Source organism: Chanodichthys erythropterus, chromosome 5 (genome assembly GCF_024489055.1).
Source record: "Chanodichthys erythropterus isolate Z2021 chromosome 5, ASM2448905v1, whole genome shotgun sequence".
Lineage (NCBI taxonomy): Eukaryota > Metazoa > Chordata > Actinopteri > Cypriniformes > Xenocyprididae > Chanodichthys > Chanodichthys erythropterus.
The window spans coordinates 9,358,486-9,430,074 of NC_090225.1; the positions used below are offsets into that span (position 1 = coordinate 9,358,486).

The 71,589-nt window shown below is 39.0% G+C and overlaps 1 protein-coding gene across 3 annotated transcripts; it reads left to right on the forward strand.

Moving 5' to 3' along the window:
- Positions 1 to 20,851: 20,851 nt before the first annotated feature.
- LOC137020428 (collagen alpha-1(XXIII) chain-like) lies at positions 20,852 to 60,589 on the forward strand. 3 transcript variants are annotated; one of them, XM_067385980.1, is made up of 3 exons: positions 20,852 to 21,469; positions 25,864 to 25,933; positions 60,413 to 60,589. In XM_067385980.1, the coding sequence occupies exons 1-3, from the start codon at positions 21,185 to 21,187 to the stop codon at positions 60,415 to 60,417; spliced, it is 360 nt and encodes a 119-aa protein (XP_067242081.1). In that variant the 5' UTR covers positions 20,852 to 21,184; the 3' UTR covers positions 60,418 to 60,589. The 3 variants fall into 3 exon arrangements, with proteins under 3 accessions (XP_067242081.1, XP_067242080.1, XP_067242079.1); XM_067385979.1 differs by lacking the exon at positions 60,413 to 60,589 and adding an exon at positions 31,771 to 31,808; XM_067385978.1 differs by lacking the exon at positions 60,413 to 60,589 and having other exon boundaries at positions 25,864 to 26,403.
- The last annotated feature ends 11,000 nt before the right edge of the window (positions 60,590 to 71,589 follow it).

Sequence of the window (71,589 nt, forward strand, 5' to 3'; positions counted from 1 at the left end):
GCAACTTTGTGGTGTTTTTTTCATGTTAAATCCTGTGGGGGATCTCTTTACCAGGCCATGATTCTTAATATATTATTTGTGCTGCTTTTGGAGGAAAATCTGAGGAATGGATTTGAACATGGTAACACGTCGCTGACTACACTCTTATGAATTGCTGAAGGAATATGTGAATTAGTTAAAATAATAATACAAAAAAACAAAACAATAAACAAACATGCACTGTGGGGGATGTGCACTTGTGAATAAGAAGTAACTTACTTTTAAAAAGAGTACTTATGGCAATAATATAATTAGAAAGTATTTACTTAAGCGCAAACTAAATGTAAAGTTTTTAGAGATTTACAGGGTTAGTTTACCCAAAAATTAAAATTCTGTCATCATTTACTCACCCTCATGTCATTCCACACCTGTAAGACTTTCATTCATATTCAGAACACAAATGAAGATCTTTTTGATGAAATCTGAGAGCTTTCTGTACCTCCAACCCGATCTCACGGCAATTCGTACGTATTTTACGAGGTGGCTAAATCGTATGAATTCATACGACCTCACTCGTACTAACTCATACGTTTTTTGCTAAATCGTATGTATTTTACGAGTTGACAAATTCGTATGAATTCATACGAATGACCTACCCCAAACCCCGCCCCTAAACCTAACCGTCACTGGGGTTTAGACAAATCGTACGAATTCGCACGAGTGAGGTCGTATGAATTTATACGAAATAGCCACCTCGTAGAATAAGTACGAATTGGTCGTGAGATAGCGTTGGTACCTCCATTGACAGTCCACACAACTACCACTTTGATGCTTCAAAAAGTTCATAAAGAGACGGTAATACCAATCCATATGAATTGAGCAGTTCAGTTCCAATTTTCTGAAGGGACAAAATCGTTTTATATGATGAACAGATTGAATTTAGGTTTTTATCCACATTTAAACATTAACTCAGTTGTGGTAAAAGGAAGCTCAAGCATGTTTGCTTGACATGTGAGAACCAATGAGTTTATTCTCGCACGTCAACCTGCTTCAGTACACCTGAATGTGTATTATCAAGCGAACCTGAAGAGTGTGATTAGCTTGTTCAGCTGTGTTTGATTAGGGTTGGAGCAAAACTCTGCAGGACGGTGGGTGCCCAGGAGCAGGGTTGAGGACCTCTTTAAAGACAACAGAATTTACTAATAGACCTACCTATCTATGTGTAAAATAAATAAATAAATAAATAAAGATTAAAGATTAAAGATTTTAAGTACACTACAAGTGCACATTACAGTTAAAGGGTTAGTTAACCCCAAAATTAAAATGATCCTATAATTTACTCTCCCTCAAGCCATCCTAGGTGTACTATAAATGACTTTCTTCAGTCAAACACAATTAGAGTTACAATAAAAAATATTCTGGGAGTGTATGGGAGTGGGAGTGAACAGTAACCAATATTTTGAAATCCAAAAAAGCGCATCCATCCATTTTAAAAGTAATTCATACAGCTCCAGGATAAGGGCCTTCTGAAGCGAAGCGATGCATTTTTTTAAGAAAAATATCCATATTTACAACTTTATAGACTATAATCACTAGCTTCCGGTAACGTCCATCTGCACGTTCAAGACAGTCAAGTTCCAGCGACGTAGGATGTAGGTGTAGCGTAAGCTTAACTCAATCTCCTCTGACATATCTCATTAAAAATTCTCATTTTAGACTTCTAATTTGTGACCAGTGTTTTGTTTTGCTCTATCCGCTGCGCTTCCACGTACCTCAATACGTCATGCGTCAGGTCAAAGTTCACTCTTCTGCCGAAATCGACTCGCATACGGAAAAGCCAGTGATTCTAGTTTATAAAGTTATAAATATGGACATTTTTCTTACAAAAACGCATCGCTTCACTTCAGAAAGCCTTTATTAACCACCCGGGAGCCGTATGGACTTTAATGGATGGATGCATCCATTTTTGACTTCAAAATATCTGCTACTATTCACTCCCATTATAAAGCTTGGAAGAGCCAGAATATTTTTTAATATAACTCAGATTGTGTTTGACTGAAAGAAGAAAGTCATATACACCTATGATGGCTTGAAGGTGAGTAAATTATAGGACAATTTTCATTTTTGGGTGAACAAACCCTTTAACCACACTTATTTTTCACAAGACTGAGCATCTACACTGCAAAAAAATCTTAACTCATTCTATTTTTTGCATGGGCTTTTTGGAGTTTTACTTGCTTCCCAAAAGTTGAAATAACTCTGTTGCTAGTTTGATAGTCATTTTGAAAACAGACCTATTTTGTTTCAATTATTTTTATTTCATAATATCGAAAAAATGCATGGTCGAGCTGAATGAGATAGTAAAACATTGCTGTTTACAGTGCCATAGAGATTGTGGATCATAAATGAACACCGTGGAGGAAAGAGTCACTCCTAAAACATTCCATCATCATCAGAAGTACTTTTGCAGCTCTCACAGAAAATAAAGTCCCATCAAGACGGTGAAGAAAACAAAAGGGATGTCGTCCCCCTTTATGAATAGACAGATAGCGGTGTAGAGTTACAAAGCTTTCAATGCTCATTCCAGCTGAACTTTGTTCAACTCACAGCTGTCAAGCTCAGAGATGCAGAGAAGTCTTCACTTCATCTTTGAAATCTATTATCACTCAAACATGTGTCATTTCTTGTGAAAGACACGGCAGGCCCACAGTGAGCCAACACTCCTACACTGGACCCATCTTCTTCCTTTAAGGGGGGATACGATCGGTCAGAAGAATGACAGGCTGTCTGCTTCACGTATCATGAAGTTTAATGTTGGAAGTGCCGGAAGCATCCATTTCTCTGTCCTCCCCCTCTCCACACCTGTTCAGACTGCTTCCTCTCTACAGCGCCGATGATTTGAGCAGCAGCAGGTTGATGGAAAGCAGCACACATGGTCAGACACACATGCACACACACACACACACACACACAGCTATGTTAGCTGGAGGTCAGCTAACACATTGCATATGGACAGTGTACTGTGCACGAGAGAGCTTCTCAGTGTCTTCTCTTTTTCTCCTTTCACTGATTGCAAGCCAATGCCTTTCACACCTGGTCATTAACATGGCCGGAGAGAAATGTGCTTGGCACACGTCTGAACATTTTATTACACCATGGAAGAGACAATCTAATGTTTCTAATGCGAAAATGTGTATTACAAAGTCAGCTGCTCTGGGAGAAAAGCGCAGAAGTCTTTGTTAGTGAGAAGAAATGTGATGATGACTTTTCCAAACAATGCTCAACAGTCATAAAAAGGTTTGCAAACAACTTTGGTCACTTTAAGGCCTGGTTTCACAGATAGGGCTTAGATTAAGCCAGGATTAGGCCTTAGTTCAGTTAGGACATTTAAGTAGCTTTTACAAACATGCCTTAGAAAAAATTGGTGTGCATCTTGAGACAAAACAATGGCACTAACATATTTTAAGATATGTCAGTACAAGTTACTTTAAGTTAAAACAGCTCAAACATGCATTTTAGTCTGGGACAGGTTTAAGCCTTGTCTGTGAAACTGGGGGAAAATGTTTGAGGGGCTGTTTACACGTCACCATTTTCAACTAAATACAGAAAACCTTTTATGTGTTTTGGCCATTCATTTACACAACAACAGCATTTTGGTGGCCTGAAAACGCAAACTTTTGAAAATGGGTTTCAAAGTGCAAGTTTTTGAAAACGGTCTCTGTTTAAACCAAAAAAAAAAAAAAAAACTTCTACATTTTAAGCATACTGTTGTCATATAAATGTACCCTAAACACCATTGCCTTAGATATAAAATATTGAACAGCTATGAACCACCCATGGAAAGGCATGAGGTTGAGTAAATGTATGACTATTGTTGCATTAGAAAACCAAATGTCAAACAAAATGGCATTTTTTAAAGAAAGATTGCTCAGGCAGATTTTTCCTCCCGAGCAAAGCGTTTAATAAAAACACATATACTGTTCAAAATTAAGTCAAAAGTGCCTTAGACAAGTTCATGTTGATAGTTAACGTGATGAACTACACCATTATTTCTCCAAGGCACCTGTGAAGTGAGAGGAACTGGCTTCATACATCCAAGGCATTTCAAATATGTCTCAAAAAGTTATGTAGATGTACATTTTTCCAGAGCTGATGTGACGAATCCTTAAATTACCTGAAACATAATCTATCATCACCTGCAGTTCATAACCCCTATGTGTTTAGCATTGAGTAAACCGGCAATTTAACTGCACAATAACAGCAAAAAAAAAGGACATGGACTCACGGAGCAAGTAGGTGAGAGATTGGAGGGAAAAATACAGCTGTGAAAATAGCCCATAGATCACATGTTACCAGACAAATAAGCAGTGATTCAAAGGATGCACTTTGACTCAAAGGATACACAGTGTGAGAGATTTCGGCAGCATTAAACTAACACACCGATCATGTTCAAATGATTTTCACTCCACTGTTTATTGTCCTTTCTTCATTACAGTAACAAGTGCTCCACATCTGCATGCGTACCTGGTTCTAATTTGTTCTTACTCAAACTTTACTAACCCTGTAAAGTCTGACATGAAACAATAGACCTAATATGGAACAGGTTTATTGAAGCTTTAGACAAAATATATATGCAGCATTTAAAAAAAGAAAAGAAAAACGTTTTTATATAGTTTTGAGAATCATATTTGATACTCAATCTTTTATGGCTCATATAGTATGATTAAGGAGAACATGGAGCTCATACTTGTAAAAAAAAAATGCAATGATTTTATTAAAACTGAGCCTAAACTGAGCAAAAATATGCAATTTGTTGCAGTTGCAGTTGATATTTATATAGACAAAATAAGATGAAATTCTTACATCTTATCGTACTGTAAATCAATGAGATCTTTATAACTGTATAGTAGATTACTTAGATAAAATGCATTTAAATATCAGATGTCACTATCTCCCAAATTATATTTAAATGCTAGTTTTTAATGGTGTTCAAAACATATACTTTAATGCAGTACATTGATAATACGGAGATAAACATTCCTCAAAAGACTTATGTATCATATTTGATCATTTTTAACATGATAGTGTTCCTTTTTAAATCTTACTAACAATACAAAATGTATTCTTATGTTTACATTGTACAAATTAGTAATAATGGACTATTTTAAGGTATGTTTACATGAAAATGATGTACAAAAAACAAAAAAGTTTTTACTTTGTTTTTTTCGTGTACAGACAACGTTGTCAAAAGGACCCCTGTCACAAGGATCCAATAACTAAAAATGCTGTATTATGCTGCCAGGCCAGTAGTTGGCGATGTCACTTTGTAAAGAAACACTACTGCCGATAGACTGAACATGTAATACTACGGAGCCCCGGACATTACGCGCAGGAAAGAAATAGTAGGCTAAATCGTGCGCACAATTTATTAATTCGTTCCCTTGATTTACTAAAATGTGCACATAATTTACTATTTAGTTCCCTCGATTTATGAATCATATGCATGATTTATAAATCGACGGAACAAAATAGTAAATCGTAATCACGATTTAGTAAATCAAGGGAACAAATTACTAAATCGTGTGCACGATCAAATTTTTTTTCTTGCATGTCATGTGCGGGGCTCCGTATAATACACATGCACGTGACGTCACAGTTTTTACAAATCTGTTTTTTTTTATGGAGACGATAACAGTATTCTTTACAAAAACCCAATTTCAAAAACGCTGTTGTTATGTAAATGACCGGCCAAAATGCATAAAAAGTTTTCCGTTTTTAGTTGAAAATGGTGTCATGAAAACAACCCCTCAGAATTATACTAAAAGGCTTATTACTTACTAAAAAAGTAGAACCTATAAATCAGATGACAGAAGGCATGTAAAAGATTATGTATAACAGATTTTGATCATGTTGATAATATAGAGGCCTTGGAAATTTGCTAATGCAAATATGACACAGTAGGCTTTATAGGGTTAAAGACAACTACATCTAGATAGACCCAACAGTATAACTGTAAAAGGGAGGGTAAGAAAACCAGAATGGTACAGGTATAGGGGCACCAGCAAAGATGAAGTAAGATGAACAGGTTCATTTAATTGGTCTTCAAAGTCAGACACTACAATAATAAAATAATAGGATCTGATTGAATATGCATATGGCCATTAAAGTGCTTCAGATGAAAAGGAAGCATGTGAATAATGTCACCCCCCCCCCCCAGTCTTTTTCTTACAGTAGTTTCCAACATGATAGATGTGCCAATGAGCATTTAGTCAGAACCTCCAGATGAGTTCTGAGTCCACCTATTAGTTATTCTGTCAACCCTCTCTTCTATTTTGCACAAAAGAAGTTGGCAAATGTTCAGAGCGCACTCATTTGTACAGTAGATTAAGAGCAGACTGTATTAGGGATCATTATTTTAGGTCAGCTTGTGCCACAGGCAGACAGGTGCGTACATACAGTGAGTAAAGCACTGATGAAAATGAACAAAATCCTCTCTCTGGCTTCCCTTTGAATGAAAAAAAGACAAAATTACCTGACCATAAGTGCTCTACAGCCTGTAATTTATTTGATGTGGATGTCAGCAATACTTTAATATCCAAAAAGAAAAGAAGTTTGAGGGTGGAGCCGGGGGCCTAATTATAGAAGTGTGACAGAGCCATACAGACTAGAAGGGGCCTGAGGCTTGAGCTAACCACTGTAACCCAGGACCAGCCATCCTTTGCACCTCATGTCATTTAAAAAAGAGGGCAGCTCTGCGTTTTGGCCTCTCTTCACTGCAGAGAGGCAGGGGAAATGAAACGAAAGAGGCGTGCAGAAAAGCTTGCACTCATTAACATCTGCACAGGGATTAGGACACTCTTTTAACACGTGCAACCCATAACAGTCCCAACATGTAATAATACAGAGCTGGAAGCCGAGGTAGTAATTTTGATATTTAAGAGCCGCAGCTGTTTGATAGGCTGGTTAGCAGTCATGTGAAAATGCAGAGCCAGGAAGATCAACATGTTTTGCATGATGGTTACTCAGCATCACGAGAAGTTCAAAGGAGTCACGAGGAATCAGAAAAATGAAAATGAATGTGCCGTGTCAAGCTTCTAAAATGACAAAAAACAAAACAAAACAAAACAAAAAAACAGTAAAAGTACCACAACGCAATCCAATGGATCACAAGAGGACAGGCGAAAAAGCACTCAGCACTGTAGCTCACTTCTCAGACAAAGGGACTGTTTCTTAAATCACATTAGCAAGATTTCACTGCCAAAAAGGTTCATTGTATATTGTCAATAGTGCAGTGATGTATGAAGCACAGATCACACAGAAGTCACTTTCAAACCAAGCGGCTTTCTGATGGTCAACTCAGCGAATCTGTATCAACTGTTGCTAAATCTGCGTGCATGGAAAAATGTTTCACCCTCACATGAACTTTCCAAACTGTGAGACTGGGTTGGTGGATACCTATTGAAATGACTGGATTTCACTGGCAAAAATTTGCTGAATCATTTTTGATCACCCCTTTAAAAGGTAGGGTAGACAATTTCAGACAGGCTAGCAATAGCAAGTTAGCTTTGAAAGCATGAGATCCAAAGGCACATCTCCTCCAAAACACATGAACACACACATCACGAGAGACGTCATTAAATTCAAGGCCGGTGCCACGAGGGGGCAAAAGTGAGCATTGCCTCCTCAGATTTGATTTATGCCCCCTCAGTTTGTCCCCCCTCTACCCCCAAAACAGAATTGATTTTAATCCTTTGATGAGTACAATTACACCTTTTAAATTAAGTACTAGACATTTATAGTTTGTTAAATTCAAAAATTCAAATTCCATATACTGATGTCTATGGAAGCTGCAAAAATAATCCTTTCAATTATAATTTGACTGTTTTATTCATCAATCAGATAGACATTGTGTATGAAACATTAAAGTTTACTCTATTCTTCTCCCAGTTCACAGGCCACTTTTATGTATTTCAGGAAAAATGGATGAATTTACATGATGTAAATCCTCTGAATTGCGGTGCAAACTCATCACCCGTTATATAAACTAACATGATCCATTTTAAGGTGTTTAAATGACAAAACAGTCATTTCTACATATGCCTATTTGTCAAGTGGAATATATCATATAATTCATGTGTTACAGTAGAGACACGGAGGCAGAGATAATAACAATCCAGGTAAGTTTATTTCACAATAAGCAGAGCACTGGGTGATGATAAGCAGATAATGGGAAGATGAGAGATGAAGAGAATATAATACTGTCCTGATTCTGTCTTGCAGATGCTGATGATGAAAGGAGCTGACGGAGACACTTACACACACAGGCAGGTAAGTACACACGAGGAGCAGGAGACAAGGGAGCTGGAGGAGACATCTGGAGCAGGTAGATATGGCGTTGGGAGTCCTTAAGGTAAGCATACATTTGAGGTAATGCAAACGAGACCGGACAGTGAGTGTGTGTGAGTGTGGTGTCTTTATGCTGGTGCTGATTGCGGTGCTGATGAGCTTCAGGTGGCGGTGATCAGTAAGCTGGTGATTGAGTGCGTGGGTAAGGGAGTGAGGTGGAACCTGACGTGTCTGTGACAGTACCCCCCCTCCCACGGCCCGCTCCTGAGGGCCGCGGACCCCAACGTCGTGGTGGTCTTCCTCTAGGGCGTGGGGCAGGTCTGTCTGCGTGATTGGTGTGGAAGTTCTGTAACAGGATAGGATCAAGGATATCATTCTTGGGAACCCATGAGCGTTCTTCGGGGCCATAGCCTTCCCAGTCGACGAGGTATTCGAGCTGACCACCACGGCGCCAGGAATCCAGGATTTCATGAACCACGTAAGCTGTGCCGTCCTCCAGGATGAGTGGAAGGGGGGGCTCGGCGGCTGCCACGTCAGGTTCTGTGGAACAACAGAAGGGTGGTGAGGCTTAAGCAGTGATACATGGAATGTAGGGTGGATTCTACTATACTGTGCTGGGAGTTGAAGACGGTAGGTGACGGGGTTGATCTGCCGGATGATGGTGAACGGGCCAATGAAGCAGGGACTCAGCTTCTTGCAGGGCAGACGCATCCTGATGTCCCTGGTGGACAGCCAGACCTTCTGCCCCGGTTGGTATACTGGAGCTTCGGAGCGCCGAAGGTCGGCTGTCGTCTTGCGTCTGCGCAGGGCTCTCTGCAGTTGGTGATGAGCTGAGTCCCAAACCCTCTTGCTCTCCCGGAACCAGTAGTTGACTGCGGGGACGTTGGAAGGTTCCCCATCCCAGGGGAACAGTGGGGGTTGGTAGCAGAGTACGCACTGGAAGGGTGTCAGTGCAGTTGTGGCTTGGCGGAGGGAGTTCTGTGCGTACTCGGCTCAACCCAGGTACTGGTTCCAGGAGTTCTGGTGGCCGTGACAGAAGGTATGCAGCAAGCGGCCTATCTCCTGGATCTTGCCGTCCGTCTGCCCGTTCGACTGAGGATGGTATCCCGATGACAGGCTGATGGTCACACCCAGGAGCGAGAAGAAGGCTTTCCAGACATGGGAGACGAATTGGGGTCCTCTGTCAGAGACTATATCTTCAGGTATTCCATAATGACGAAAGACATGATTAAACATTAACTCAGCAGTTGCCATAGCGGTAGGTAGACCCTCCAGGGGTATCAGACGGCAGGACTTCGAGAAGCGGTCTACCACCACCAGGATGCATGTATTACCGTCAGACTCAGGGAGATCTGTGACGAAGTCCGCTCCCAGGTGTGACCAGGGTCTCTCAGGAACGGGCAGAGGTAGGAGCTTGCCGGTGGGAAGATGGCGTGGGCTCTTGGAGATGGCGCACTCCCTGCAGCCCTGCACGTACCTTCTGACATCGTTGGCCATGTTGGGCCACCAGAAGCTTTGTTTGAGCAACGAGAGGGTCTCATTGACCCCCGGGTGACCAGTGCCAAGTGAAGAGTGGGTATTGTGCAGGAGTGGAGTGCGACGTGCCCGTGTGACGTATTGCAAGCCTTGGGGGCAACCCAGCGGTGTGCGTGTGGAGGCATTGGAGGAGGGAATGGTTTCTTCGGACCACTGGATGGGGTTCACGAAGATGGACTCCGGCAGGATTGTTTCAGGATCTTCAGGCTTTTCATCAGGGGAATAGAGGCGAGACAGGGCGTCGGCTTTGGTATTTTTTGAACCAGGGCGGTAGGAGATAGAGAAATTAAACCTTGAGAAAAACATGGCCCAGCGAGCTTGGCGCGGGTTGAGTCTCTTGGCAGCCTTCAGATATTCAAGGTTCTTATGATCAGTGAGAACTTGGAAAGGATGAGTAGCCCCATCCAACCAATGCCTCCACTCCTCGAGGGCAAGCTTGACGGCCAGGAGTTTGCGGTCACCGATGTCGTAATTGACCTCCGCCGGGTTGAGCTTGCGGGAGAAGAAGGCGCATGGATGGAGTCTACTTGGCGTCCCCTGCTGCTGCGAGAGGACCGCTCCCACTCCGGTGGTGGAGGCGTCCACTTCCACAACGAATGGGAGCTCTGGATTGGGATGGACGAGGAGGGGAGCGGTGGTGAAGGCTCTTTTCAGGGTCTCGAAGGCATTGGTGGCCTGTTGGGACCAGGACAGAGACTTGGGCTGATTACGGAGTAGGTTGGTTAATGGACTGACGATGGTGCTGTAGTTCTTGATAAACCGGCGGTAGAAGTTGGAGAAACCTAGGAAGCGTTGGAGTTCTTTGATTGAAGATGGAGTGGGCCAGGACTGAATAGCGGAGACCTTCCCCTCGTCCATCCGGATGCCACTGTGATCTATTACGTACCCCAGGAACTGGACAGAGGGCTGGTGAAAGGAGCACTTTTCAGCTTTGAGGAAGAGGTGGAATTGCCGTAAGCGTTGGAGGCCTTCTGCAACGTGGTGGCGATGTTCGGCCAAGCTCCGGGAGTAGATGAGGATGTCATCAATATATACCAGAACGAACTTGTGTAGAAACTCCCGGAGCACCTCGTGTATAAAGTCCTGGAATACAGAGGGGGCGTTGACCAGGCCATACGGCATGACGAGATACTCGTAGTGTTCGGTGGGCGTGACAAAGGCGGTCTTCCACTCGTCCCCCTCGTGTATCCGGATGAGGTTGTACGCGCTGCGGAGGTCCAGCTTAGTGAACAGTGGCATCACGGACATGTTCCAGGGCCGCTGGGACGAGGGGAAGCGGGTAGCGGAATTTGACTGATTTTGTTGAGGGCACGGTAATCAATGCAGGGCCTCAAGCATCCGTCCTTCTTCGCCACAAAAAAGAAGCTTGAAGCAGCAAGGGAAGTAGACGGGCGGATGTAACCTTGGTTGAGGGCCTCTTTGATGTATTCCTCCATGGCCTTCTCCTCCGGTATTGACAGGGGGTAGATGCGTCCCCTGGGCACTGGTTCACCCGGTAGCAGATCGATGGCACAGTCCCATGGCCGGTGTGGAGGAAGCTTGGAGGCGCGTTGCGGGCAGAAAACGTCACTGAAGGGGGCATAGTCCGGGGGAACATCCACGGAGCGTTTCTCGACGGGGCTTTCAATAGAGGTTGCGTTCATGGAGAGAGATTCGGAGCGTGGAGACCTTGGAACAGGAAGCGTTGGGAAGCAATCTGGAAAGCAGTGGTCGCCCCACTTCAGGACTTCGCCCGTGCGCCAAGAGATGGTGGGGTTGTGTTGTTCGAGCCACGGGCGCCCTAGAACCACGTCAGCGGATTCCTCCAGAACCAGCAGATGAATCTTTTCGGAATGTAGAATACCCACGCAGAGTTGAAGTGGTCCCACACAATGACGGATGTTCTTACGGCTCAGGGGTTTGCCCGTGATGGAGTGGATTTGATAGTTAACCGGAGACGGGGAGATCTTGAGCTTGAGTTGTCGACAGAGGGCGCCTGAGATGAAATTTCCTGCTGACCCTGAGTCGAGGAGCGCCACCACTGGAACAGAGGTATTTGCAGCAGTAAGGATTACAATAGTTGTGAGTGGTTTCATTTTCTGAATGGAAGGGAAAATAGCACTCACCACGGGCCGAGGAGGACAGGTTGGGCATGTGGAGAGAACATGCCCTGGAGATCCACAATATAAACATAAGTTCAGAGTTAATCTTCTTTGTCTTTCATCGGAGGTTAGACGTGAGTGGTCAATTTGCATAGGCTCGGTGGCTGGTTCTGGGGAGCTGACGGGTTCTGACCGGCGGAGGAGGTTGATGGTAGACGACTGGCCCTGGTGCTCGAGGAGACACGACTGCATACGAGAACCCACGCGGATGGCGAGTTGGATGAAGCGTTCAAGTCCCATTGAGTCCTCGTATGCAACGAGATGCAGCCGCACGTTGGGTTACAATCCTTGACGGAAAGAGGTGATGAGGGCTTGTTCATTCCATCCGCTGGTGGCGGCTAGCGTTCGGAACTGCAAGGCATAATCATTTACAGAGAGATTCCTTTGCTTTAGATTATAGAGTTTCTCACCAGTAGAAGAATCCTTCAGAGGTTTCCCAAAGACCTCGCGGAAGTGAGAGACGAACGCCGAATATGATTGGACGACAGGGCCTTTCTGAGTCCATAGGGAATCTGCCCATTGCAGGGCCTTACCTTGCAGTTGCGAAATGATGAACGCTATTTTTGATGTGTCGGTAGTGTAGAGGTGCGGCTGCATCTCCAGGACCAGTTCGCATTGTAGAAGGAATCCGCTGCATTCCTCCGCCGATCCTGAGTAGGGCGCCGGTTTGGCCATGGGACTGGCGGTGAATGCAGGTGAAGGAGCGGTGACGGAGGGTGCGGGAGCTGCAGCGGTGGATGGTGATGGTGAGGATGGCTGTGGTGTGAGTGCTCGGCGCAGTGCGTCCACGAGCTCTTGAAACGGGTCGTTGGTGCTCATGCTGTGAAGTTGGTATGGTCCGGTCTTCTGTTACAACAGAGACACGGAGGCAGAGATAATAACAATCCAGGTAAGTTTATTTCACAATAAGCAGAGCACTGGGTGATGATAAGCAGATAATGGGGAGATGAGAGATGAAGAGAATATAATACTGTCCTGATTCTGTCTTGCAGATGCTGATGATGGAAGGAGCTGACGGAGACACTCTCACACACACAGGCAGGTAAGTACACACGAGGAGCAGGAGACAAGGGAGCTGGAGGAGACGTCTGGAGCAGGTAGATATGGCGTTGTGAGTCCTTAAGGTAAGCATACATTTGAGGTAGTGCAAACGAGACCGGACAGTGAGTGTGTGTGAGTGTGGTGTCTTTATGCTGGTGCTGATTGCGGTGCTGATGAGCTTCAGGTGGCGGTGATCAGTAAGCTGGTGATTGAGTGCGTGGGTAGGGGAGTGAGGTGGAACCTGACGTGTCTGTGACATCATGATAATAATTTGTGAATATTTTGAATAAAGAAGTCATAGTGTCATCAAGGAAATAATACATTCTAAAAATAATGTTCTAAAATAATGGTCACCATCAAAAAACAAAACAAAAAAAAAACTCATGCTTGAATATAGATCCCCTAGAATATAGATAGAATATACACATTTTTTTTTTTTTTTTTTATAAATATATACCTGTTTTTCCTACATTGACTGAAAGGCTGTGGAATAACTTTTGCACTTTAATATATGATATAGGATATTTATGTCTGTGTATAGGTATGTCTGTATCTCTATTTCTCTGTATTTCTGTTTTTCTATATATATATATATATATATATATATATATATATATATATATATATACACCTTTTTGTTTTATTTATTTATTTATGTTTTGTTTTTGTTCTGCCTATTGGCTTCCTGTTATGTAATCTCACATCTCTCTTTAAAACATTTAATAAAAATAATAATAATAATAAATAAATTAACATAGAAACACAAATATCTGAGTCACAGCTCAGAAATACACACAATTACAGGCAGGCAGGACGCCGTATCCTTGCATTTGGACTGTTTTGCTTGAAGATATGTGTACGTTTTTAAAATTAAGACCACTTCTATTATTATTTGCTATCAGGATGTGAGAAAAGTGTTTATTAAAAAAAATTGCTTTCTCTAAGGCACGACATCACGAAAAGGGCCATTTCATTTAGGGTCAGGGAGAGAGATTATATATTTTAAGAATATTTAAATAAAGCATGATTGAAGACTTTTATTTTTCCCTTGTAAATTTAAGTAGCATTAGATACTGAATATGACTTTTAAAACAATAAAACTGAATATTAAAAAAGAAAAACCACATTCTGAGTTAAATATGTTAGTTGACCTGAACAACTAATTTTTTAAGGTCATCCATCTGGGCCATTATTTGTGTTTACAAAGAGCTATTCTTAACAGCGTAATAAGTGATTACATTTTAATAAGACATCATCAAATGCATATGTGGTTAGTGAGTCACTGGCTTGAAGTTGGAGGCATAAAAACCTTTGAGAATCACTTCCCATAATATTTATCCTTCAGCACCACACTCTAAAAGATCTCCTGACCACACGATAAATGCACCACAGTTCTGATTTCTCAATCATCAACGGAGTAATCTTGAAGCAGACTGTTTAGTATTAGGTATTAGTTTAGCAGGCAAACATGTCTTTAGGGATCTAAATCTTTTTTTCCATTCAAACGCAAATGTGACCAAGACAAGTATGCCTATTAAGTAAATGAATAACCTGTTCTATCAAAAGAAGGATGGAGAAAAAGATTAATGAAACGATATTTCTGTCTTCTTCAAAAATGTAATGTTGCAGCAAATAATTGTAGTACATATGAGAAATCTAAAAAACACATGTCTCCCTTTAGATGTACCTAAGCTACATTTCTTGTGTATGGTAATGGAGTATAAACACAATAAAATTTTCACTCAACAGATCATTACTGCTGGAAAACGTGCTGTACTCACAGAATAGAGTAATAGGTTAAATACTGTCACTCTTAAATATAAAAAGAGAAGTAATGTGGTTGTTTTTTTCCCTCTCTAACAAAGCCTTGGCCTAGAATATTACAGCTGTTTGGAACTTTGGCAGCTTCAAGAGAGATTTGAAGATTGAAGGTTATAAGCCTTGTGTAGTTAATCTAGGACAGAATGATGTGAGATTTAAAATTATGTCAGTCTTATGTGCTATCTATAGGTGTACAGAATGGTTGCTAGGCAGTTGCTTTGGTGTTCAAGGTGGTTGCTGTTGCTGCTAGCTAATTGCTAAAGTATACTGGCTGGTTGATAAGGTGCTGTAGATAGAATAATAGATCTAAGATGATTATAGGCCATTTCTAGGGTGATCTGGGTGGTTGTTAGGTATTAGATAGATAGTTTGACTGTACTTGGGATTGGGACTGACCCTGAAAACAGAATTTTGTTTCATTTATTTCATAATATTAAAGAAATAATGCAGGCCTGAGCTGAATGCAAGACACTAAAACATTCTTTACAGTGCAAGAGAAATTATGGATCATAAATGAACACAGCTGAGGAAAGATTCACTCATAATATATTGCATCATCCTCAGAAGTACTTTAGCAGCTCTCACAGAAAATAAAGTCCCATCAAGACAGTGAGGAAAACAAAAGGGATGTACAAATATCCAAAGCTCCCAATCTGTTAAACAAAGATTCCCATATATAGACAGATAGACAGACAGACAGACAGACAGATACTGTATATAAAAAGACAGATAGACATACAGACAGTCAGGTAGATACTGTAGTGTAGATAGATAGATAGATAGATAGATAGATAGATAGATAGATAGATAGATAGATAGATAGATAGATAGATAGATAGATAGATAGATAGATAGATAGATAGATAGATAGATAGATACTGTAGATAGACACTGTAGATAGACAGACAGACAGACAGGTCGATACTGTATATAAACAGAGAGACAGAGACAGGTAGGTAGGTAGATACTGTAAATAGACAGACAGATACAGTAGACAGACAAGCAAGAAAGATAGACAGACAGACAGACAGACAGACAGGTAGATAGATACTGTAGTGTAGATAGATAGACAGACAAATAGATAGACAGACAGACAGACAGACAGACAGACAGGTAGATACTGTAGATAGATAAACTGACAGACAGATAGACACACAGACAGGTAGATACTGTAGACAGACAGACAGACAGACACAGATACTGTAGATAGATAGATAGATAGATAGATAGATAGATAGATAGATAGATAGATAGATAGATAGATAGATAGATAGATAGATAGATAGATAGATAGATAGATAGATAGATACTGTAGATAGACACTGTAGATAGACAGACAGACAGACAGGTCGATACTGTATATAAACAGAGAGACAGAGACAGGTAGGTAGGTAGATACTGTAAATAGACAGACAGATACAGTAGACAGACAAGCAAGAAAGATAGACAGACAGACAGACAGACAGACAGACAGGTAGATAGATACTGTAGTGTAGATAGATAGACAGACAAATAGATAGACAGACAGACAGACAGACAGACAGACAGGTAGATACTGTAGATAGATAAACTGACAGACAGATAGACACACAGACAGGTAGATACTGTAGACAGACAGACAGACAGACACAGATACTGTAGATAGATAGATAGACACACAGATAGACAGGTAGATACTGTAGATAGATAGATAGATAGATAGATAGATAGATAGATAGATAGATAGATAGATAGATAGATAGATAGATAGATAGATAGATAGATAGATAGATAGATAGATAGATAGATAGATAGATAGATAGATAGATAGATACTGTAGATAGACAGACAGATAGATAGACAGGTAGACAGACATGTAGATACTGTAGACAGACATACAGACAGACAGACAGACAGACAGACAGATAGATAGATAGATAGATAGATAGATAGATAGATAGATAGATAGATAGATAGATAGATAGATAGATAGATAGATAGATAGATAGATAGATAGATAGATAGATAGATAGATAGATAGACAGACCAAATTTAGAGCAAGAACACACTGAATCTTTAAAGATCCTTCAGTGTCAGTGCCCATACAAGGACACTGAACTCACTGCATGATTACTAAGTAGTTGACCAGAAAATTGTCATGTTCAAATTGTGTCCAGATGCCCTTGCATTATGGTGAACCAGATGAAATGGCTCTGCTTTGAGAATGTGCTGGGATGTACTTGTGAGAAAAAACGAATAGTAGGGGCTGTTTCCTCATGCACTTATACTCTCTGCAATATTGAGAATTTAACCTGTCTGTTAAAAGACATTTTCTAAGTTTCCACAATCTGTCACATATGTATCTGACAGTTTGTGTTCACATTTAGTCAGTATTTCTTCCAAACTGATTTCTTTCCTGTATATATTCAGCAGGGTATGTATAATTGTGCAATACATTGCACAACAATATTAGATCATTTTGAACAGGCAGTCTATCACACTCATTTCCAGATATATTTTTCATTCCTAAAATCAATTGGCAATTACATTCAGTTCATTCGGCTGCTTGGACACTCTCCGATTCACGTGTAATGAACCTCTGTGGGGCCATCAGAGCCTCAGATGTGGTTGATAGTGGAAGGACATCTTTTAGTTTGACTAAAATCACAGCTCCACAACCTGGGCCAGGAAATTCTCTATTAGCTTTTTAAAGCTTTCTGTGGGCCTGTGGAAAACGTACTATAATCTAATCTGCCCGTGTGGTTTTGTAAATGTAATTAAAGCAGCCGCTGCTTGAGGTCTGCGATCTTGATTCTGGAGGTCCAAAGCTCATCTGCTCAGCTAACCGCAGGCCTAGTTGCTACAGACAGCAAAACAGCAAACAAATGAAGTAGTAATTATGACTGGCATGACCTTTAATTTACAGATTAATGAAAAGCTATTAAAAGAGGTATTTTGAAACCAATGTAAAAGCCTCTACACATAAATATATGGCTGGCAAAAAATACAAACACACTCTGAGCTGCCAGTTTGACAGAAAGTCAACGCTCACATCCCTGTGCTCGGGCAGTCTTTGCGTCAGGAGCAGAATTAGATATCATTCAGTACACTCTATCAGTCCTTTGCAGTAGTTGTGCCGAGCCAAATACTCCCCTGACAGCCAACTCACATGTGTTTTGTGGACAGAGGACAATTCTCCTTTTGTCCTTGTGCATGGACTGCCTTGTTCTGGCTCTTGTTTTTTGTGTCTTCTTTCTGGTTTAGCCTAGAAAAAATTCTTCTTTAGAGACATTTGGTGATAAAAATGCAAGTTTGCTTTATTTGCAGACTTTGATTAGGTGGGACAATTTGTTGTTTGTTTATCAAATGAAGAGCCCTTCCTACTCACTCCAACTCACTCAACACAGATTGTGATGAAAGGAGAGAATAATCAAAGAGTTAGTGGTGGAGGCGGTAAAGATTGACGAGGGGGAGGCTAGTTTTTTTTACCTCTTGCTGATAAAGTTTTCTCAAACATATCAACCAGATTCATTAGGAATTTAGTCACCTGTCAAGAAGATACAAATTGCTAGAGGAGTGTTTTGAAAGGAGCGTTTTTCCTACATTCTGTCACCTCATGGAGTTTAAGTTACTTTCCACTGTTGCCTCTGGCTTACTTAGTTGGGGAGACTTAATATTCAATATTCAGATGTGTGAACTGATTTTAGGCTAATAGATCCACCGTTGTGTTAGGTTTTGCCCAATATGATGTTAAGTGGTAGATCAGTGGGCTTGCTGCAGTTGAATATCTAAGTAAGAGAGACGTCCTCTGTCCCAGATGAAACATGTGGAGGACGCAGATAATTTAATAATTACAATATAACCATTTGGTGAACCTATGAACCTAACTCTAACAACTATCACTTCATGTTACACATATCCTTACTAGTACAATTTTGGCTGTAGTATTTGTGTCTCCTTCAAAAAATTGCTCTTGAGACATTTTGTTTATTGTCCCCCCCAACTGTTAGATGAATTTATACCCATGCCAAAACATTGCAGGTCTGAGAATCATAAAGTCAATGAACCATCACTGCTGTGTAACCCCAGGTTGTTCCAGAGGAATTGTCCCTGTAATAAGTGTACGGTAAGTCATTTCGGATAAACGGATGTCTGCTAAAATGACTACTTACTTGTATCCAAGGCATTCATTAAAAGGAGGGATGGGAAATCAGACATAACCGTTAGCAGCGTTAACCTACTTTGTGTTTTGGCTACAAAAGAAACCTAGTTTAAAACAAACAGACAGTTTTAGATTGTTGATTGATTGATCCCTTAAAGGGATAGTTCACCCAAAAATGAAAATTCTGTCATTTACTCAAGTATCAAGTACATCACCCTCAAGTTGTTTCAAACCTGAAGGAATTTCTTCTGCTGAACACAAAAGAAGTTATTTTGAATAATATGGGTAACTTCCATAGTATTTTCCCCCTGCTATGGAAGTCAATAGCCACATTCACATGTATGCTTTTTTGTCATTCCGATTAAAATCATTCCGATTGAAAGATTCGGTGGACTGTTTACATATTTTGATGAACTGGACGTTATCTAATCCGATATGGTATTTACATGCGCCAGTGTTGTGCCGAATTCCTACCCCCGCCAAATTATTACCCCCCTAGTATTGGTAGGTTTAGGATTAGGTGTGGGGGAGGGGTCAGGATTAGGGGTGGGGTTAGGATTAGGCAATCAGGTAGCAACTTCAACGAGGGGTAATTCTTTGGCAGGGAGTCGAAATTCGCCACAGCCTCGAAATTAGCTAACCTCTGGCTGTTTCTCAATTCCAAGAACGCAGAGAACGGACTTGCGTTCTCGTGGAGTCCGGTCTTGCCAGGTGACCTTGAAAGAACGAACTCGGAAGTATGTGAGGACACAGAACGCATCATTTGAGAATTAAGATGTGCTGCGATCTTGTTGCTCAACTCAGCATATTATAAGTGGCTAATGCACAATAAATACAACATGACAACACAATGTCATAACCTATTAAAAATGTCTTTCATATTATTATAGACATTGTTTTCATATAGTTTTATATCTTTTTATTTCACCTCGTGTATTTATAACAATGGCTGTTATGCTTTGTCAATGTTAAGATTATTTTTTATATGCCAATAAAAATACTGCAGGCTTTCTTCAGGTTCAAAATTAAGCAAAACAAACGGTTTACTTTCACGAGCCGTCACGTATTTGCGAGATTTTTAACGGTTCGATTGCCTCAAGTTTGCATTAGATGCATCCTCGATATCAAGAACACATCCGGGTACTTTCATGCGTCCTCCGTTCTTGCGTTCTTGAGTATTGGAACGAACTTCGACGGTTGATGATGACGTAGAGCAAGAACACAAGGACGCAAGATCGCTGAAGAACGCATATTGAGAAACAGCCTCTGTGAACACTTTGAATGTCAATAGGAAGTTACTCCACCCAGGATCGCTTAGAGCACCTTTAATCAAGCAACAGCGTGCATTTGTAGCATATTACTGCTGTAAGGTATGAGGAAAAGACGGGTGCAGGAAGCTGACCTTTTACTAGAATTTTTATTTTGTTCGGTTTATAGAAAGGTTTATCCCACCTCTCTCAATCCGATTATAATTTCATTCAGTTTTGGGCATTTCTATTCAGATTGAGGTGGAGCATTTTCATTCAGATTGGACTTTTAAACCGATTTCAACGCTCCATGTAAACGCACCTTATTGGGGCCCATCAACTGTTTGGTTACCCATATTCTAGTTGATGCATTCTGACTAATTTGTAATAATGTTTTGGTAACTGAAACGTTGTTTGAAACCCCCCGTGGTTATCATTTCCACTTTGCACGTTGATTCAGTGAGTGCACCTAAAAATATCGTATATCCAGAGCAGGATCAAAGCCGGGGTCAGCTCCTCCGTGAATCCCGCCCTACCGTTTAGCCTAAATAAACCGAAAGGAGGGGCTTGTCCGCGACAGAGACGCGAAGGGTCCCGTGGTGAGCGCTGCAGAGCCGTGTAGTGTGTGTGTCAGGTTTCATTCCGAGAGAGACTCAAGCTCGCAGCAGTCAGAGAAACCCGTCAAATGGCACGACCGAAGCACACGGACTCCCACTAGAGCCGGACCTCACTCAACCAATATCTCCATGCACTTGAATGAGCAGCATGCCTCTGTTGAGGTCGCTTTGAAGATTCATATTTTCACTTGAAAAGCGGTTTAACTGCCTGAAAGGAAAACTTTTTAAACAGTTTATCTGAACAAGACCCTGCTCTGCCTGATAAAGTGGTGGATAAACATTACATTGCCTATATATAAGCTACTTTTCACAGACATGGAGGACATGAAATTGCGAGTATCACCTCAGTCCAGTCGGGAGAGGACCTGTGTTCAGCATCCCTGCCAAAAGCGCATTTTGACGAACTGGAAGGACGTGTGTGCTATCTGCGTGTGTTTGATCTCGTTTGGAGTTTGTGTGTTGCTCTACCTGAGGACGTCGGATCTGCAGTCCAGGGTGCTCAGTTTGGAAAAGGACAGAGATCCCCGTATCTCCAGTTGGATCTCTTTGGAACAGGTGGAGCCAGTCCTGTGGAGTCGACTGGATCAGATATTAGAGGAGGTGAGCAGTGACTTTTATTCTTAAGATATTTGTGATAATATCTAGTCTACTTTATACAAGCTATTTGCATGAGTCATGAGTGAGGACAGAGCGAAAGAGAAGATATTCGTGTTGTCCCACCTTGTTGACATGTCTTAACGAAAGGTAGAAGTGCTTTGCTCAGAAAGTTTAAAGTGTTTGAGGTTGAAGATGAGGAATGTATTTCTGGAATTATGTTCAGGTGTATTAAAATATGAATTTAAAGAAACTGACGAGCTAAGCTCTAAATCTCCTCGTCCCCGTGTTAGTTTGTTTACTGGTCCTCGTTTGTTTACTCACTTTCACTGTGCACATTTGAGCTCTGGGGACTGAACAAACGCGCATGCACATAGATCAAAATAATTAGTTGTTTCCTTTGCCCAGTTTTTTTTTTTAACTTATTATTTTTGTTGTTGTTGTTTATTTATCAATTATTATTTGGCATTATTTCATTCATTTAGTAAATTGTCTTTTTAATGTATTTGTTGTCTGTGTGCTTTTTTGCCAGGTCACTTTTTTCTCGTTTTATCTCACTTAGTCCTTTTTACTTGGTTAAATATAGTTGAGATAAAAAAAACTGACTTCTATTTCTGTTTTAACTCTCTACTGACTTTAAAAACAAACTACTTGATAACATTAATTAGCTTAACCTATTGTTTGATATTAATATTTCAACCAATAAATGTCATTCACTAGAGTAGGAAATGATTAAATCATGATTATTAAATTACATTTGTTAGATGCTGTAGCTTTCCAGATGCCAGATCTCTTTTACATGGCTCAAATTCTCCACATCCTATTTAGCATTGCTCTAGAACAAGTGTCTATTAATAACACAATCGTATTGCCAAAATTTCCTTCTGCCATTTTGACACATCCATTAGTGTAGCTGTCTTAATAAAAGTACACATAATTGATTTGATCCGATAGATGCACCCGTATAACTCACATCTGACCCACTGGATTTTTAAAAGAAATCTGTTGTTATAATTAGCAAATCTGCTACTGTAAGCTATGACTGTTGCTGTTCAGTAAAACTATTGTTTGCAGCATGCAAAACCTGCTAAACACATTGTGTCACCATACGACCACCTGTTTTACATCAACAATCAGCAGTTAGGACTCTCACCAGTTTCAGCACTGGCTGAGCTCACGTCATCTGTGTAGAATAGGATTGAGCTTGAAGTGGTAAGGTGGAGAAAAGTGAGATATATATATTTTTTCAGTGCATTGCCTGCGGCCGTGGTCCCTTCACACTGGCCTCTGGTGGATCATCACCTAGCTGCATGTAAAATATTTGCAGTGTTAAAAGTATCTTGGGTAGAATTTTGCTCAGGGAAAGGCTACCATCTCACTATCTGCAGTTCATAAAATAATAGAGTCTGCAGAGGATGATGCAGGTGGATATTTAGTGTGTTAACGAGACTAAGCAGACTGGTGTAGAGACAGAAAAGTGTGAGTCAGTTTGAGGTTGAGTGTGATTACAGGGTCTGAATAATGTTGAGTCATTTACAGGTGAATCTCACTGAAATCTGACAAGAGCATGTCAAGGAAAGAAATGTGAATTTGTTTAGCTTATTAGAAAATTAGATTTTCTTTTTGCATGCATTATAACATGACAATTAAGCATATTTTGCCACCCCCTTTTAATTTGGATAATGCAAAAAAAAGAATAAGAATCTAATGAGAATTATCCTTCAGAATAATTTAATTTGCAAAAATAAAATTATATATTATAGCAAAAAGCTATAATAAACTCCAGTGTTATCTCAAGGGTGTTCTGTTATCAAGGGCAAATGTTTCTCATAGAAATATTGACTACTGACATTTCAGCATCACCATAAAATCGCTTGTACGTCTCCATTAAAGCTGAGAAACATATACATTGGAAGTGCCTGTTGAAGTTTAGAAAGGTGGCGATATCACAATTTATAACAGAATGTGCCGGAATGTCCTTTAGGGGTGTAATCAAGATCTGGTGAGGGGGAAAGTAGAAAAACGAGAGAGAGAGAGAATGAGAGAAATGGAGAGAGAGATGGAGTTAGGCCTCCGGGCACAAAGTCTGGGGGTCTTAGCAGTAATCGGACATTGGAATTGTAAAACGTTTTGTCATCCTTTCAAAATAGATTGTTAAAACCAGATCAAATACTGGGCATCGAGTTACCATTAAAGCTGGGAGGCAGAGAATGTCACCTCCCTCCTGTCCTAACCCATCCCTGCAAGCACTGGGGCATCAGCTGTCACATGTCATTACTGCAACCTTACCATTTACATCATGTCATGATCTTAAAGTCAGCAGGAAATGTGTTCACAAACCATTTTACTTCAATAATGTGATGCGTTTTCAAATGAAATGGTATTTAATGAAAAATAATGTATGACAGGACACAATTTTAACAATCAGGAAATGATTTGATTGTGAAAGTGAGCGTTGCATTCCAAAAAGTTGTTGAATGGCACTTGATGTCACTATTTGTGACATCAAAGTCATTTCAGAGGTGAACAAGTTACTTTTTGATGAAAGATTACAAAATTTTTTTTTTTTTTCTCTCTCTCTTTGGAATAACATGCACAGATGAATGGTGTTCACAATAAGTACAGAGAGATGGGTATTAAGGTAAATGGGGCCTTTGTTGATTTCATGTTGACTTAAAGAACAGCTATATTTGAGCATAAAGGAACACACCCTAGCAGAATGAAATACATCAGTAACTCCATGTGCTTCAAAATGAAAGCTAAGTCTTTAGATCTTGTTCACTGTGCTTCCCGTCAATGCAACTCTTCATGCTAACTTTTCATCACTGGTTATTGTTTTCTCAATGTCACGCTGCATTGCTGTTTATGAGAGCACTTAGCTTTAAGTGAAACAGGGTCTTGCAAGCACTTTCCCATGGTTTTATGTAAAAACATTAAAGAAAACTTTTATTTGAACATAACCTGGGAATGTGGCACTGGAAAATCATGAGTTAAAGCTCTGGGAAACTCTGTTCCTGGACATTGCTCCTGTGGAAAAGCCGTTTACGCACAGCACAGGTTCCTTCCAAATTGTAGTGCATTTTCCACAGCTTTTGTGCTTGTAGAACAAATGTCTGTTGGTTAACCCAGCTGTCACATGTATGGTATATTTTCATCTTAACATTCTTCAGGTTTTCCTTTTTCTACTTAACCTTCGTGAGTTCTCTTTCTGTTTTACAATATCTACCGAGTTCAGTAGTGTGGAAAAACTTCTACAATAGCTTGTAGTGTCTGAGAGTGGTCTGAGTAAAGACTTCTCCAGCTGGGAAGAGGGTTTGCCAGTAACAACCAAATAAAGCCCTGGAACGATCGGTGGATAATATAAACTGGGGCAAGAAAAATGTCCAATAGTGGCCCCAGAATTATTTAGCCTGAGTGTTTCAATGTTAGAAGGGGCAGGCGTGACCTATAGTACCACATTGTAGACGCTTGACAGACTTTACAATTCAGTCATAAATGTAGCCGGTCAATTATTGTTCTACCAGTGACATGGCATAACATACAGTTGGTATGTCTATTATAGCTGGTGTTTTGTAAGTTTGGGATAAAATGCAATAGTAGCTCTGTTTAATATCACTCACTGTTCTCTAAATTCTGTTAATCTATAGTTCATCGATCACTTTGATACGTTCACTACAATACCCTGGGGTGTCTGTCTGAAATGGATGAACTGTTTGGTTCCAAAGACTGACTTATGCACACATACATTGTTAATCAAATAGCTAACAACACTGGAGCACCTGTCAATGTGATGCTTCTAATAGAGCGAACGGCTCCAAAAGCTATGCAGAGACAACAGACATTGTGCCTCTGATGATGGTTGCTAAATATATATTAAGTGTTTAAGGTTAATTCATAAATATATTTTCAGTTTTCTTTTGAATTTGAATGTTTTAATTGTTTTATATTTTTGTATATATTTTTATAATTATATTTAGTTTTCAATAACATTTTATTTTATGTGCTTAAATATTTTAAGTCTAATGATGTAATTGAATAATTTTTTCAGCAAGGACGAATGTGAAATGTGAAAATGCGAAAAAATCCTGGGAAAAAATGTATCACGGTTTCCACAAAAACATTGATAATGAAAAGAAATGTTTGTTTAGCTGCAAATCAGCATATTAGAATGATTTCTGAAGGATTATGTGACACTGAAGACTGGAGTAATGATGCTGAAAATTCAGCTTTACATCACAGGAATAAATTTGATTTAAAAAAAAAAAGCTACACTGTACTATTTTACTGTATTTCTGAATTATACCTATACTATCTGAATTATACTTTTGAATTATACCTTATATACAAAGTGGTTTGTTTCTGCACAGCTGACTTTAAATGTCCTGTTTATTTATTTCCAGAAATTAGCTGCACGTCTACCGAAGATCCGGACGGCTCGGGATGCTCCTCACAGCTGCCTCTGTCCACCAGGTATGCCTGTTTACCCCATTCATCCACAGCCCACCCCTCCTTGATCACAACACACTTGTGACATTGTGCTCCGCTTGTTACTTCTTAGATGCATTTAAATGTATGTTGCGGTTAAGCCTTTTGAGCTTCCATTTTGCAAAAAATGCCTGTATGAAGAGATTATATTGTTGCCCCGGCAATAGGATAGAGACGTGTACCATGCAAGTACATGAGTGAAAAGATTCTCCTCTCCCCAACCCTTTGCTGTCCACTTGTGCCCTCGGACTGGCATCGCTATGGTGACAGGTGCAGTCATATTTTCGTGCGCTGTTGGCAGTCATTGGTTTCACTCAATGTTTGAGTGGTTCGTGATGCAAGCCGGAGTGTTGGGATGGCGTCATCTGGACGTTCCTGAGTGCAGGGACGGTCAGCAAGGTTCGCAGAGTACAACTAACAAGTCACATCTGTGTGTTTAACAGGACTAGCCTTGTTCAATATTCATGACATTAGATGAGATATTTTTCCAGGATTCTTTGATGAATAGAAAGTTCAAAAGAACAGCATTTATTTGAAATAGAAATCTTTTGTAACATTATAAATGTCTTTACTGTCACCTTTGATCAATTTAATGCATGAATAAAAGCATTATTATTATGTAACTCTTACTGACCTCATCACGTGACACTAAAGACTGAAGTAATGGCTGCTGAAAATTCAGTTTTGCCAGGAATGAATTACATTTGAAATATATTAAAACAGAAAAGTTCCTATTACTGTAATGATATTACTGTTTTTACTGTATTTTGGCACAGATAAAAGCAGGTGAGCAGCATAAGAGACTTCTTTCAAAAACTTAAAATATCTTAATTATTATTTTAAAATGTATATGAGCACGAATTAAAATGACCTACTAGTCCGTCACACTTTTTATAATAACAATGTGGTTTCTTAGCAGCTACATTTTTACTTGCTTCCCTAACATAACCTCCAGATGTCAGTCATTAGACAACCTCTTGTGTTATAGCCTGCGCTTGTGTATGTGTGTGTGTGTGTGTGTGTGTGTGTGTGTGTGTGTGTGTGTGTGTGTGTGTGTGTGTGTGTGTGTGTGTGTGTGTGTGTGTGTGTGTGTGTGTGTGTGTGTGTGTGTGTGTGTGTGAATTTACACATCTCTCAGAACCAGGCCAGGTGGTACAGACATCTCAGTGTTAATTAGGCTAGTCAGTACTAGTCATTGTTGTGTTAACTGAGTGGGAAGTGACTTCAGACAGCGTAGTGAAACCAGTTTAAGATGGCCATGTCATGGATAGGCACTTTTGAGCCAGGTGTGGAGACCGTTTAACAGCAGGCATCCCAGATGATGGTCGTGTTTGTTGTTGTTTGGTCTTTATTACTGAGCCGTGGGAGAGTGTCTGATCTCGCAATACAGACTGCGCTTTTACTTTATTTCAACCGTTTGATGAAAACCAGGCAAAAGATCAGCGTAGAATGTGTACTTGTTCAGCTGAAATGACTGTAGATACAGTGCAATGAAAGTACCGTTTGTATATTGTGTATAAATGTGTATAAATACTATCTGTATGTGAGGAAGTGTTCACATATATGTCGTTCTCCATGTCGCCAGCTGCTGCTTGTCAATCATTTCAGCACGCAGTGTTCAGATGGCTTCCATTCCATTGTTTATTTTGAGTGCTCAGCAGTGGGCAATAGTCTGTGACTCCTTCATCAAGCGCATGTATATGTATAGCATTGATTTAGAGAGAAGAGGAGTAATAACTTTTCTACTTGCAAAGGTATTATTGTTTCAACCCATCAACAAAAATAGTTCTTTATTGTACAGTTAGCACCTCCTCTTCCAAGTTTATAAAGAATGCTATGTGTTTGTCATGTGCAGTTGAGCCCAAGGACAGTGTGTTATTATTCTTGACTCAGTGTGTTTAAGTGAAGATGATGTGTGGTGTGACTGTCTGTAAGACAACCTGGTGGCTTCATACATAATTTTAATTCTCTCTCATGAACTGTTCCTCTCGCAGCACTGCTACAATCTCAAAACACCTCGCATATGGGCCTGGGGAATGTTTCAACACATCCAAATGAGTTTATTTTTTCTGATTTTGCAAATACCAAGGGGCTGCAGAGGTTAAATTCACTCAGCTCGTGTTTAAAAACCCATTTGGCCCATTCGCATTCACTCGGAAATTCTCCAAGATTTGTTTTTATGAACAAAGTCAGAGTCAGTTCATACATTCAACTGTTCACCCCCCAGCACTGCACATTTCAGCACTGAAGCAGTAACAGTGCCCACATTCTTACTGTGAAGAAAACTAATCAACTTCTCAGAGTCATCTTTACATTGCAGGGATGATAAACAAGCCTGTGTGGATTAGAGTGCTGCACAATATAGGAAATTATGATATGTTTTTTTTTTTTTTTTATGATATACAATGTTCTGTCATGAAACTCTGATAGGTTCTTAACTCAGTCTGCTTGCAATCACCTCATTCTCTATAGGGCACAGCTGATTGGTTCCTGTTGTATCAGTAGCCTATGAGCTCGCTGCTCAACCTTCAAATACTTGGTCAGCATTTGCTGTAGCAGTTGCAGCGTGCTTTCAGAAACCCTCCACCCTCCCCAGCTCCACCTGTACAGATCTGCTACAAGTAATTCATGTATGCTATATTGTACAGCAGCTGCATGTCTTACTTCCTCACAGCAGCGTGTTGTAATGGCAGTAGCAAGTCCTGTACTTGATCTGCAGCAGCAATAACCAACAGCAGCATCAGCGTAGCTGATCTATTCTCCCAATACCAAACATATCAACACTGTCATATCCTTTACCATGCCAAACACTCCGAGAGTTGTCATGACAGAAATATATTGCAATATGAAAAAATACAGGACTTTTCACCAGATGATTTGAATAGTTATATTTGGAAAGATTTAATAATTCTAGGATGGTCAGAGTGATTGTGCAGTGCATATGCATAGAAAATAAAAAGATTTTTAAAAATGGCATTAACTTTTTTTTTTTAGTGTGAACCATCCTTTGATTTGGAAAAACTTGAAAAAATGGGGCCTTCACGCCTGGGTTTAAGACCAACTCAAACTTCTTTCATAAAGTGGACAGAGTTTTTAAAAGAATCTTTCCACTTAGGTCATATTTGCACAGTTTTTAACCCATTTAATATCACTAAACTTTATTATGATGTTATTGTGATTTATTAAATAAAATATTAAACATAATATATTGTAATAATACTATTGTATTGTAAAATAAAAATGTAAGTATTTAATAGTTTATTGTATAACTGTAAAGTTACAATACTAATATTTAAATTTTACTTTCTTCATTTTCAAATGTTAAACAATCTAGCTTTTGTTTTGGCAGTTTCAGAGTGTGATAAATGTTTCAGGGTCAAGTGCGGCACTCTTCATTTACACACTTGCAGCTTGTGATGCAGTGTTTCAGCAGCTCAGTTCAAAGTAAATGTGCCAAGTTGCACTGAAACTCTGAAACAAACACTGGATCATGAGCTGCGCACATGCAGATTGAACACAGTGTCACATTTCACTCTGAAATCCACCACGCATATAGTTATGTAAGCAAATCACAGCTTTTGAGATTTGAAAATTCATATTGCAGTATCGATTTTATTTATTGTGTAGGCTTAGTTATTAGAAAATTTGGCATTGTTTTAAAGGTGCTCTAGAACTTCTTTTTAAAAGATGTAATACAAGTCTAAGGTGTCCCCTGAATGTGTCTGTGAAGTTTCAGCTCAAAATACCCCATAGATTTTTTTTAATTCATTTTTTTAACTGCCTATTTTGGGACATCATTTACTATGCACCGATATATAGGTTGCGGACCCTTTGAATCTCCCGCTCCCTCGCCCCGGAGCTCACGCTTGCCTTGAACAGCATAAAAACAGTTCACACAGCTAATATAACCCTCAAAATGGATCTTTACAAGATGTTCGTCATGCATGTTGCATGCATACATCGGATGTATCACATTTGATTCTGAATGAGTTTGAGGCAATGCTGGCAATGTTTATGCAGACTGCAAGTGTTTAAAAATGAAAATAGCGACGGCTCTTGTCTCTGTGAATACAGTAATAAACGATGGTAACTTTAACCACATTTAACAGTACATTAGCAACATGCTAACGAAACATTTAAAAAGACAATTCACAAATATCACTAAAAATATCATGTTATCATGGATCATGTCAGTTATTATTGCTCCATCTGCCATTTTTCGCTGTTTTCCTTGCTTGCTTACCTAGTCTGACGATTCAGCTGTGCACATCCAGACGTTCTGCCCTTGTGTAATGCCTCGATCATGGGCTGGCATATGCAAATATTGGGGTGTACACCCCTGTTACGTAACAGTTGGTGTTATGTTGAGATTCGCCTGTTCTTCAGAGGTCTTTTAAACAAATGAGATTTATATAAGAAAGAGGAAACAATGGAGTTTGAAACTTTTCCATGTTCTGAACTCTTGATATTCGACTATGCCAATATAAATTCAATATTTAATTCTAGGGCACCTTTAACTATACTTCACCAAAGCATGCCCATATTCATACTCATGTGAAACATTGTTGTTCTGATGTTATATTTTTCATTAATTTTAAAGCTTGATATTTTTAACTGTAATGGAAAGCATAGACAGATGACAACATGGCAGATTGCGTGACATACCCTCATTCTTAAAAACATGAAGACGTCCATGCGAGGTAAAAGCAAATATGATCCTGATAACATTAAATACAGTTTCACTTGAAGTGAGGATAAACGTGATTTGTACCGACCACAACCGGTTTTGTGTGGTGATTTATTAGCTGCCAAGAGCATGAAACCATTGAAAAAGACATTTAGAAACCAAACACTCAAACAAACCAGCTGAAATTACCATAATACTTTAATAAATATTTAAATACATTTCTGTGTTTGATTTTGTTTACTTTTGTACAATAAACAGTTTTTTTTTTTTTTTTGGTTGGTTGGTTGTTGGGTCGCTGCTTTGTAAAACCAGTTAAGAACCACTGATTTTTAAGTGTTTTAGGTTTATTTTCAGTGTGCATGTTGCTTAGCTGTGCCCCTTTAAACAGATGTGTATATATAAACATCATTATTAAAAAATGACATCTGTGGCTTATCATAGATGGCTGGATGTGTGACAGTTCTGTTAACAGTGACTGATGCATTGTCGCTATTTAGTCATCAGAGAAAACAAGAACGTAGTATGTATACATAAAGACAGTGATTTATGGCTCTAAAAAATGTTTTTGGAACGGTGTGTTTATCTGCCCTGGTATGGAAGAGTCACAATGACGTGAAAACCAAATGCACGCTGCTCAAGGTGTGAATGAACTGTGTAGACAATTGTGGCATGCTGATGGATATGATGCTCTTTGTTCTAGCAGAGATTTGTAAAAATGATCCTAGATGCTATTGCTGCCAACAGCTTTGTCAGTGTACAGGAAAACTCCCATGACAGTTAGATTGAATCCAGGCCCAAGCGTCCAGAACGCTCTTGAATCCACACATTGTTTCCCGAGAAGCTGAATGGCACTTTCTTGGATGTAGTAGTAGGAAACAGAGAAATAGAGAGAGACTGCTGCCACCCTCTTGGCTTCTATGCATCACACACTCACATTGCTCTTATTTCTGAAAAAACCAAAGACCCAATTCCCAAAAGGATTTAGTGTCTTTGTGACTAGATTCCGATCCGCAGGCCAGCATTGGTGGCCAGCATTAGTTGTGTCACCAGGGGTCGTAAGGGATTGGGTAAGAGTGCTATCTTTAAATGTGTGCATCACTGACACTAGTTTGACTGCTTCTCTCTTGGTCTTCAGTTGGATTGTTGTGGCTGCCATGAAGAGGGGGATGAGGGGTTTCATTGCATGCCCATCTGAGGGGATTAATCACGAGTACAACAGGAAGGGTGAGAGGCTTCTAAAGCCCCAAGCTTCACTGCAGGAAGTGACATTTGACAGTATACCTGGATGCAGTCCGAAGAGAAGCCATATCTAGTGTGTGTAACTGGAGCTTGACTCCGGGAACTTTATGTATGACATATTTGCCATATTTAACATCCTCATCATCCCTAAAAGTACAACACAGTAACACAGCCAAGTGGAAAAGTGTTCAGAGGTTAATTGAGTTCTCAGTTACACTTTAATTAAGTACTCATATGTCTTCCGAATATGACTTAATAGAAATAAAAATACACATATTAGGCACTTGTCGACAAACAGATGTATAGCATAGCTCTGGGTGAATGTGATGAGAAATATTTGAGACTTTTGATTGTAGATTTGGTGTTATCTGAGCACAGTTATACTGAGAAGTTATTGTGATCTCTTCTTCAGCAAAAGTCTCTATTTGCTTCACATTTGATCTAATTTCTGTCAAGGAGAAGATATTAAAGAGATATAATTTGTGGGAGAGACTGTTCACAACTCAAAAACAAACCTAAATAGATTGGTCAAATATTGTCATGTTTATTTTAACTAAGTGCAAGAATTGTCGTGATACCAAAATTTCTGTCAGTAACAATACTAGTAAAATTTCACAGTTCTCAGTACCATAACGGAAACTATTGGAACTACTATTTCATTAACTATTTGAAAATGTAAATAAATAAATCATATGAGTTATTATAAATGTTAATAATAATAATTCTAAGTAATAGGGCTGGGTATTGACACAATTTTCATGATCCGATTCGATTTCTATTCACATGCTTGCGATTCGATTCCGATTTCAGTTTGAGAAGGAAAAAAAATCTCTCAACTAATGATGTAAACTACACACGGGACGTTACTATAATATTGAAGGTTAAAATTTAACTTATTTATATACAAACACTTAAATTACAATAATCGATATCGGTTTGTAAAAATGAGAATCGATTAAAATTGAGAAATCGATATTTTTACCGAACCCTACTAAGTAAATAATACATTATAATATTGGCATATAGCATTCACAGCCAGGTCTATTTTGACGTCAGACTTTTTTTTGTCCTGTTCATTTCTATGGTTATCATGGTTGATCATTTACAATTTAGGATTCAATCATGCATTTAAATACAGAGGTCACTCCCAAACCTTTGCATTGTGTACTTGGTAGGATAATAGTACATTTATTGTATTTTAAATATTTTATATACAGATAGCAAGCAAATCAAACCCTTTTTAGTCACTGAAGCTGTCAGCGCAAGCTAACTCTTGCAAAAACTATGGAAAATCTGCATTGAGTGGATTCTGACTAACTTTAACACCTCAGATTGGTCACTGTGTTCAACACTCAACAGATTTCTGTGATTGGCTACAATGATCAACACTTCAAAAACACCTGGTAAATAGAAACATTTGACACTCTTTACAGAGCACTCACACAAATACAAATGGAATGTTTGAAAGCAGCCACTCATCTGCAGGTAACGAATGTCCTCAATACCACCGGAATTGCAGAAAGGATGGTATCTTCACATTTTTTTATAATACATTTTCTATTCAGTATCAAATTGTTTCTGAAGTAAAGCTAGTCTGCAGAGCTAGTCTTAGGATTGTTTGTCTTAGCTAAAAGCAAAAATGCTCTGAACAGGTTAAATGTATAGGAGGATTTTGGACCAATGAGATTTCACTGTGGGCGGAGCTACCCAAAGATATAGAAAATGGACAAATTTGGGATGAAGTGACTTGTTGCTTTATTGTGTCACACTTGTTAGAATACAGTGTTATGTTCTGGTATTATGGCTGTTGGATATGGCACACATTGTCAGAGCGTCTCCAGAGCTCCCACAGGGACAGGGTGCACACAGCACATGGCATTCTGGGCACTCAGAGAATGCCCAGTGCATTGCCTGCTGACAGACCAGTGCAGACCCCCAGGACTGGATCAAAGAGCGCTGCGGTGTGTGTTGGTAAGAGAGAGAAATACACAGAAAGATTAGCAGCAACCTTAAAGTAGCTACGTTTTGCGTGCTCAGATTAACCCAGTACATTAAAACCAGTTGATACTATCATTTGAACAGCACAAGAGAAGAAGGAAAGGAAAAACGTTGCAGCATGTCCTTAATGCTCTTGTAAACAAGAGGCTTCTTCTGATCCTCACAGCAGGGTCAGGTGAAAGGGTCGTGCTGCTGGTTATTTAAGGAGTTCCAAGTTCACCTTGACATGTCTGCTGACAGGAAGAGGGGCTTTTGGATCTTGTTTCCTCACCCGTGATTACTTTACACTGCAGCTGCCAGAGAGCAGTCTTACTCGGGAGAGGTGTAGTCTGTGAGTCATGACCGACACAGACGAGAGATCTTCAGATCGACAGAAAGAGTGTAAGGGAAACAGAGAGGATGAGACTATGAGAGAATTGGCTTGAATTCATATAAGTGACTCTGAATTGAGTTATTTGTAGGGATGTCCCGATCACGTTTTTTTGCCCTCGAGTCCGAGTCCGAGTCATTTGATTTTGAGTATCTGCCGATACCGAGTCCCAATCCGATACTTAATAGCCTACATAAAAAAGAATAAAGAAGAGCAAAAAAACAGATCCAGGAACAGTGCTTTTCAGGTTTTTCAGGTATTCGGTTTTCAAATAGTAATCAAATATAAAATATCACTGCATATTATCTTTACTGTATAAAATAAATAAAGATTAATCATTATTGAAGTTACAAAAACTATTCAGTCAAGAGCAGTGAGTAATTTCTTTGTTATTTGTTGTTTGATTTAACATTAAATACAGGCAGCAGGAATAGTTGTTTTCCCTTTAAGACATGCACGATCCAGTACATATAGCCTACTGTTCCACATGCGCTGTCTTTCTCGACTAATATACGTTCACTTAAGACATAACCGACTATGTTTGCTAGGATACTCGCTAGGACGGGCATGTTGACATAATTTTTGTATGAATGTGGCCGCCGAAGCGCAAGGCGTGAAAGAGAACTCAGTATTTGCGCGCTGACTGGAATAAGCGTGTGCGCGCTTCGGATGAGCGCACAGAAATCTTCTCACAGCGCGTGCGAGTTCTCTTTCGCGTCTTGTTCTTTAAGGTTTAAATCAGCAAGGCTTAAACGAGTTAGTTTAAATACAGACAGCAACGTGTGCAACGTGTGTCAACACCCGGGTGATGACGGCGTAAATGACTGGACATTAGAGCAGACGGCACTCGCAGTTAACAGTTTACAAAGAGTGACTGTTTTGTCCACGCTTTCTGATTATCGTTGTTGTAACGTTTTGCGCATCCATCGACTGAAACATACATTATCTGAACTCTGTCTGTATTCCACGTTGCTATTTTAAACAAACCATATTAACCAATAGATGCGTCGTCATTCGAGATGGACCGCAGTGCAAGTGCGGTCCGTAAGTGGAGAACCGTATGGTTCGATTTTTTACAGAGAACCGTTGCACCCCTAATACATATATATCCGAGTCCTGATCGGGAGGTAATGTCCGATTCCGATCGAGTCTGAAACCACATGATCGGGCCCGATTTCCGATCATGTGATCGGATCTGGACATCCCTAGTTATTTGATTTATCGATAAAAAGGAATTCAGAATTATAAATCTATTTTTATATGTGTGTGTGTGTGTGTGTGTGTGTGTGTGTGTATGTATATATATATATATATATATATATATATATATATATATATATAATGATGGTGATTTGTATGTTAACAAATGATGATGAGTTTGTCTGTTTCGGATAATTAAAATTATGGCCCCACTTTATATTAAGTGTCTTTAACTACAATGTACTAATATTTAAATTGATCATTAGATACAATGTACTTGTTGTATTTACTTGTACATTCATTATCAGTTACATTCTAAATGATTCACAACCTCTTTGACAAAGAAAGAGAGAGGAATGCTAATAGTCATGAGAGAGAGTAATGTGTCTGTTTTTCACATACCACATCTTGTGCTGGATATTTATTCCTGATGTTCTCACAGAAGATATTCGCATTGTATATTTGATTCTAATCTGTTTGAATCTTGGTTGTAGAAATATTTGTGGCATGAGGAATCTTCACTTGAAAACAAAGGAAAATGTACTATGAAAATTCAGTGGTAAAATATCTCAGCTAAAATATTCCAGTTTATTCTGGGAATGTTGCTCGAATAAGCAGTTTGAGGAAATGCACGGTCATTCCATTGTGGTTGGCCAAAAGCAAGCACCATTTTTTGTTTCTACAGATGCATGATAGTGAATCTGTGAAGGTTAAATCGGGTGTAATAAAAACCCAACTCCACTAGGTCTGTCAGAAAAATACAGTTGGAATGTCTGTGATTAAAAAATTTACATAAAAGCTTGTCTGGAAATCTTGGGATTATTTGAGGTATAACAATAGCCCTTAATTTAAAATTTCTGAGTGGTATGAAAACCATTTCCTAGAACTGGGTTTACATAACGGCTGAAAATGAAGCGTAGAATTATGCACATAGCTCAATGGGAAAATAAACCAAAAGTGCAAATAATTTACCAAATTGTCATCAGTCACTATCTGCTTGTTTATCTTGATACATAAAGAATCCAAAGATAGACTCTTCAAGACAAACAGACAACAACATACATTGTGATTGTGGTTTACAAACAGTTGTGTCACCGTTGGTTTGCTTGAATGAACTTTAAGTAAGCACAACATGTTGAAATCTTTGCAGACGTCATCTCACCAGTACGCTCTCTCATTTAGCAGCACATTGTCTCTGGGGGGAAAAAACATTAATAATTGTGATTCAGGCATTAATAAGAGTGCAACTGGTGCATCTCTCACAAATATTTTGAATGACAGAAATTCATGCAAGTTTTGATTTTCTTTGGACATGAACCAACAAACACAAACATCTTCCCACCACGTTTTAAATTCAGAGACATTTTAAGTATTTCTGCAGATGGTGATAAAAATTAGCAGTAAACTGAACCGATAAAATCTCCCAGCTGAACATAGGAATGATATCAAATGCTGCACAAACTCATTGTGGTCTACTGCTCTTTTTTTGAAATAGGACTGTTTAGTCACACGCTGGAGGAATAGTTTCATTTTGGAAACCTGAAAAGCCTATCTTCTAAATCTCTCTGCCTCCTAACAGATCATGTGTATTTGCGTCCCCAGATGAATTCCACTTGTTGCACACACTGTACACTCAGCTTTTGGAAGATACACATAACCAAAGAAGTGTAGTCTGAAAAAGCATTTTAGTTGGAAAATTGTTTGTGACTGTTCAGCAGTAGCCAGTGATGAAGCAACATAAGGTCAGGTTTACACTGGTCCATCTAGATGCCTGGTCAACCCAATCAAAATGTACATGAATAATTTGTTTAGATGCTTTCGGAGATGCGTTCAGCACTCACGTACCCGCAAAGAACAGCTTCATCTCGGCCAGTCCTTCGGGAATTTGCTGCTGGCTCTTATGTGGATAGTGTTTAAACATGAGGTATAATTCATTTTGGGTATATCAAACGGGCAGTCTTTGATCCTATTAATCTGTTATTTGTTCCAGAACTAATAGATTTAGCTATATTATGTTTCATAACTTTATATTTACATTGAAATTAAATCCTGCACTAACTAGAGCGCTGCTTTTGTATGTTTAACTGTTTGCTTGTTTGTTTTCTTATTTTACTTCTTATACTGTTATAATGGCAATTGTTGTTAATTATATTACTGTTCAGTAAATATTTTAAATAAATAACATGCTGTATTTTTTGGTATTGAGAAAGAGTCAAGGTGATGATACACGGGGCAACTTTTTGAGCAATGTTGCTGGGCAATGTTGCCGTCAACGGGCAACCTGATGAGACACAGGGCAACTAATTAGGGCAACAGACAGGTGGCAGCAACCAATCAGAGAGGAGCAAATCTATTGCCAACTCAATAAATACTTTATTATAAACACTTGTTAGGCACTTTATTTCAACTTTTCAAATATTTTCTTAATTTTTATTAAAAATAAATGCCTTTCCGATCTGATTTGTGACAGGAAAAGGGAGAAGAGCGAGTTGATTTTGGGATTATGATTATAAAATTGACCTGAAGAATATCAGCTAGATGCAGGTAATGCACTCACTTAGTTGATATCTTTCTTTCTTTCTCTTTTAAACTGTCAATTTGAGATGTGAATCTGTGGCAGAAGAAAGTAGTTCCTCTCAAAAGAGGGTTTTTAAAGACAATCCATTGTTGTTTCTTATTTATTTACACACTTGTGCCGTCGAACTGTTGTATAAACGCAATATCACAATTATAGCAGTGTGATATGGCTCTATATCAGCACAGCTGTGATTACCTATGGCTAAATCACAGCCGTGCTGATATAGAGCAATAACGCACAGCTACTCATGTGTTATTGCTTATTTAAACACTGGGATAGGTTCCAGCATCCCTGCGACTCTACATACAGTATACAAGTGGTTTGGAAAATGCATGGATTTATTTATATGTTATGTTATGTTATGTTATGTTATGTTATGTTATGTTATGTTATGTTATGTTATGTTATGTTATGTTTATTTCAGACTACATTAAGGCAAGGTAAATTCTTAAGGCAAATTTATTTTTCTATAAGGGCAAGGAATGGAATATATAATAAATATTTGAAGGTTTACATGATTTTGTTATTCATTTATTATAATTAACATTTATATTTGTAAAACTGTGTTAAATTATAAATTAATATCTTTGGTATATCAGGCACTGAGGTCAGAATAGTTGGCAAGGTACAGTATAGTGGTTGGAAAATGCGGTTACTGCTACAATGTCCCTTACGATAGAAGTTAAATTGAAAATTTATTGAATGGGACTCTTAGCAAAGCCAACACAGCAAAATCAAAACCTAAAGTGTGTTTACATTATGTTCCAGATCATTGAAGCACTGGAAAGCAGTAAATTTCAGTGTAGACAGACGTAGGATTTGCATTCAGTCCAGGAGTCTGATAGTCTGATATCATAAACCGGTGTGGTCTGTGTGCATATGTGTATCATTGTGTGTGTGTGTGTGTGTGTGTGTGTGTGTGTGTGTGTGTGTGTGTGTGTGTGTGTGTGTGTGTGTGTGTGTGTGTGTGTGCATGTGCGTGTGTGTGCGTGATCCATGGTCCTGCTCCCCTGAGTCCGAGTGTGTGCTGGCATCATCAGTCGAGGCCCCCTGCTTGCAGCAGATTTCCTGCGGGCATCAAGGTGCATTCCGCTCACTTCTGCTCAGAGGGAGCTCGCTCACTTCTTATGTTAACAGCTCTGGGCAGACGTCCAAAAACAACAGTTTTTATTGAATTTGAAAGAAGAAAAAAATCCCCTTTTGGACTATTTTTGTTCCTCAGGCTGTTGCCTTAACGGTAGTTGAAATTGTAGTAGCAGTTTTCTAAAGGTTGTGTGTCACCTTTTAGAGTCTAAGACTAATTAAGTGCTCGAAAGTCTTAGCAGAAGAGGATGTTGCCTCCCGCTCAGAGGCAAATCTCAGTCTTTAACTCCTTCAAATATTTAAGTTTGATTTATGCTGCATTCAGAAAGCATTCACCCCTCCATATGATATTTCTCACTTTGCTGTGCTCAAATGATAAGCCTACCATTAATTTGCACAATATAAACCAAAAATGAATGAGAATGCTCACTCTTGCCAAGTTTTGCTCTGCCTTTTTAGTACTTTAGTATTTTATCAACTCATATTTGTCATTTATGTTCACAATAGCATGATGCATTTCTTTTCTCCTCCAGGCATAAAACAATTTTTTTTATGCCTGGAGGAGCATAAAAAAATCAAGTTTTTGCTTGATTTTTCACAATGACAGAATTAGATACTCTTGGGCATGTACAAATATATTATTAATCAGTAAAAAATAGCAGTCATATATCAGACTATATATATATATATATATATGAGCAATATCAAACTTTTAGCCATGTGAGAAGGCTTTATATCAACACGGCTGCGATTCGGTGGCCAAGTAATGTAATCACAGCGTGCTGATATACAGCCATATAGCACAGCTACGAGTGTGATATTGAGTTTATACAACAGTTCGATGGCATGAGTGTGCAAATAAATAAGAAGTAACAACAAAGTGTCTGTAAAACCCTCTTTTGTGCAGAACTACTTTCTTCCATGAGAGAGAGAGCTCAACTGTGTGAGCATTAGTTACCTGTGTCTGATATAACATTAATTCTTCAGATCGATGTCCATGATATTATATCCATTATAAAAATCTGTTTGAATGTCCGCTGAGGAAAGCGATCTTTGTATTTGTCCTTTTTACAGTTAAGTGAATTTTCAATAACAGCCCTAAAACAACGTCCTTTGTTTACTTCCATTTAAAAGTCCCCCGAAGCACTGGCCGAGATTAAGCTGTTCTCGGTGGGTACACGAGCACTGAACAGCCGCTGACGTCCTGGAGTTTGCATCTCAGAAAGCGTCTAAACACATTGTAAAATAGGCTCTATCATTAAATATGAGTCACATAGTTCAGGTCTAAACAACTACATTCTCACCTGAAAAACTTGTAGACACAGTATAAATGTGATCTGTTCAATTTTGCCTGTTATTAAGCATTAGATGCATGAATTGGTGGTTGTGACCCAGAATTGAGATAGAAAAACAGCCTGCTTGACATCAACCTTTTATTTGGTACGGAAGCACAGGCTTAGCTCTTGTGTTTTTTGGAGAGACACAGGATCTCTCCAGTCAGCATAAAACTACACAGACTCATAAAACATGGCTTTTTTGACTTTGTCAGTAATTATAGTTATCTTAACAGTATAACATGCAAAGTACAGATTTTATTTCACCTGCTCTATGGAGCGAATCAGGCAAGTGTTTACCTAGAACAAGTCAGATCCAAATCTGATATAATCAAGCTTCTCACTAACAGAATATGATCTTCAGTGACGGAGCAGGTTAGAATCTGTGCACCTTCGAATTTAAAGATCGTTGTTACTAGATGTTAATCTCAGTGATCTGGTCTCTGGATTTTAAACATGCCCTATGTGAAAAGGTTAAAAGAAAAGGTAATTTGTTGTCATAGGAAAGAAGAATCTTCATGCTTAATCCTCCAGTTTTTCAAGCATGCATGGTTCAAAATAATGAAGAAATCAGTCCTCTTCTGACTAAACGCTTGGCATCAGCGCAGCTTTTAAGCTAATAAGGACTAAAACAGATGGCTCAGTATGAAAAGACGCACGTAGATGACTTACCTCTCTCTTTTATGTCCACATCAGGCACTTATTCCGTAAATCGTCCTTGGAGTCATGCTTATGTCATTTCCTCTGAAGTTCTGAATCGCCTTTTCATATGAAACCAGAACTCATTAGATCAGTGACGTACATATCTGCGTTATTATTGAGAGGCATTAAAAAGGATTAGGTCACATGAAGGTAGCAATTTTTAGTTATTAATTTAAAGGCATGTCAGTCTAATATGAGGATAATTTGACTTTTACTACTAGCAAATGTATTTTACATTATTCTTAAATTTGCTTTCATCTACAGTACATGTGTATTTTGTTAAAAGGACACAATTTTTGACCAGAATAAAAAATTTTAATTGAGGTGTTATGGAATATTATTTACAGCGTGATTTCTTCTCTGAATACCAAGAATATGGTATAAGCATTTTCCTTTGCCCCTCAATTTTTCTGCTGTATTACTTGTGCCAGTAATTGGAGATTTCCATTCCAGAATCATATTGACGAAAAGTGACAGGTTTAATGTTGCGCTCGTTTTTAGGCTGGAGATAACCACAAAAGACTGCTGCTAATTTAGTAAAACAATATCTGTTTCAGGCTATAGAAACTCACATTGACCTCTGACCTCTCACCCCCTCCTCAGTCAATGCTGATTACTTATAATCCCTGTGAAGTATTTACTTGAATGGACATTGGAGCCTTTTGATTGTCACCTCGACACTAATCCAACAGTTTTTTAAAGATCCTGTTTTGTACTTTTTTCGATTACATGTACTTTATTTGCCCTACTGTGTTGTGTTTCTGAACAGTCACCTCTGTTTCCGTGTTCACAGTGTCCAGCCCCCATCTAGCCCCCCACCCCATCCACGTAAAGCACTTAGGAACTAATTAGGCCCATTAAACGGATAGGCAGCATTTCCTTTCCTTTGTTTACCCTGTCAAGTTTGAGAGCTTTGTCACCTTCTTTTTTTCTATTGTTGTTTACCTAAATCAGCCATTTTCTCAATCCCTCTCCTCGTCTGTGCTTTGCTTTCATCCCCCCTCACCACGTTTTTTTCCTCCATCTTTTGCAAGCACATAGTAAAGAATATTTCTAACCTTAAGTCAAAACGAGAACAGAATCATAAAAGAAAAACTTTTGGGCTCAATTCATGCGATTTGCTACAAAGCTACGGTTTTCTGGAAGGTCTTTGATGTTTTAATCAGCATACCCTTAGGACATTGCCATTTTATAGGCAGCAGTAAGCAATAAAATGACCTACATTTTTTTTTATGTGTAACACAACTAATTAGTCATAACATTTCAGGCATTTTTAATAAAGTTCAAACACATTTATAGACTCTGTGAAACAAAAGCGTGCACATTTTTAAAATATTTTTAATTATTTTATTTTTTTTATACATTGTTTTATTACTTTAAAATATAATTAGCATTTTTGTCTTTTAAAAAATCTTTTTATCTGACTTTTATTTATAAGCATTTGTATATTTTTATTTTGACTATATGGTACCAAAACTCTTTAGTCATACTACTTCATTTTGTTGGGTGACTCAATATGTAAAGTAGACATCAATTTTAAACCTTTAGGCCAGATATTCTAAGCAAGTACGCAGACATGCTTGCTTGGCCAACACATTCTTGAATTCCGTACCAAACCTCAGCACTCAATGGTGCGATAGAGTTACTTTCAAATGTCTGTGCCATTAAACCGGATGTGTCATTATTCGGGTTGCTAACTATAAACATGTTTATGCAAGGTTCTCTTGTTGCTTCCCAATGACAGTTATTGACCTTATGCCCCATGTGGCAACAGTGAGAATACAACTCACGCTTGACGTATAAATTGCTTTGACCCATTTCAGAAGGCTACAATGTGTGAAATCGAGCTGCCACTTTTAGAAATGTGTGTGTTCATGTACGTTTCACGTGTAAGAGATGATGAGAGTATTTATCTCTGTTTTCCTGAATGTATCCAAACAAGCAAAAAACATTCTCAGAGTCAATTTTCTTCTTGGAAGAAGAGCTGTGGGATTCCTGAGCTCCTGCTTTCTTGGATTACCAAATTCATTGAATTGTAAAGTAGCAAGTAATTTAGCCTTGGTGGGAGGTTCATTGGTTATATGGAACTACGAGATTTTTTTTTATTATTCAAGTATGAATTCAAATACTCCCACTTTTGTCTTGGAAAGACTTTAGAAAATTCCACTGATGAGTATGAAGGACACAAAAATGAGGTATATGTGTTTAACAGGGAGACTGGACGCTGAATTAGCTTCCACTCTAATGTCAAAAAGCTCAAGACCTCTGGTTGACTTCCTGGTCAGGGAGATGGGGAAAAAGGCGAAGAAAGCATTGAGGAAAAGAAAGAGGGAGAGACTGAGGGGAAAAAAGTTGCCTCAGATATTTTGGGATACAATTACCTTCAATCAAAGCATTGAGAGACCTGAGACTGCCACGTGAAGTGATTTGTCCATCCAACATGGATGCTTGTGAATGTGTCTGTTTGAGAATCAACACACCAATTAACAGTTGAACTGCCAGTGAAGCAAAACAGATGCAAGCTCAGCGGAGGGTTGAAATGCAGCCAGAGTGTGATCATTTCAGACCCCTGTTGTTTCTCCATCTCACTGTGCAAATGACTGACACTTATCAATTCCAATAGCCCAGACAGGGACTGAGTTCACAAGCTTTGGAATCAGACGAGCCTCCTGTGCTGTCAACACGCTTTAGTCTTCCCAGAAATCTGCCCGTTTACTCATTTTATAAGACCCTTGGATCTTGCCAACCGGCATGAATTTTAAGAGACTCTGTGGGAAATTACGTAAAATACTCAAGAAGGAAAATACGACTATGGCCAAATTGTACAGAAGTTTGCTTTGCTGAAATAAGGGAAAATCTATTTGTTAATGCTATCCAGTTAGGTATGCAATTTGTCAAAGGGCATTTTCTCAGACTCGTTTACGAAATATTTACTTTAGACAAATGAGCTTTTCAACTTCTTAAACCACCAACAGATCAGTTGCCCTGGAACTGAGCACCTTAAAGGTGCTTTAAATTTATGTTGTTTATGTTTCACAGGATCTTTTCCTAAACAACTAGCATGATAGTGGTGTCTATACTGCCACCTATAGGCATGGAGACAACATTGCACGAAAGAAAAGTTTTTCAGATACAGCTATTATTATTGAATTATGCAATTCACAGGCATATTTTTCACCCATTATTTATTTATTCTACACCTTCAAGTGTTATTTGATCTCAACATGACGATCAGACCCCCTATATGTGGAAGAAAAAACTGAAGTAATTTTAGTGCCCCTTGTGGCAACACTGAGAATACAGCTCACGCTTGACATATAAGTTGCTCTGACCCATTTCAGAAGGCTACAGTGTATAAAATCCAGCTGCCACTGCTAGAAATGTGTGTATTCATGTATGTGGAAAAAAACTGAAGTAGTTTTTCTATGCCACTAACATGACTGAGCCTTCATCTCATGTGAGTAAAGTAATTTAAACTTTGAAAATTAGAAGTGTTTTTACTACAGTATGTAAACTTGTCCAGGTGACACAACCCTGGGGTTTGTCAAAAACAGTTCATAATTCACCCTTCTGGCAGTTAATTTGGTGGCCTTGGTATCTAATTGATTTTATGGTTATGGTAAGAGCTGTTTAGACTGAGAGGAATCTGGTTGTGTTTACTCCAGATTTATCTCCAGCTTGATTGTGTTCTGTACCTGAGGTCAAAAGTCAGCTTTGAGGTCAGCTATAGCTCTTCATCAAGCCACTGATGTTAAGGCATATCTGATGATGCCCTATGGACCCTAGGGAATGATTTTCCCAGCTGTGAAACAGGAGTGCGAGTGCCCACTTAGTTTGTGTGTTGGGGGAACCAATCAAACATGTAGAGGCCAGAGAAACAGGGAGGGTGTAATCATCTACAACTCCTTAGCCATCCTACCTTCCCCCAGCAGAGCCTCAATTGGTTTGCTCATCTTGCTGTGAAGTATCTGTTTGATGTCCTCAAGATAAACAGGGTTATTTACAGTGCCGCGGGCTTTTACTGAGGGGCCCCTTTCTGGGTTGTCAAGCAGAGGTGTGTGTGTAAACGTGGGACAGTGTCAGAACCTTGTTCTCAATTCCCGTGGTCAGAGTAGACTAGTCACATATACACGTGATCCATCAGCACTGACCTCAACTTGCCCTGTTGACCACAAGATGCTTTGTAGACTACATTTTCTTTTCATTTATAGAATAATGAAAGGGCGGTGTAATGACTGGATAGTATTTAGTATGGTCTCCCCTTTAATCAGGATGCTCAGCAAATTAGAGCAAACCTCAAATAAGCACTGTAACACAACCACACACTATGACAGTAAAGTGTAGTCTGACTACAAAGTACTACGGACAGTTACGGTTTTCAGAGAGTATACAAATATTTATATAAATCATAGACACCTGTGTCAAGGTTTTTGAGCTTTTTGCCTGGTCTTTGACACCTTTTTTTTTTTTTTGTCCAACATGATGCTAGTGATAGAGATTTTTCGACCAAAATGTGGTTCTGTTCTGGATAAACAGACCAAACTGGCAGGTATTGAAAGTGGAACCATTGATTGCAGAGACCACAATAGGGGACAGATAATGTCCTCACAAAGTACAGTGTAATTGTACAACTTAGCCTAACTGTAATTCAAAAAGAAATCCCAAAACTAAATGGTATAAATTTTACAGTGCTTTTAGAGTCCAAAATCCAATAAGATCATGTTGCTGTATTGTTTGTGGTATGTTAGGTAAATCCGTTATGTCATCATTTGGCTCCCTAAACTAAGACAGGGGCCTGCTGGCTGAAACTGTGAGTGCTTGCAGATAAAATCAAGCATGTTTGCAGGCTCCAAACCTATATTTACTGTACCCCAGCCCGACCAATGCCGCAGGGGAAGAGAAGAGGACTTAAGCTTGGTCTTTCACAGTCACAGATGAGCTAGTGTGGGGATTGTGTTATCAACTAACCAAAGTGCACTATAGTAATCCAGGATTAGAGCACAAAGTGACTGTGTGCATGTGTGTTGCGGCTTTCTTTTTATGTGCCAACCCTCTAGATCCCCATGTTTGCCTTCTATCAGTTACAGCTCTTACTGTGGCAGGAACCTGGTAATTGATCTTAATCCAGAACTGAAGGTAAAGACGGAAAATCGAAACGAAGTCCGCTCAAATCTCGTTCTGACAAGAAATTTCTTTGTAATTTGAATTCAAAACAATTTGGACTGATTTTGAATAAATGAAAAAAGAAAAAGAACTCTGGAGGAAATATTACCACTCTGCTCACATGCTCTGCTGTGGATACAGATCATGAAAAATATGTAAAATACGTATTGATTGTGTTGATATGTTTTGTACTATGATAACATTAAAGGGGTGGTTGATTAATTTGCAAAAAAGATTAACATGACAGCACACGCTAGTCAATGAGCTGAATCAACACCACAGCAACTACATAGATTTATCCACTAACCATTCAGAAACGTCCCGTTGCATTCTAAAAGTTGTAATGTAACATCAGTGTTCGACTCTGGTTTGAACATTGTAAGGCTGAACTCCGTTACTGTCAATCATCATTTTGGCTGTGTGAGATTCTCCAGCTTTGTTGTTGTTGAGCAACCTTCTGGAAAGCGGCCGGGATCAGCAGCACATTTGTATTTAAAGGGACACACACAAAAATGGCAAGTTTTTCCTCACACCCAAATAGGGGCAAATTTGACATGCAATAATAAATGATCTGTGGGGTATTTTGAGCTGAAACTTCACAGACACATTCTGGGGCCACCAGAGACTTATATTACAACTTATAAAAGGGGTATTATAGGTCCCCTTTAAAAGTGGTTTCTGCACTAGTGGCACCAAATGGAAATGGTGGATGGCAATTCTTTCCTTTGTTAATCTTGTAACCCTGGTACAGGATGAGTTGATTTTTGTCGCTCACCAGTCGCCGTATTAAACATGACAAATCATCAGTGTCTCATTGCAACTTCTCAATGCTCTGTTCTTGGAAGGCAGAGAAGCAACTCAGCATCTTTGTCTTTTAGCACCTGATGCTATAATTTCGACAGACTGTCGAAAATGTTTGGCTATGGTTCAGGGGTATATGTGACATGGGAATGGAATGGACACAAGAGACTTGAGAGATACACAAACACCTGCAGTTTTACTTCATGTCAATGTCTACTGTTGCTAATGACCATGTTTTTTTCTATTCTGATGGATGGAGTGATCTTCATGGACTTAAATGAATAGTTCCTCCCAAATTCAGTGTTGATTAATGTTCCAAGCTGCTGTACTGATATTTTCTTAGAGCACTATATAATTATATTAAAGAAACATTACACTTTTGCCGTAAGTTGAGTTTCAGAGATACAAAAAAACAAAACAAAAAATAGAATATAAGCAAAATAGAAGCAAATTTTGGTGTCAATAACTTTGATTGAGTGAATAATAAATTTATGTTTTTTTTTCTGTTTTGTTTTGTTTTAATTTTTTTGGAATGTAGCCATTTCTGATCACTTTGAATTGTAAATATTCTACAAAAAAATCAATTTCGTGTTCCACAGAAGAACGAAAGGCATATGGTTTCGGAACAACAACCGTTTTGAATTTCATTTGGAGTCCTTTAAACTTGTAAAGCCTGACATTTAAAATAATAGTCCAAAAAATATATTATTTTGGTAACACTTTACAATAAGTTTCATTACCTTTAGTTAAAAACATGGTTACAATTAGTCAACGTGACTACAGTGGTTCAATCTTAATGTTATGAAGCGACGAGAATACTTTTTGTGGGCAAAAAAACACAGAAATAATGACTTTATTCAACAATATGAACCATTGTCATACATAGTGAACTCAGTGCATGCTTCCTTGTTTATGTCCGAATGCCGGCTCCTTATTATACAGAATTCACAGCAAAAAGATGCATGTACCACAACCTGAAGGTGTACAGTTTTAGAATTATACTAAAAGGCCTTTTACTTGCTAATAAGCATAAACTTTCAATCAGATGACAAAAGGCATGTAATAGATGGTATATAACAGATTAATTTAAAGGTCTTATCAAAACCGATACAGTAGGCTTTATAGAGTTAAACATCAAAGCACTCACATTTACCCCTTCTGCTAAAATGATGATGTCAACACACATTTGCCTTCTCCGTCAGTCTGCTGTGTTTATAGTCAAGTGACTTCCGAGAGTCTGCCCGCTCACATGAACCCTTACTCCTGAAGACTAAACATTGCTGTCTTTGTTAGAAGTTGGAGAATTTGCAGTCATGGCTGACACCTCCACCTCTCTCTGTCTCTGTGTGATTAGTGGTGTGTGTTAAGAAGGATTTCCCCACGTGTGAGGCCCAGACGATGGATTGGGGAGGCCTCCGCTGAGAGCCAGCGGAGGGCCCGTGCGCTTGAGCAGAATATATTGGTGTCCCATATAACCTGCATTGTGCATGTGAGGTGCTGTAGGTAGAGGGTGCAGAGCAGCCGGTCAGCACTTCTGGTATTTGGTTCAGAGTTCTGCATGGCTGATCAGAGGGACTGAGAAAAAGAATAGGCCACGATGTGAACAGGGGCCCACATTGTTCTGTGCATAACAGGCCAACAGCAGATGGTGGATGAGCCAATATGGCTTACATACACCCACACATTGACATGAGTATGCTGGACGTCACATTGAATATATTGTCTGTCATGCTGCCTGCAGGAATCCAGAATCTGCAATTGAGCAAGACTTGCCGGGAGCCTTTCACAGTTAGATGTTTTTATTGGATTACGAGGTTCACACTACGCACTTTGAGTGCTTTGAAGTTTCATTTTTCCTGGAGTTCATTTACTAGGGCTTAAAATAGAGCCATTCATACTCAGGATGTTGTATTTGAATAAAATGTCAATTCCCATCTGTTCCTTAGTGATGGATTTAAAGGGATAATTCATAAAAAAAAAAAAGAAAATTCTGTCATTATTCACACTCATGTCGCTCCAAACCTCTAAGATTTTCTTCTGTGAAGCACAAAAGGAACGTTCACACCACTCTTTTCCAAACAATGAAAGTAAATTGGGAATTTAGCTCTAGAAAAGCACCATGAAAGTAGTCCATTTAACTTTTGTGTAAATGTTACAAATCTTTCAAAGACATATGTTAGTTTTGTGTGTTGGTTTAACTTAGAATTTGATGTTGAGACTAGACATGCAAGAACCAATGACATTTGAGTCTTTGACGTCAAACCTGGTGCGACATGTTTTGATATGTCATATTTGAATGAATACAAAGTTTTATGGGCTACTTTTAAGGGTACTTTTAAATTAGGTTTGTTTTTTTGTTTTGTTTTTTTGTACCAAATTAGATATTGGCTGATATTTTTAAATTTGGTAATGGTTGATATTGGATATTTAATTGTGCATGCTCATTTTTTTCCGTATTTTACATTTAGGTTAACTCTGATTTTAACGCTCACTTAATCTTAATCTTATCTTAAAACAAATAATTTATAATAGAAATTTAATATAGTGTCATAATGATTGAAAATTTAATTTATCATTCTTACACTAAAAAATGCTGGGTTAAAAACAACTTTTCAAGTTGGGTTGAAAATGGACAAACCCAGCAATTGGATTGTTGTAACCCAGCAGTTGGGTTAAATGTTTACCCAACCTGCTGGGTAGTTTTATTTAACTCCACTATTGTATAAAGATGACTGTATTGCTTGCTTAAAATTAATCCCAATGAACATTTATTAACTTTAATGAATAATAATGAATGCAATTAATATTCAAATACGTTTAATGAATAATAATGAATGAATGTTCACCTTTTGATATTGTTGCCTCTAGTATAATTATGCATCTGATTTTTAATTTCCAACCTATTTTGAGTTAATTTTTAAACAATAGTTGGGTTGCCCAGCACAAACATTTAACCCAACTGTTGGGATGAAACAACCCACCCGCTGGATTTTACGTTTTCAGTCCAACTTGGGTTGTTTTTAACCCAGCATTTTTTAGGGTAACATGAAAATCCCTACATGGTTTGGGAGCAATATGAGGGTAAGTAAATAATGATAGAATTTATATTTTTGAATGAACTATTACTTAAATTTATTGCTAACACTGATCTCCTTCGGTAGCATTTTATCTAATATATACCACGGTCTGAACAAATATACCCAAATATGAATCTAAGAGAACTGATGTGTTGTTATGTTACGATCTTTCAGGTACAAACTCTGCAGGACAACATCTGGAAACAGCCAGTGCATATATCACACATTGCGTGGTCAAGAATACAGGCACAATTTAGCCATTAGGATGGTGGCGAGGCAGCAGGTTACATGTTTTCTGCGAAGAGCTTTCTGACTTCCTCCGCTGGTGAAATGCCTGGAGGGCAAACATATAGTGGGCCCCCTCGCAAGCTGGCCTATTCCTCTCCACCCAATGTGAGAGCCTCCATATGCTTACCTCTGAGAGGCTCTAGACAAACAAGGCCTGTTCCCTGTTTATTTATGTTGTGTAATGTTTTTTTGAATGTGTGTATACAGATTGTGTATGTAGAAGAGGTCACAGAGTTTTTCTCTCTGTGATATAGACACTCAAAGCCTCTTAAGCGATACATTTTGTGTTATAAGGATAGATTAGTTGAGTTAAAAAGGCCTGGCTGCTAACAAAAGGTTACACAAAAAAAGGAACATTGTGTGAAGCAGATTTTTGGAAATGGATGACTTGGATGTTGTGAAGTTGGATGGGATCATTTTGATTCTTTTAACAATTTTCATTTAATAATTTAGCTTTTTGGTATAACAATTTCCTCCCCAAAATTTGAGAATTTTGTTGCACTTGTGGTTTTCAAAATAACGGGACAACAAAAACTGCTTATAAATCTCCCATTATGCTATGTTATTGCCAAATATTGGATTCAATCTTTTTGTCAACTTGTTTTCTTTCAATTAGCGTAGGTTTTGTATTTCTTTTTGAGGCTGATTGATCATAGTCCTCATTGATCTGAGCTCATGCATCTACATTTTTTTGATTTATAAGCAATTTTAAAAGCCGGTCATTTTTGACCCAGAACACCAAATCAGGTAAAGGATTTTCAACACAGATGCAAATGCAACCTTATTGTACAGTGTTACCCAAATTAAAATTTAATGTAGCCTTATAAAGACCAGAATATGCCTCTACTGTGATTATCATGTTTCTAATTTAATACATTTCTTAAAGTAAAAAATATCAGGCTGATACAAGATAAAAAGATCCCTGCAGACCCTCATTACTGTGCCAAGTTCAGAAAGTCTCTTAAAACATCAGGCAGTTTGATCTTTTTAGATTAGTTCAGGTTGTAATGTGGTGCAGTTCTTCCCAAAACTTAATGAGATTTTAGCCTTTAAATAAAAAACGGTTTGAAAATAATGATTCACTGGGAGCATGAACTGTAACACACTGAATTTGATTGGCTTTTTTGGAATGTTGAATTTCATTCCATCATCTTTACATCCACAATACATTGTATGGTTCCTGCAGTAGCGGTTGGCACTGGCACCCGCTCCAGGTCTGGTGGAGAGAGGACGTCCTGGCCAGTTGTGCAGGCAGGGATGGTTTATGCCTTCGGTGAGACAGCGTGTTTGGTTAGCACGCAGTGGTGTAGGGTGATCGCTTGGCCAGCTAAGCAGTGAACAGCATCTGGACATTGCCGGAGCTTCCAGTGGATCTGATGAGCAGATGGACAGAAGGCAGTCTAGAAAGAACAGCACTGATCCTAGACAGGCAAAGAGAGGAAGATAAACTAGTGGGGGGAAAAAAGAAAAAGATGGGGTTCATAGGGTTGAGGTGTGTTTGTGTGTGTTGTTGGAACGCGTTCTGGGAAATGGCAGTGTGTGTGTTCTTGCAGCATGTGACAGGAACTGAGCTGAATCAAGCCTCTCCAAAGCACAGTAGATCTCAGACTAAGTACTTCCCCTGCTTGAGATCTCCATGGCAATGTAACATATGTAAATCAAATAAACAGACATGCATACACACATGAGTTCTCATATCATGCTCGCGCAAAAATACAATATTCATCATTTTAATTGGATTTGATGCATAAAATCTGAAAAGAGTAGTTCAAGCAAAAAAGATTCTGTCATCATTTACTCTCCTCATGTTGTTCCAAACATGGATCACTTTTTCCGCATGCAATTACAACAAATGCATCTGAAATGTTTTGGGCTTTACAAAGGACATTAAAGCATTTCAAAATTATCATGTAAGTATTCCAAAAGTAGTCTGAAAATGGTAGTTTACACCACACACACTGTAGCCATAACTATAAAGTTTTAATAATCTTTCTAATTCCTTAAGGAAATACGATAACAACACAGAGGAACAATATCAATGGAATAACTTTCAGAACGAGTTTTTCCAGATGAATGATGAAAACACCAACTTTAAAGAGTGTGACATGGACATAATTCCAGTATACGCTTGTAATAAACAGATTACAGTTACTGTATTAGTTATCTTTATAGCTATCATTCTTGATGTGAATGGGACTAAAGACTCATGCACTGTGTTTCATGTTTTTCTAATGCTTTGTGTGAGAAACAGAATTTATATTGACATTCACTGAAAATCTTGCTCTCCTCATTGAGTCACTGGGGTCACATCATATATTCAAGAGTATATTAACTTTTTCAAAAATTCACCTTGTGCTTGTGTTCCATGAAGGAGAAAATCACAACATGAAAGTGAGTAAATGATGACCAAATTTTAATTTTTCAATAAACCAAGAAGGATTTTAATGGAGGTGGGTCTTCTTGTGCTTTTGGACAATCCAAATTGCTGTGTTCCCACACATCCTCACATCCTTAAAATGAATTTCCAGCGTCCATCAAATGCTCTGTCACAGCTTTCTCTAGTATGCCAGTGACCAGAAACTCACATGTAGGTAATGCAGAGCAGCCTTTCCAACTGTTATCCATGCAAATATATCTACCACAGTAAAATTTGTATAGCTAATGCTGCCTTCACATGCTATTGGAATTATCGTAAAGTTTCCTAATCAGAAATTGGACATGAATGCCCTCTCAAGTTGTATTATCTACTGGGAAACTCTGAGATAACTGGGATTTTTGCCTTTAAAAAGATTTCCCCAAGAAATAGACAAGAATAAACCCTGGTGTCCTCCATGTTTTCTATTATTTCTGACAGCAAAGCACTCGAAAGTGACGAGCTCGTAAGCATAACTTCAGAAGTGGGAAATATGACATTTAGTATGGGGAATAATTCTCACTTTTAACTAGTTGCTTATTAGCTTGCTGTTTATTAGTACTTATAAAGCACATATTAATGCCTTATTCTGCATGATCATATTCGACATCCCTTAATCCTATCCCATACCTAAACGTAAATACTACAACAACTACCTTACTAACTATTATTAAGCCGTAAACTAAGAGTTTACTGTTAATAGTGAATATGTGTTCCCCATACTAAGTGTTATGGAATTGTCTGATAGCATGTGAAGTCAGCGTTAATCTTCCATTAACACATTAATTCATTAGTTCATTTGGAGTGTTCACACTGAAAATTTTGTATGCAGTTCTTGCAGTCTACCCTAAAACTGCCTAAATTAGTGAGTAATCATGCAAGCCCTGTTTTCTCACATATTCTGAAGTCTGGATGAAAGTTTGTGATGTTTGTTATCAAACAGATTGTGACTGCAGCCATGGATGCTGGTTTTGTGCCACTGAATATTATTTTGAGGCTTAATAGAGAAGGGTGTTGAAAAGTTCTCTGTGTCCCCGTCAACAGGCCATAACTTCGCTGTAAAGGTCCAAGCACACCGCAGCAACAATTTACAGGCACATTACACATACCTCATGTTTGATTGTTTGGGTTTTTGCTTCAGTTTAGTCTCACTTCAGTTTCATTCCCAAATGTAAATCCTAGATAAATGGGAGTTACAACACCACACTTACCAGCTTTGGGTTTGGGGAACAGAGGAATGTCGGTATTTCAGTCACTCCTGACTCATTGGATGCTGCTCCGTGTTTGTGGCGGTGCCTGTTTCTCTCATTTGAGTTAGAAACATATAACGGAAACGCAATCTTTTTTCCTTTTATTCCGATTTATTCTTTGTTCAGGCATGTAATCCTTCACCAAGACTAGGTTTATTTTGATATCATGTTTGGTTTATAGATTTGTACATATTGCTGATTGGGGAACAAACCTGAGGTTGCTATAAGAGATGAAGTGGTGTACAGTTGCCTCAATTCTTTATAGATTTATACATCTGCTTAATGTTCTATTTTTTGTATTACTTTAAAATACACATACATTCCCAATTTGGAAAGTACTCCACTTCCTTTGTGGCACACATGGAATTCAGATCAGGGGGGAAACAAAACGTAAATCGGGGGAACTAAGCTTATCACACACACACACAAAAAACTTTTACCATGGAAAGATTATTATTAAGATTATTATTTTATTTCCCCAGTTCTGGGAAAGCATTATTTTATTAGTTTTGCAGATATAATTACTCTTCCCATTAGATAAAAACTGAGTTACTGACTTTTTGTTGAACTATCACCAATTTAAAAAATGCAACATTCACTTGTCTCATAACTTTTTTCTTCAAAAAAGTCATTTTTTTACGTTCAAATGGTGGTAACTGATTTTCTTTGTAATTGCATGTCTGTAAAGTAATAAAAAGAACTTGGAAATGTTGTAATTAGGTATTTTAATGACATTTTTCCCAGTAAGTTTCCAGTGATTATGTTTTTACCAGTGGGAAAATGGGACTTCTAGTTATATCTGAGTTGCCAAATTGGCTGACAGAAGATACTCAAGTATATGGTTAGCTATTTCAATTTCAGGGCTTTATTTCAAAAATAAAAAGGACATGCTTATAGTTCTTAAAGTCTCCTTTTGTTTTGTTTTGTGATATGTTAACTACTTTATTATTTGTTTGATACCATGAAAAGAAATTCATTGTTTGTATGGTTTAGCTTTTTTTTTTTTCTTTTTTTTTCTATGGTCTTTAATATCCATAAAACCTTTCCAATTGCACAAAAGGTTCTTTATAATGGGAAAAAAAAGTTCTCTAGATCATTAAAATGTTCCTCACACTAAGAAAAAGTGGTTATTTTAAGAACTGTTAAGAACTGAAAGGTTCTTTGCCAAAATGGTTCACTGTGAAACCCTTTTTAACCTTTATTTTTAAGAGTGTACTTCCATATTTTGTTTCCAACTTGAATCCATGGCAAGTCTAAATAACAACCAACCAGTTCATACGTTTTCCATTTGCACTTGAACGCAGCATAATTCCATTTCCTCATTACCACCATGGGTGTGTATGAAAGGTGCTCCCTGATTTGTCTGTATGTCCCTGATTTTTGCCTTATTTCAGATATGGTAGAAATATAAAGATCTCTCCTGCCTAGTAACCTTACATTAGCCCTATTAGAAAAGCCAGTGCATGGGTATTTTAACATGTTTTTAGCTGTGTAATGTTTATTTCAACAGTTCTGCTTTTGTAATCAGCCGACAGGCTGCATTTATTTGATGGCCACTTTTGACACACCAGCCACGGTGTGTGTTGAGAGCCGCTGGCCAAACGCCAGCCCTGTAACACATATGGTAAAGACATTGAGCTGCTCCCTGTTTATTTCAGCAATGCCACTGAAATCTCCTTGTCAGGCTTCTGTTTTAATAACTCTTGGCATGGCATGCCTTTTTACCCTCAGTAACCCAATATCGGCAGACGCCGGCTCTCTGAGCTCTCATCGCACTTCATTTTTTCGCTCTTGGCCGCAGCGTGAATGTGAGCGGTAAAACCCTCAGCGAGGAGGTCCTATGGGAGTTTGGCAGTCTGCAGTTTTTCGCTTAACCGATGTGACAAAGCTCAATAACGGATTTGTCTGCCTAGAGTCTCGGGAGAAAACTGACGCCACGTTGGGGAAACCTCCCCTTTTTAAGTCAGTTTTTAAATTTCTTTTTAAGAATGTGTGGTAAGTAGCAAAGCTATACAGATTGATCGGTATTTATGAAAGGAAATTGTGCTGTCCTTCTGCAATCATGATGTCAACATTAATAAATGTGTTGTTTCTTCGTTGTGATGAATTGTGTTTTTTCCCTTTCAAGCGAGTGTACTTTACTGCAAGGTCAGATCTTTTTTCAAAACAGACACACCAGTCTTGCCCTTTTAACACCATTTTCGTATAGTTGTTGCATTCAAAGCTCCCAAAGGTCAAAGGTCTGCTCGCAATCATATACATCGCAATTATTGTCAAGGAAAAAGCATAAAACATCCCTTAAGTTTCCTCTAAAGTGTCAGATTTTCTGTTCACCAGTAGTAAAGGTGTTGGTTTAACCCTACCCTGATGGCCATTTGTCTTGCACAAGTAACGTGTTTGTTGCTTTGGAGGATATGGACAGGGTCATGCAGAGAGTTCCTCGGAGGCAGGGGCTCAAATGTAAAAAAGAGGCATCTATCATTATAATTCCTATAAATAAGGGGCCATTTCGTGTCACCATTTTGAATGTTCTTTACCAGCCTACATTTCAAATAATAGGGCTTAGATGGCAATTTAAATTAATTGAACCAACTCTGATAGTTTCCTCAAACTGTAAATCAGTATGCAGTACATAAATAAGAGTAAACTGGACACTACTTAGCCTTAACGTGACTTCTTTTACTGCATGGTTTTGTGGAGTGCTTTGTAGTCAATTCACTTCCGATGTTTAAGCAGTGCTATTCAATTGTTAAATGAGACAAACCATAGATCCAGATTACTCCACCAACACAAAATTAAGTAAAACTTTTTGAATATTTTAACCCCCTTCCAAAGTTATAGCCGTTTTATTGTTTTATTAAGTGTTTTGCTTTGCTTGGCCATATACAAACAAATCAGTTGTAGCTGGCTGCATAAAACAATTTTAAGACCAGTCAAACTCTACGCCAACCGGTTGCATCTGCAGGGAACTAAATGATCACAAAAACAACAGGCAGTTATCCTAATATGGCAAGCACTCATTTATCTGTATTGCAGAAAACCATGTCATGTCACCTAATTAATATTCATGAGTTAAGCTGTAGGGTGAGGTAGTGATACCGATTTCAGACTTCATCTTGATTAAACGAGATCTTCTTTTGAACAATCTTTTACTCTGTGCCAGTGTTGTCCTTGCAATATTTTTTGATTCCAGTTTGTTGTCAATCATTTCGCATTTTGAGTTATTTTTAGCTGTGCTGAATAAGCCCAGACGAGACTTCCTCCACTGTTACTACCCACACAACCTGTCTTGCGATACTCTTCCTGCTTATTGGGCAAAGATCCAAATTCACACTGGATATTTTCACACCATAAAGGCTGTTTGATGCTTTCTCACGGTTACAGTGAGCATCTGACACTCTGCAAACAGCTCTGAGGTTACTGGGTACATTCAGCATTCTCCTGGTTAGTTCACGGTCAAGATTGATCATAATTTCAAAGAATTGCTTAATAAAGTTGCATATGTGAAAGTTTAAAGTGTGAACACCTTTTTTCTTTAGACACATTTCTTCACATATTCTTCTAGACTGACTCTAACACATGTGCACACACACACACACGCACACTCATTCTTTTCATTTCATAGCACTTTTGCTACTGAAGTATAATGACTTAAGCATCTGCGAAGGCCAGCAGGTGTTAATGCAATTCTCTCTTTATAATCTGCATTTTATTTGTCGTAGATAAGATGACCTCAGGGCCAGTAACAGAGGATTTTTCCAATGGGTGGGGATAAAAAAGTGGAATTCAGTCACTCTCAATGGCCCTATTGAGATTCCTGACGCTTCAAATCCATCCTGTTTCTGCTAATGAAGTCAAATGCTTGTACTCCTGGCTTTGCCTCAGTGATTCTTAGAACAGGACCCAACAAAGGTTCAGAGCAAATAAAAGCCAACCATATCTGCTTAAGTGAAATGTCAGTGGATCTCAATTCAGACCGGCAAATTGGCCAATTAAAGAGGAAATAAGGCAAACTCTATTTAAACCAAATGCCCCTTGCACTTCCTGACCACACTTTTACTGTACATCATAGCTCAAAGAACATCTGCCCTTGATAAATCATCCAACACTACTGCTTTGTTTCTTTTAATCTGGTAATTAAACTAATGAGTGTGATGTTGTAGTATCATTTATATACATTTACAGCTTAACCAAAATGGAGGACTAAGAGTGTATTAATTTAAAAATAAAAATAAATATGTACTTTTCAAAAGGACAAAAAAAGGCTGTGCTCGAAATCTTAAAAATGCTGCCTTTGGAGGATGCATTTCAAGGTAGAAAGGCATCAAGGCACATCCAATGTTAGCTTCACTTCCTGTCTCCAGGGGTGCACAATACTGTTCCTGGAGATCTACCTTCCTGCAAAGTTCAGCTCCAACCCTGATCAAACACAAATGAACCAGCTAATGAGATCTTCAGGAGTACGTGTCAATTACAGACAGGTGTGTTTGATCAGGATTGGATATGAACACCCTGGCCTAAATGTACGTTTTTGACTAATGTTTTCCACTTTTGATGTCATTTCTAGCGAGAAATTAGAATTGTAATAAATATTTGCTTAGTTATCACCAAAGCTCTCTCTGTTTTGTTGTTGGTCAATAAACTGCTATGCTTTCGCAGAAGTCTGCAATCAGTTTAGTTAGGTATCTTTGTGTGGGAACACTGCCTGCAAAGTCATTGCCTGATAGGGGAGCGAAGCAACAAGTTAGCTTTCATTCGCAGCCCAAGCCTTCTTTGGTTATTCAGCTTAAGTGAAAGTGACATGTGAAGGCCAAGTATGGTAAACCATACTCTGAATTTGTTCTCAGCATTTAACCCATTCAAGTGGGTGCACACACATTAGGAATCTCTTTTGAAAAATACAGCATTTGCTGGTTAGGTATGTTTAGAAGCATGGCAGCTGGTTTGAGCTGGTTTAAGCTGGTCCTTAGATGGTCCTTAGCTGGTCATAAGCTGGTTGAAGCTGGTCAAGTGCTGGTCCTAAGATGGTCCTAAACAACTAGCTCCAGCTTAGGACCAGCTTAAACTAGCTCATGACCAACTAAGGCTCATGACCAACCAGCATAAACCAGCTGCCATGTTTCAAAACATACCTAACCAACATATGCTGTTTTTTTCAAAGGAGATAGTAGTGAACACACACACACACACACTGCAAACCGTGGACACACACGGAGCAGTGGGCAGCCATTTTGCTATGGCGATTTGGGGTCAGGTACCATACTCAAGGGCACTTTCCTGCCTATATTGAGAATCAAACCTGCAACCTTTGGGTTACCAGTCTGACTCTTTAACCATTAGGCCACAACTGCCTCACTATGCTGACCAGCTCAAACCAGCATAAACCAGCCAGGAAATTCATGCTGATCTACTCTGGTCTTTTCAGCAGACTAGTCAATGGTAATGCCACTGTTGGGTGTTTCTCAGATTTCTAATCATGAATGAATTTCTTTGGGGCCAAATTTCAGTCGATAACTATCTAAATCACCCATTTAGATGGAAAAACAGCCAAAGAAAATTCACTGAAAGATTTATATGGCACACTCCAATTCTCCACTTCACCACCCAGTACAATTGGAATAGGAAACCTTTTTTCTACCCAGAACGAAAGAGACGATGTATATTGATGTATATTTTTTCCTCCTGGGAGCAATTTGGGAGAATAATGGTGAAGTCAGGGTAATAGTGGTTTTTCTGGCATCATCACAAAAGAGTCTTTGTAGTGATCTCCTGTAAGCGACTCGCCGTAATTATTTAATCCCGGTCGTAATGGCTCACTTTTTTTCTGTTCTGAGGATTGTTGGGGAAAATATTTCTCCACCTATCCACAACTTGGCATGAGAATGAATAAGAACTCTGCACCAATTCAGATTTTCTGGGAATGCTACAATTGGCCAGAAGTATGATAGAGAGGGTGAGGTGCACATTGACTTGGCTTAGAACTGTGTGCCCTTAAGAAAGCTTGCAAGGTTATTTTCCCAGCCTTCTAATGTTGTATGTCTCCTTTCTTATTTTTACAAGCAAAATACTCTGTTGCTTTTGAGCCTATTGTATGCAGGTCAAATGTTTTTTATTGACCGGTAGGTGCAAGTGTAGTAAAGTGTTTGCCAAACTCTTTCAGCAGAGAACTGGCTGGTGTGCTTCTGAATCCTGAATCATGGTATGAGGTTAGTACAGCAGGGGCCAAGAGCAAGAATGAAAAATGACTTGTGCTGTGATCCTTTTTCAAACTGTGACTGCAGTTTAACGAGGCAACAAAGCGGCAAGGGATCGTCGTGAATGGGCCAACTGTCATCAGTGGGCAGACGGGAGCAGACGCACTGCCGTTCGGCTCCTGTAACCGGGCCTACGCTCTCTTTGGAGTGGGAGCTGTTCAACGAGACGTCAGTCATCTGGATTGCACCAGGTTCAGCATGGGTTGGAGTGCGTGATGGACTGTATGCTTCTCTAGGCTTGAAACTTTTGTGGACCTATTGGAACTTGATAGGGCCTTTGTTTAAGGTTTATTGGTTCCCTTAGGATACTGGAGGTGCATGGAGCACCACATCGCTTTTTCAAAGAAGTCAACTAATCTTCTTGGCCTTCTGGAATTGCCACATAACCGTATTTTTATTTGGAGACCAAGAGAACTTACATTTGACAAGGTTATATATAACAGTTGTGAAAAGTCATGAAATGCGTGCAGTGATTTTTCCAGATTTCAAAAGGTGTGGGGAAGGCTTAGTTCAACTTAGTAGAACAAAAGTGCAAGAGTTCATTCCTTTTAATCTGACCGTCACACAACCCAAGCAGAACTAGTTTACATGCTAAATTGTAGATTTATCCTTGTTGAATTACTGCTTATTTACTGAGATTTAAGATTTCATTTTTTTTTTTTTTATTGTAAAGTGTATTTTAAAGTGTTTATTGGTGATTAATGTGACATTGTACATGTCCTGGCACATAAAAGAATTCTTAAAATCCTTATGTATTTCATGTGTGCACCTACTTGAGGGTGATTAAATAATGACTGAATTTCCATTTCACATCACAGAAGCAGTACCATATTCTTGCATTGAAGTTTTCCATCTCTGAAAAGCAATTCATACTTTGTTAGCACAACATTTGCTGTTTTATTCATATCCCTGCTTCATCCTCTGCTTGGACTTTGCTGTGCTGCGTTTGCAGTTTGGAAGCAGAAGCATTCAGTCTTGGGCACTATGGCATGTGTACAGGGGCAATCAGAGGCCAGAGCATTTGGAGAAATTGGCAGATGATAAGGGGAGTGGAGCTGGCAGTGGATGGGTATTTTGGGTTGTATGGTATTCTTGATGTTATTCCTGGAGCTATATAACAGTACTCGGATCATCTTAAGATAGTGTCTCAGATGGCTTGAGTCAGTGTGCCTAAAAAATGGTTAAATTGTGTTTTAATTGTCACTTAGTCACCACTTAAAAAATACGCTTCATTTTCTAAATGCAATTTTTTTTTTTTTCCTGCTTTTAATTTTGGAGTTAAATGTAATCCAGACATATATTCCAGTTCCACAGTCTATATAAAAATACCATAATATTACTGATGGTATCAATTAGGGCTGTCCGATCATAATAAAATCGCGATGTGAGCATGCTTGACTATTAAATCCAGCTCCCTCACTCTGCAATCCGAATGCAGCTTGCCTAAATCTAGCATGAAAACAGAACAGAGTGGATTTACCATTACAACATGGAAGCACAGAAACAGGGAAGGTGAATTCAGGGCAGGATATGAACTTAGCCAAAAAAACAAAAAAAAATCAACATCAACATCCGTGGTTTGGGAACAGTTTGGATGCAGGAGAGATGATGTATATCATTGGGCGAGGTAATTTGCAAGACCTGTCGTTGCAGCAAAACAAAGTAGGGGTCGGGCGATTTTGCAGTTAAAAACATGAGGCGTGGGTCTAGAGACCGTTTAAAAGTTGAACTTTTACCTTGAGTGTCGCGTAGAACGTTGTAAATGCGTGAGATGCTGCAAAAGACACGAGCACAATGGTTAAAGATGTCCATCTAGCATGTTTACATAGAAAAACCATGGCACATTCTGAACCAGGTGAACAAAAATCGCTAATACATGTATTTGCGAACTGCACAACATATGAAAAGTTCAAAAAGGCATGAAGAAATAACCGACATGTCATGTATCATTTATTCAAAGATATGGTGCCCACAAATATCTTCAATAAAGCCGTCTCCAAAAATAAATTATACAGACAAGTGTGTGTTTAAGGAAATAGAGTTTCAAAATTGTGATTAAAATCGAGCAAAAATTATGATTTTTTTTTGTTTGTTTTTTTTTCCCCATATCTCAAAGCCCTACTATAATAGCAAAAAGGGTTTCCAAAGGTCTATCCAGTACCACAGATATTTTTTTGGGAAAATGATACCAATCTATTTGGGTCATCACAGTTTAATATTCAGGGTTCAGTACTATGAAAAGAGGTGGGGCGGGTGACTCGGGTGCCTGCATGTCAGCATTCAGCAGAAGATCTCCATTTCCTATCACTTTCCAGTCCTCTTGCATAAGGACGGTAACAGGTGGTTGTGATATGCGGCTTGATATAAATACTTTAACTGACATAGCACTGCCTAAACATTAATGAAAGCATTAAGTGTTCCTTGTGTTTATAGTTCGGTGTTGTTTGTTGTGTGTACCACCACGCGGTCTCTCACACAAACATACTCCCCTAGACGCATAGTTTTACACCTAGAGTCCTCTAGGCATCATCACATGGGGTATTTTTGACGCCCTAGCTCAATTGGCCTTTGGATGAAGGTTGTCTGTAGAGCAGGAAGTGGACTCAAGTCCAGAATGCGTCAGGAATCAGAACACATGCTTCCACGTGTCTGTGTGCTCGGTTTCGGCTTTCACTTTGGGGCTTTAAAGATCTCCACACCCAGTATACAGTCTACCAAATTGTCCACTCATCCTACTGCTGGCTGCACAGGCACAGTTTTTGACACATTATCTGCTTCTTGCTACCGCTGCTTGCCGTGACTCTGTAGTGATGTATTTTTAGCTCGGTTTTTGCCTTTAATTATTGTAGCCACAGGCAAGCTTGGTTCAAAGAACTGTGATGAAATGATTGCTAACCAACATAGTTATATAATAAAGTATTGCAATACAATTCAAGATCTGTGCAAAAATTGTACTTTTAGGGGTGCAACCGCTAAAGGGTTAGTTAAAGGGATAGTTCACCCAAAAATGGAAATTATCCCGTGATTTACTCAACCTCAAGCCATTCTAGGTGTATATGACTATCTTTTTTCAAGCGAACACAATTTGAGTTATGTTAAATAATATTCTTGCTCTTCCTAGCTTTATAGCGGGTGTGAGATTTTGAAGGCCAAAAAAGTGCATCCTTCCAAGCAATCCTACAAGTAATCCATACTGCACCAGGGGGTTAACAAAGGCCTTTTGATGCAAAGCGATGGGTTTTTTCTAAGAAAAAATATCCATATTTAAAACTTTATAAATGGCTGTAGGCATCGATTTACAGCCAAAGAGTAACCCCTGACCTAATGCATGATGTAGTGATGAACGCGGAAGCGCAGAGGATAAAGCAAAACAAAACACATATTCTAAAATGAAATTTTTTTAAGAGAAATGTCAGAGATTTTTGATATAAGAGAAGAGGAGCTTTAGTTTGTTGCCCAGCCCTATTTGCTTGAACCGCAAGAGGCGTCTAAGATTATGCTACTCCTACATCCTACGTCATTTGTTCATTTTATTTTAATATAACTCTGATTGTGTTTAGCTGAAAGAAGATAAGTCATATACACCTAGGATGGCTTGAGGGTGAGTAAATCATGGGATAATTTTCATTTTTGGGTGAACTATCCCTTTAAAAGGCCTGTGTGTGCCTTATATACCCCTAAAAATGCATATTAGTACCATAGAGTAGTAATATGTACCATTAAAGTACTACTGTGAACCTTTTAGGGGGTAGATAAGGGTACTGCCCCAGTGACAAGTTGTTGCACCCCTAAAGATACAATTTTTTTTTTTCTTTTTTTTTCTGAGTGTAGCAGGGTAAGGCTGTGGTGTGGAGTTATTGCTTCAGACATTCTATACATAAATGTAACTCTGGACTAATTGTAGGTTGTTTTTCAATCAGGATCCCCTGGTTTGAGGGGAAAGAAAGGCCGTGATGGGGCTCCAGGTAGGTCGTCAGTATGCATATGCCTGTGCCTGCAACTCCATAGACTGCTGTTGTGTATAAGCTTCTACGTGTGTGCTTTTAATAGCAAGAAAAGCATGTCTTCAGTGGAGATCTTAAAGCATTCAGGGATGCTAGCACTCGATACAGTATACAGGGATGAATTGAGTCCTAGTACAAAATTAGTAGTATTAATACAACAGAAACCTTTGGATGCAACACTGAAAGGTGTTTGGGGTCACATCCATCAATATGGTATTTTTATTTCACACGATTATACTGTAGGAGTTGATGGACTTTTGACTTGAAACATGAAGATGGTTACTGTTTGCAGCTATAGCTAGCAAAGCACTGCCCGCTTAGACTGTCTGAATGAAATTTAAAGTGATCAATCACAGTTTGTTTAGCTTTTATTTGTCATTTAGGGTAGTTTTATCTGAAATAGATTAAAATAAGATACAAAAATAATCTTTGCATTTTTATTACTGCTTGAAACCTCAAAGGGATAACTTTATATCCGATGTACCGCTAAAAGGTACATATTGGTACCTTAGAGTACTAATATGTCTGTAGGTGCTCCATTTGAGTCTGCTACTATACAACCTATAGATTCCTCTATATTTTGCACTTATGAAGTGGTTTCATGTAAAGAGTCATGGGATCACATGGGTAAAATGAGAGTGTTTATGATGACAAAGATTGATCCGGAATGTTCAGAGAGCTATTCTTGCGTGACCACACATATATTGTGTGTGTTGTTCGCTCATTCTTTGACATTATTCCTGCTTTTAGGCCTAAAATAAGGCTTGCTGTCTCAGCAGCAGCTTTGATAAATGCAGGTTCTAATTTCTAAGAAAATACAGACTTCTCAAAACAGGAAAGGAAAGAATAATGATGGACCCATAGGAAAGCTTCGTCACCGGTGTGACTGCACCATTACTTAAGGCTGCCATATTTAATGCACCGTTCGGACTCACGGCGATCCACAGAGCTCAGTCTAAATGTAGATCTTCTATAGCTCCTTGAGACATTTCTCCAACAGTAAACGATTGTTTTAAAGGGAATTTTGTTCTCTCTTGTATCCATTATGTTTTAGTTTTTTTTTTCTCAAGTCAAAGTTCAAAACTGTTATAGTTTCTGGCGTGCATTAACTTTTCAATCTCTTTAGAGGAACAAAAAGGTTCCTGGATGAAAGTCCTGGAAAGAACCCTTATGATTCTGGTCATATTGTTTAGTGACAAATTGTTTCGACGGACTGATTTCATTCTTGCAGTTGTTCAGAAATAATAAGTTATAGAAGAGAAGTTCTGGGAGATATTAAGTTACATAAGCGGAAAAGATTTGTCATCAGCGATTTTGAGTTTGCTCTTCCTTGGTAAAGTTTGAGTGCTTGAAGCTATGATCTAGTTTTGCTTTGATTGAAGTGTCTGTAATGATGTAACAGAGGCTGTAAATTCTAATAATGCATGAACTTTTATAATGCATTAATATATGGCTATCTAACTAATCTTAATCAACCTGCATCATTTGTTTGTTCAAAGCCAAGATATCCTTCTAAGCCCACATGATAACATTAAAGAACCAAACCTTTGAATGCAACTAATCTTATGACCAGATGCACATGAATCTACCCCCTCAGAACTCCACAGATTTCTACAGAAATCAAACAACTTTATTCACAAAATTCTCACATCCCTCACACTTGCGTGTACATTACATACTGAAGTATATTATGCTTTTAGCAACCAATAAGAGTGTAGAGGACCCATTTTATATTAAGTGGCCTTAACTACTATGTACTTACATTTAAATTAATTATTTGATACAATGCACTTATTGTGTACATACATGTTTTTACATTGTACTTATATTTTAAAAACACCTGCATGTAATTACATCCATAATTAATTTCTGTAATTACATTTATAATTATACTGTTGACCCATCCTGTAACACGGTTAGTTGTTGTGGGAAGAAGGAGGCGGGAACCGGCGAACGTTCAACAAAACTTTAATTCAAAATAAACAAAGAACAAAACGAAAGTAATGCCGGCAGACCCTCGCGGACGTCTGCCGGCCACACAAACATAATAAAACATAAAATAAAGTCCAGGCCTGGTCCTCTCTCATCCTTCACTGATGTCACTCCTCCTTTTATGCCTCCGGAGCTCCTCCGTGAGAGACTCGAGGCCGGCACGCCTCGCAGGTGATGCTCATTATCACTCGCGTCACCAGCCTCGCGCCGTTCCCTCACGGCTCTCGCCCGCCCTGCTCGTCACATACCCCCATCGCCCTTCGCAGGCCGGGGGGTACTCCCGCGACTGCGCTTACTCCCCCCCGGGCCTGTCTCGGCGGCCGCAGCACCTGGGGGTAAGGACAGACGAGACGAGAGAAAGGAGACGGAAGCAAGGGGAGCGACAGGACGAGAGAGGGGAGAGAGGAAAAAGAAAGAAAAAAAAAATTCTTGGTCCGGTTCCCCGACACACTGCCGCTCGGTCCTCAGCCTGCCAAGAGGCTCTCCTCCTGGCGGCCGGCGATGGCTCCTCCGACTGAGGGCAGCCGGCAGCGAGTCCCCCGTTCCCTGCTCCTCCCCTTTATGGCGGACGGCAGCAGGCTCCGGCCCACGGCGAACGGCGGCGACTCCTCCGCTCCCTCTTGGACGGCAACCACCCCACCTTGTCCCAGGGGCACGGCCTCGAGCTCTCCGTCCCACCTTTCACTAAGCTCCAGCACCACCGCCTCGGGCAGCCTCTCGCGGTCTTCCCTCTCCCGCGCTGCCCGAACTCCGCAGCACCGCGATCCCCCTCAGCAGCGAGGGCTTTCCGACAGCATGTCCCTCCTTCCTCGCGGGTTTCGGCACCAATGTAACACGGTTAGTAGTTGTGGGAAGAAGGAGGCGGGAACCGGCGAACGTTCAACAAAACTTTAATTCAAAATAAACAAAGAACAAAACGAAAGTAATGCCGGCAGACCCTCGCGGACGTCTGCCGGCCACACAAACATAATAAAACATAAAATAAAGTCCAGGCCTGGTCCTCTCTCGTCCTTCACTGATGTCACTCCTCCTTTTATTCCTCCGGAGCTCCTCCGTGAGAGACTCGTTATCACTCGCGTCACCGGCCTCGCGCCGTTCCCTCACGGCTCTCGCCCGCCCTGCTCGTCACACATCCCTTAACCCTTACCCCTACACTTAAACCTACCCACACCACCAAAGCTTTCCCTAACCCGTACCCCACCTCCATAGCTGCAAATGTGTTTTGCAATTCAATATGAACCCAACAAGTACATTGTACTTATTTTTTGATGTAATTATATAATAGTTAAGGCCACTTAATATAAAGTGGGACCAGTGTAGAAATCCTAGTTTCATTTAACATATTTTCCCCACGGTTTTAATCTATTCCGCATTTTCCATTGGAATCACTCGGGAAAACTATGTTTTTAACCTTTTTTTGACTAACGATGTTAATGAAATCTGTTTCCACTGTTTATTACGCTGCTAGTGTATGATTTAGCATTAGTTATGAAGGAGATGGACAGTTTGTGATGTCTGGGTGGGGTTCGCGTGCGCAGAACAGGGGTGTGATTTATCTGTGTAGGCAGTCTTCCAGTGATGTGGCTTATTCTCCCACTCAGTTCTCAGTGGTCTGTTGCTTGGTGGACTGGCTGCTCATCCTTATGCTGGAGACAAGCTGCACTTTCCCACAGAGAGCTTTTCAATCATGTCATCTACTAAATTATAAACATATTTTTAACGCTTAATTTAAGTGCTGTGACGCACTTTGTTAAACTACCTGCGTATGAGCTATATTCTTCCTCAGAGATTGTCTTACGGTAAGAGAAATATTGAAGGCGGTGTTCATCAGTTCATACTGGGCTGAACAGCCAGAACACCCACTTCGGATTCTGGTTGGAGTTCGGAAATTCAGACTTGCGTGACGTTTTTTCCTGTTCATTGGGAAATAAAATCAGTCAATGTGAAATGTTTGATGTAATGTGCACATGATCCAAATAAGATGATTTTCTTTTTTGTTTTTCAGAATGACTAATCTCTGTTTCTCTCTGTTTTTATTGCAGGTCCTCCTGTAAGTAGACGTCCCTTTGTTGACTGGATTGTGGTAATGTGACCCAAACTCTGTGGCTTTCTGTGTATTTGTGTTTGTTTTGAGAGTGAATTTATCTTTCATGTGTTTCCTTATTGTCACTGCTGATGGTGTGCTGATTACACAACTTCATTCACATTATGAAAACTGTTAGTTACGTATCCTTCCGCCACACATATAAACAAACCCACACTTTCATCTGTCAGAAGAAGAGCTTTTGTTTTGTGTTAAAGGTGAAGTGTGGAAGTTTTTCATTTAGCTTTCTCATTTTGCAGAGATTCTGTGGCTCTATCAAAATTGCTCTGTTTGTTTTAGGCCCAACCTAGCAACACTAATTCAACCAATAATGTGAGTTTAAGGTGGGGTTATCTGTTTGTGCATCCAATGACATAGAGGGAGAGTGTTCAGGAGACTTGTGTTAAAACAATCATCAATTTTGTTTGGTGTCGCTATAGTGCCGCAAATTACACACTTCACCTTTAAATCGCATGGCATTATCTTGGACACATCATTGTTTTCTTCTGCCACTTGGACGTTGGGAATTTGGTCAGACACTAATATAGAAGACGACAGCATTGGTAGACACAGTATGTTCAACTTAATATGTCTTTTGAGGGCTAATGTTGCTGAATGAGGTTATATTGAGAAAGAAGGTCAAGAGAAATATATATAGTAGAGGAGAAAAGAGAGTTAGGTGGTATAAAATTAGGTGCGGTTGGACAGCTGCAGTAAGAGGGAGAAGGTTGAGCTTGAATGATTAATGAAATAACAGCAGCCACAGACAAACACTCCCCACAGAAAAGACAAATTACAAATAAGGTCTCTTTAACTGTTTCTTCTAGAAATCAATGAGAGTAAACGAAGAGACTCCTGCTGAAACCTACTGTAAAAAAAGACTCCAGTAATCTCACATTTCTCCTCTTAAGTTTTAGAAGACATCACTGTCTCAGATTTGCCAGGATGCCGAAGTCCGCAATCATTAGATTAGATTCTCCATAAATTATCATATAGTTCACCCAATTAAGAAACTCAATCCTGCTTTATATTAGGTGTCTTTACCTACTATGTAGTAACATTTCAAGTAATAATTTTATACAGTGCCCTTATTGTGTTTTTATATAAATAAAAATACCTGCGTGTATTTACAGCTGTAATTAATTTCTGTATTTACATCTACAGTATGTTTACTCTGTTTACATTTTCTTAACCCACCATTTAGCCTACCCATATCACCAAAACAGTCCCTAACCTTACCCGCATCCCACCTCAATAGCAGCAGAAGTGTTTTGCAATACATTATGAATGCAATAAGTACATACCTAAAATGTTTTTTTTTTGTAACAGTACTTAAAGATGCCTAATATAAAGTGTGACCAGAATCTCCCTCACTGTAAACCCTAACGCTCAAAATAATTAATTGGTTTGAGTAGGGCAAACTCAAATGAAACAAATTAGTTCAATCAAATTAACTTGAGAATTTAGATCTTTCTGTTTCTTTTGAGTTCACAAAACTGACACATTTTAAGTAATCTGAATTGTTTAATTGTTTTGAGTTTTATGAACTTGTTTCTTTTAATTTAGAAAAACTTAAAAGTTTTATATAATGTTTTTTTGTGCAAGATTAATAGTAAGTGGGCTATTTAGTAGTGTTTAATGCTTTGCTATCCCAATTTGGAAGAGTTTCTGTAATGTGGGTTTTTTTGGGGGTCACCATCATGATGACGAGTGGAGCATGAGCTTATTTTAGAACAAGTTTATCATAAACCTTCTATATTGCCGTACTCTTTCAGAAATTGCTATGCGAATGTTATCAAAGCATTGTGTTACCAGTTAGCATTTGCTGAATTACCTAAAAGGGGTTGAGATTACGTGATAATTTTAAGTTAAATGTATGAATCAACTTACTCAAAAATTTCAAGTTGAAAGTACAAGTACAAAATTGAAATCTGACAGTTGTGCTTACTAATGTAAAAACTAATATAACTGATTACCTCAAATTTTTTGAGTCTTGCCAGCTTATTCAGGTTTACAAATTCAATAATCAGTGATGTTCATTATCATTGAACCTCAAATCTGACATTACGTGTCTTCACGAATAGCCCACTTTTTAGGCTTGTGTGATTGTTGAAGCTCAAATGAGCGTTTCCCCTCTCCCTTTCACTCACTTTTATTTTAGTTTTTGGGGTGAACTGTTCTTTTAAGTCTCTGAGCAATAAATATCCCTTTGGGTGAGCAGGTTCCAGGACCCAAAAAACACGAATTAGTATACAAACATTTCAACACCTGCTCGTATTACCCATAAATTGAAGGCAAATTGAGAACAACTGAAAGGCAGGTGAAAGTACTGTCAAACAACGCACACAGTATGTTAACTGACTTGACAACAGTAGAAGTATCAACTTAATGTTTAAGTAAGAATGTTTAGAGATAGTTAGTGAATTCTTTTAATCAAGTCAGTCTTCTTTAAACAAGTTTGGTGATCTATTGGCAATCAGTGTCAGTAGGTCTTTAACTACAGTGTTTGTTTTCAGTAAAGGGCGTTTGGCAAGCCTGGTCCCTGATCAATGGTCCTAGAGGGCCGTCCCATTACACTGACCTATGGAAATTCTTAGAAGAGTGTTATACTGTAGGTTATCCAACAAGAACACTAAGACAACGCTCTTACTGATGTGATGGCAATTGTAAACTTCACCAAATTGGCCTTTTCCTGTGCACTGAAAGTGAATACTTTGAGAAGTTTAAATACATAATAGTCTGGGGTTCTTCACAGGTCACCTCACAGGAGCATAGCCCTTTGCCCACTTTTGGAGGCACTGCTGGCCCAACCCAGCCTTAAACAATTAGTAGTGACACGAAACAGTTTAAATTGACAGAAAACACCTTCGTTAGTGTGTTGAAAACTCCTGTGGAACATTGCAATGGTCATGTCAAGCACATGCTGAACGTTAGGGGTGAAACACTTGAAAATAGGGCTGGGAATCAGCAGGGGCCTGGTGATACAGTATTATATCATTTATGTTTAATGCAAGTTGTGATTTTGCAATCCTTTACACAATTGTTTCTTATTCACCTGCATTGGATTTCAGCGCTTTGTGCGATTATATTCTTAGGGTGAGTCTGTTTGTGTTTGGTTGAATAGA

What these genes read in the sequence shown, in the direction of transcription:
- LOC137020428 (XM_067385978.1), top strand. Translation starts at nt 21,185, where the DNA reads ATGGAGGACATGAAATTGCGAGTATCACCTCAGTCCAGTCGGGAGAGG. An exon ending in TGGATCAGATATTAGAGGAG is followed by an intron (nt 21,470 to 25,863) that starts GTGAGCAGTGAC and finishes ATTTATTTCCAG; the next exon opens with AAATTAGCTGCACGTCTACC.